The sequence below is a fragment of the Salmo trutta genome, chromosome 10 (genome assembly GCF_901001165.1).
Source record: "Salmo trutta chromosome 10, fSalTru1.1, whole genome shotgun sequence".
NCBI lineage: Eukaryota > Metazoa > Chordata > Actinopteri > Salmoniformes > Salmonidae > Salmo > Salmo trutta.
Window position 1 is genome coordinate 8,168,981 of NC_042966.1, and position 72,089 is coordinate 8,241,069.

The following is a 72,089-nucleotide window of genomic DNA, read 5'->3' on the forward strand; positions in this document are numbered from 1 at the left end:
TTTTCTAATCGACCTGGCCCGGGTATCCTGGAAGGATATTGACCTCATCCCATCAGTTGAGGATGCCTGGTCGTTCTTTAAAAAAAAAAAACATGTAAAAATGTTAAAAGTAATTTCTTCACCATCTTAAATAAGCATGCCCCTTTAAAAAAGTACAACTAAGAACAGATATAGCCCTTGGTTCACTCCAGACCTGACTGCCCTTGACCAGCACAAAAACATCCTGTGGCGGACTGCACTAGCATCGAATATTCCCCGCGATATGCAACTTTTCAGGGAAATCAGGAACCAATACACGCAGTCAGTCAGGAAAGCAAAGGCTAGCTTTTTCCTGTAGCTCTAACTCCAAAAACTTTTGGGACACTGTAAAGTCCATGGAGAATAAAAGCACCTCCTCCCAGCTGCCAACCCCGGCCACCAGCCCCGCAACCCCCGCAGCTACTTGCCCAAGCCTCCCCAGCTTCTCCTTCACAGAAATCCAGATATCAGATGTTCTGAAAGAGCTGCAAAACCTGGACCCGTACAAATCAGCTGGGCTTGACAATCTGGACCCTCTCTTTCTAAAAGTATCCACCGCCATTGTTGCAAACCATATTACCAGTCTGTTCAACCTCTTTCGTATCGTCCGAGATCCCTAAAGATTGGAAAGCAGCTGCTGCGGTCATCCCTCTCTTCAAAGGGGGTGACACTCTAGACCCAAACTGTTAAAGACCTATACCCATCCTGCCCTGCCTTTCTAAAGTCTTCAAAAGCCAAGTTAATAAACAGATCATTGACCATTTCGAATCCCACTGTACCCTCCACTGTGCAATCCGGTTTCCGAGCTGGTCACGGGTGCACCTCAGCCACGCTCAAGGTACTAAACAATATCATAACCGCCATCGATAAAAGACAGTACTGTGCAGCCGTCTTCATCGACCTGGCCAAGGCTTTCGACTCTGTCAATCACCGCATCCTTATCGTCAGACTCAACAGCCTTGGTTTCTCAAATGACTGCCTCGCCTGGTTCACCAACTACTTCTCAGACAGAGTTCAGTGTGTCAAATCGGAGGGCCTGTTGTCTGGACCTCTGGCAGTCTCTATGGGGTACCACAGGGTTCAATTCTCGGGCCAACTCTTTTCTCTGTATATATCAACGATGTCGCTCTTGCTGCGGGTGATTCCCTGATCCACCTCTACGCAAACGACACCATTCTGTATACATCTGGCCCTTCTTTGGACACTGTGTTAACTAACCTCCAAACGAGCTTCAATGCCATACAACACTCTTCCATGGCCTCCAACTGCTCTTAAACGCTAGTAAAACCGAATGCATGCTTTTCAACCGCTCGCTGCCCGCACCCGCCCGCCAAACTAGCATCACTACTCTGGATGGTTCTGACTTAGAATATGTGGACAACTACAAATACCTAGGTGTCTGGCTAGACTGTAAACTCTCCTTCCACATTCATATTAAACATCTCCAATCCAAAATTAAATCTAGAGTCGGCTTCCTATTTCGCAATAAAGCCTCCTTCACTCACGCCGCCAAACATACTCTCGTAAAACTGCCTATCCTACCGATCCTAGACTTCGGCGATGTCATTTACAAAATAGCTTCCAATAGTCTACTCAGCAAACTGGATGCAGTCTATCACAGTGCCATCCGTTTTGTCACCAAAGCCCCTTATACCACCCACCACTGCGACCTGTCGGCTGGCCCTCTCTACATATTCGTTGCCAGACCCACTGGCTCCAGGTCATCTATAAGTCTATGCTAGGTAAAGCTCCACCTTATCTCAGCTCACTGGTCACGATAACAACACCCACCCGTAGCACGTGCTCCAGCAGGTATATCTCACTGGTCGTCCCCATAACCAACACCTCCTTTGGCCGCCTTTCCTTCCAGTTCTCTGCTGCCAATGACTGGAACAAATTGAAAACAAATCGCTGAAACTGGAGACTTATATTTCCCTCACTAACTTTATACATCAGCTATCTGAGCAGCTAACCGATCGCTGCAGCTGTACATAGCCCATCTGTAAATAGCCCACCCAATCTACCTACCTCATCCCCATATTGTTTTTAATTACTTTTCTGCTCTTTTGCACACCAGTATTTCTACTTGCACATCATCATCTGCTCATCTATCACTCCAGTATTAATTTTCTAAACTGTAATTACTTCGCTACTATGACCTATTTATTGCCTTACCTCCTCACAACATTTGCACACACTGTATATAGACTTTCATTTTTTTATATTGTGTTATTTACTGTACTCTTGTTTATTCCATGTGTAACTCTGTGAGGTTGTTTGTGTCGCATTGCTTTGCTTTATCTTGGTCAGGTCGCAGTTGTAAATGAGAACTTGTTCTCAACTAGCTTACCTGGTGAAATAATATATATTTTTTAAATAATGTACTAATATGGTCCAATAATACACATATAAAATTGTATTGCCAAACCCTCTATTGCTTCAGTCAACACAAGAAATACATGTTAAAGCCTAACTTACAATAGGTGTAACTTCAAAGCTCACTGACTTTGAAAATTGAAAATAAGTGGGTCAAGATGAAGGATCAAAGGCCTACAGTTGCGTAGTTGCCTGGCGACTCATCCTAAATTTAATTCCGCTGCTATATCGATCGCTCCATACATCGTGGAGAATTGTTATTATTATTAATAGTAGATGGTCATTTTCCATGATGAAAGACTGTATGACTTGCTTCATCTCTTTAAAATTAGCCTGAATATGTGAAAGTTGGTTTGGTGTCTCTAGCTTGAACGGTTCAGCAGTTAATGTTGGTGGGTTATGTTATGCTAATTTCTGCTAATTTGTTTAGGCCAAGGGGCAGGACCATTTTGAATAGCTACCTCTGGGGCCGTAGGTTGCCTAGCAGTATTGGGCCAGTAACCGATAGGCTACTGTCTCGAATCCTCGAGCTGACTAGGTGAAAAATATGTTGATGTTCTGTTGTAAGTCCCTCTGGATAAGAGCATCTGCTGAGTGACAAAAATTTGTAAAAATGTATTCTTATGGATTTCTTTCAAACTCATGTTAATTTGTGCAAATGTTAAGTGGTTATAGTTAAAAAAGTATATACAGTCCATTCGGAAACTACTCAGACCCCTTGACTTTTTTCACATTTTGTTACGTTACAGCCTTATTCTAAAATGGATTAAATAGTTTTTTCCCCTCATCAATCTACACACAATACCCCATAATGACAAAGCAAAAACTGCTTTTTGGCTGAAACCATGGTATATCAGATTGTATACCATGGGTATGACAAAAAATGTATTTTTACTGGTTTGGTTATGTTGGTAAGCATTTTATAATAACAATAATACACCTTTGGGGTTTGTGGTCTATGGCCAATATACCACGGCTAAGGGCTGTATCCAGGCTCTCCGCGTTGCGTCGTGCTTAAGAACAGCCCTTAGCCGTAGTATATTGGCCATATACCACACCTTATCAGGCCTTATTGCTTAATTATACCTCAGTTGCTTCAACACAGCGCACCCTATCAGTCCTCTAGTGTATATCTAAATCATTGGATGTAGATGGGTAGCCAGGCAACTAGCCCAAAGTAGGCTTTTATCATAATCTCTCCATAGCATTGCTATGTATGTATGTACTGGCTGGTTGGTGTTTTCTCAAATATAGGATCATTAACATTTGGTCGGAAGACACGTGAAACTATTCAGCAATTTAGTTACTGATTTAAAAAGCTGCAATTACTTTGCCTCCATTGCGTAGTATAGCGAACATCTCTTATTTTACGTGGAGATCCAGCAGCTCGCCCGCCAAATTATCATCTGACCTGTGCTGCACCAGGTGTAGATAACCTCCACTGCAGGTAGGCCAAACAGATTGTATCATGTCATATCCAGACATAGCGATTTCTGGGTAACAATGTGTTGTATTGAGCACTAGTAACCTACACATTAGCCTACAGTACAGTGTTTGGTGGAGGGATGTCCACTCAGCAGGCCTATAGTAGGCCTAAACAATGTTGGATAAGACATTCCATCGGAAACATAGAGACATATTTCTACATTTGATGTAGGGTAGCCTATTTACTCTATGAAAATAATCTCTGCAATCTCTGTAGAATTTATTATCCACGTATTTTACTCATGTTATGAGCATGCATTAATCTCAGTTAGCTGAAGAGTAGACCTGAACAATGAAATAGAGTCAACTGTTACCAAAACATCACCAGTTATCTATAGCCTGAGTGTCAGTCTTTCTCTTTTAGCCAAGTCCTTTAGTGTGGTCCAGAAAACAAGGTGTATGTATGACAATAACAAAGGAGTTGGCTAAACCAGATTCTTCCACCCATGCTACCCGGTATCACCATATTAACTGGACTCTAATAGACATTCTTGAGGTTGGTTGGATGCATACAGCCAGAGACTTTGAATAAGCTGATGTGACATATGATTTAACAACCGAAGAACACCATTCAAAGGAAGCTTTAGTCACCTCATGCTCCGCCCCATTTTTGTAAATATGGCTTTGCATTAGATGCACACACGGAAATAGTTTTGGTTTGAGAATAGTAGGGTACAGGTGCTGTGTGAGTGTATGAATGTAGTGTGTGAGTATTCACAGGCTTTCATTTCAAGCAGTGAGCTGTTATAGTATGACAGGGGTCAGGTCTACACAGTTACTATAACCTTTCACTAAAGTATAGCTCTGATTTACCGTATCAAAATTAAAATTGTCTGAAAATTCTTCTGGAACTTTGAGAGAAGGATGGGGACAGTCTCTGATGACATTAGGAGGCTTTTGGAGGGTAATGTTATATATATATACAGTATATATTGTCTGTTTATTTTAAGCAGTGTGATGTAATGTGCTATTATTGTCATAAAGATGTAGTACTCAATCATATACTTAGTGAGCTTTTCGATATCTGACATTCTTACGTATAACTAGAAACATTGCTCATAAGAGCAGTGGTGGAAAAAGTACCAATTTTCATACTTGAGTAAAAGTAAAGATACCTTAAAAGAAAATTACTCAAGTAAAAGTAAATGCCACCCAGCAAAATACTACTTGAGTAAAAGTCTGAAAGTATTTGGTTTTAAATGTACATAAATATCAAAAGTACAAGTATAAATAATTTAAAATGTCTTATATTAAGCAAACCGGAAGACATGATTTTCTTGTTCTTAAAATGTACGGATAGCCAGGGTCACACTGACATAATTTACAAACGAAGTATTTGTGTTTAGTGAGTCTGCCAGATCAGAAGCAGTAGGGATGACCAGGGATGTTCTCTTGATAAGTGTGTGAATTAGACAATTTTCCTGTCCTGCTAAGCATTCAAAATGTAACAAGTACTTTTGGGTGTCAGGGAAAATGTAAGGAGTTAAAAGTACATTACTTTCTTTAGGAATGTAGTGGGGTAAAACGAAAAGTTGTCAAAAATATAAATAGTTAAGTAGATACCCCCAAAAATTACTTAAGTAAAATACTTTTAAGTACTACTTAAGTACTTTACACCACTGCATAAGAGGAGATATTGTATAACATTGCTGCTATATGTAGGCCTACAGAGTGTTTTGAATTGTTAAAACAATGCCTGTTAACATTATGATGTGCTGCAGAATTCAGTGATCTGTGTTAAAACTCATCAAACTGTCTGGATTTATATTACACTATTATCTACAGTGGCACTGTGAACTACTATTCGTGTGCCTTACTGTATTTCACATTCTATGGTCTTTATGACAAAAGAATGTTGCAAGTTCCTTATGGTTAGCCGTCATAGATTTCAATCTGATTCACCCTGTAGTGACAACTGTCAATGTTCCCAAACAGGAATACTGGCATTTGTCAAATTTGCATGTACTAGCAACCAGAGCAACCTGACTTGGCCCTCTGATCAACATTTGCATATGTAAACGCCTTTATGTAATATTACAATTAAAGGAATAAAGAAATCTGAAGTCCAACTTGTTTTTCCTGTGTGAACATGAAAGAGAACATTATTTCTGATATGCTCGTGACTTGGAATACAGTTTGTGATTAAATGTGCCGGTGGAAATTGTAACAGAAAATGGTGTACATTTTCGGAAGAGTTGATGCTCTAGTCTAGGTAATGAGACACAAAATATCTGAATTGGCTACTTAGATTATGATGATCTTTTATATAATGTATTTTTAGGATCGTGATGTACAGATAAAACATCTTTCCTCCTCTTATTAAATGTGTGACTTGCCTGACTTCTCTTTCAGACTGTGAGCTCTTTGTATCAGATATCCTACAGGACGAGAACCTCAGTAAACATGCCAGAGAAACACGGGACGTCCTACTTAATAACTTCAGGGTGGTCCACTCCAGGTATGTGGAAGTGCTGTTCCTCCCAATTGGCCCCCTTTATCTCCCAATAAGAAACTTGTGTCACTTAAATCTTACATTAGATGTTCACATTTCCTGAGGCTTTTTGGATGATAGAAAATATAGATTTTAGAGTCTTGTTTGTAGCTAGGTTTCCATCCAATTGGCGACATATTTTCATATGAATATTCTAAAATCTGTAGAAAGAAAATATCCACATTTTACAACCAGTGGTGTGTTTCCACTAAACGGACTTGTTGAGGATAAAAATCTGTTTGTGATTATGTAGTGCACACCAAATGTACTTTTTAGCTTAAGTTTTCTTGTACCGAAGAAAGTTCAATGTGTTTTCATCGCATTTTCAAATCTACCGATAGTTTTGTCACAAAACCTGTTGCGTTAAATAGCGAATCTACTCTGTATACTCTGGTTTTGGCACGTGTGCTCTAGCCAACAGCTTGCTGATACCGTCAATAGTGTGCATCTGCAGCCCGCAATTCGGGGCATTCTGCATGTGGGCATTCCTGCATCTGCAGGAACGTCCCCCTTCGAGTTATCTCATTGGTTCCTGCATGAACCCCCCCCCCCCCCTTGAAGACCCCATTGGTTCCTGTAACATTTTTTTATGTGGGTCAAAAGGGAAATAATACTTTTATCTGAGTTTTTTTGCCCCCGCCTACCAGAGTCTTCCTTGCTATCTAGTAGGTGCCGGTAGACAGTGTCCTTCGCTCCACCTGCCCTCACCTCAGAACTGAGGGAAAACAGTGCCCGACAGGCAGGGGCGAAGGACACTGTCTACCGGTTGTCCCCACTAGCACAGCAGACGGAAGGCTAGGGTGACACTGTGTACTAGCTAACTTGCTAGTTAGCTAGCACATGGTGTCGCCCCCACCTTCCGCATGCTGTGTACCAGAGTCCTCCTTAGGCCTAGCTGGCTAAGCTAGCAAACAGTGTCCTTCGCTCCCGCCTCCCGAACACCTGCCCTTTGCCGCCATTAACAGAAATACGGGAAAACAGTGGCCGACAGGCGGGGGCGAAGGACACTGTCTACCGGTGTAAGGCTAGCTAGCTACCGTTGTCGCCCCTTCTTCTGTCAGTTTTATCGGCGGCTGGCATCCAACGTTATCGTGCGTTAACACCACCTTCTGTGCTGGAGTCCTAAATTAAATTGACCAACAGAAGTATAAAGTCTTCCACCGCCATTTCTCGCATAATTCATTTTTACCGACACAAAAAGATCCCACCATGACAAACGAGCAAATGACCTGTCCGCGTTTGTAAAACTGAACCTAAATTTCCATCACAACTTTTGTGATTTTTTTTTTATACAGTATGACTTTACTCGCATAAAAACTGTGGATGGAAATGTGGTTTGTGAAACAAAAATATGTGTGAAAGCAAGCACGAGAGGAAATTAATAGATAACTGCAATCTGAGATATCTGCACCAGAAACTAAGCCTTTGACGCTCTACTCTGTGCACGTTGCACTTGTTTGCAAGAGGTTGTCTTGTGGTCTGTGAAGCAGGAAGCCAAAGTAGGGTGTTTGAAGCAATTTAAAGAACTATAAACACCCAGAAAACCTTACAACCTAATTGTGTTATAATTAATTTTCAGTCTAAATTTAACTCATGTCCAACTTTTATTTTGCAGAAATCCTCAGGAGTTTCCTTTCAGATGTAAGTGACTGCATATTTTACATCATAAAACGGTTGAATCCTTACTTGAGGTGTAACTTAGGCCATTTTGTGTGCACTGACATGAATTCAAGCATCTAATACTTTGGCCATAGTATTTTTTTATTTTTATTTAACCTTTATTTAACTAGGCAAGTCAGTTAAGAACAAATTCTTATTTACAATGACGGTCTACCAAAAGGCAAAAGGCCTCCTGCAGGGACGGGGGCCTGGGATTAAAAATAAAAAATAAATACAATATAAATATAGGACAAAACACACATTACAACAAGAGAGACAACACAACAATACATAATATTAGGGCATTTCCTGTTTGCTTTTGAAAGTTCTCCCACTGGCTTCCTGACCCTGATTTTGTGTTGGTGCCTTTCTAGCTGAGTCCAGACAGGAAGACAGTTCAGATGACAACCAGAGCTCAAGTCTAGGCCGCTCGGCCCCCTCAGACGACCTTTCTGTGGCCTCTGACTACCAGGACGAGGGCTCTCCTGAGTGTGAGTAAAGGCTTGGTTTGTGTGTGTGTGTGTGTGTGTGTGTGTGTGTGTGTGTGTGTGTGTTTTTTTCAATGCAACGTGCATATGTGTTTAAGGCCCAGTGCAGTCAAAATTTTTCCTGTGTTTCGAATCATTTTGTACAACAGCTGATGAAACTAACACTGTACAAGTGTGAAACAACGTGATTAGACTTATTTCCTGATAGTTGCTGGTTGAAAATGCAATTTACACAGGACCTTCCAATCAGCAGGTTTTGCATGGGTGGACTTTTGGCTTGCCTGGAGACATCACCAGGCGGTAGAAGTTAATAGACCAATAACAAAGAGAATTTCAAGCCTCTCTGCCAACATCAGCTAGTTTTCAGTTTACTTATCCATCCTATTAGGTCCCTCACTCAGACCACTCCCAGACAGTCCTAGCAAAAATCTTGCTTGAGAAATAGATTTTTGCAGAAAATCTATTTTTGTTTCTTTTTGACAATTTTAATGGGAAAATATTACAGCAAGGTACTTAATTGTTACCCACAAATGATTTGATATCGAGATAAAAACAGCTGCATTGGGCATGTCAAGAGGGTGTTTGCTACATTACATTTGCCATTTGTAAGGGGAACATAAAGTTAAATAAAATAAAACATAGGGACTCTTGCTGTGCACTTTACCTAAATTATGTCAGGACATAAAATGGGTGTCAAGTAACAACATGCCCCCTAGTGGTTGGCTCTGCTGTACGAATGGGGTGTTGGTGGGAACACTAAGGGTGTGGGGATTGTTCACACAGAACTGATAGGTGACCAAGAGCTCTCAGTGGGGAGAGTAGTCTGGAGCCCTCAGTGTATCCAGCCGTGTGTACCGGGGGAGGCAGAGGTGTTAAGTCAGTCTCTCTAAGATCAGCCCACACGAAGTGCGCTCTGTAGCTCAAGGCGAATGAGGTGATTGATTAACCCTTACCCTGCTCTCCATTCCCAACTCAGTTTGAAATACAACACTGTAGCTGAGAAGCCATGTGTGTTCCATCTCTCTTCCCTTTGTCAGTCTTGCTCTCCATCTTCCTTTCTCTCTCTAGCTCTCTATCTGTCTCTCTCTCTGTCTCTCTGTCTTTAGTTGTATGAGACATGGTAGTACTTGACTGGTTATTCAGAAGTGGCACAGTGACTCACCTAGAGCCTTGGGTGCCCCATGCACTCAGTAGGGGGTTATGCCATGACATAGATGATGGGCATCTGTTTCTGTAACTTCCTACGTATAACTTCTCCACTTTGTGAATTTAGGTTATACAGGCCTGTGCCTTTTCCTCCAGGGCAGCTGGAGTTCATAGTTCACTGTCTGTTCACTACCCAGAGTAAATTACAGATATGGCTTTACTCGCTTTGCAGAGCGGTGCATTTCAAAGGAAGAGGGTGTGTGTGAAAATAGTGAAATAATGAGCGAATGGAATCAATGACGTTTTAGAAAGAACATTTATTCATGGTTTAATTACAGAAGCTGGATATGCGGTGTTGGAGTGTAGTGAACTACATGTAGTTCAACTAGTAATTTAACTACGTTTCGCAGTAGCTTGGTGGTAGTTCAACTAAATTCCCATCTGGGTAGTGTTTTCAGTAGTTAATTACTTTTATTTTGCCATGTAGGGGTGTTTACCTAACTATTGGAACAACACAACTTTTTTTTGCAAAAATACAATATGGGTGAAGTAGGCAATCATGTCCTTTCTTTTTCGGCGTCAGACCTTTTTCGGCGTCAGACCTAGTGTAGCTTAACTTCTTTCGGTGTGAAATAATTGGTAGTTTCGTAAAATATACTTTCAGAGTAGATTCCCCGACACTGGATATGCGTCACTGATTTTAGTAGCACGGCCCTTCCAGTGACCCAAACCAGAAAGGCCTATATGAGGTCAACTTTTAACTCAGTAAAAATCCTAAAGGCAATCGCACGTCTGAGCTATCTTTGTTGCAGGTGGTAACAGTTGAATAAGATGAGAAAAAAGAAGAAACCCACACACTGCTCTTGCTAATATCACTGCTCTTTATTAAGCTTTACATATCGGCCTCAATCCCTTCGTCAGAGCTCTTGTGAGTGTTTTTAATTTGCACCCTCAATGCATTGAACGGATGTGGGTGGAGCAATGTCTATGGCCTTGAGGCCGATAGGTAAAGCTTAATAAAGAGCAGTGATACTAGCAACTCAGTAAAAATCCCAAATTGTTCGAATGTATTTAGCCTTATGAGAATAATAAACAATATAATTTCTAAAGATAACCTAGCAAAAAAAGAAACGTCCCTTTCTCAGGACCCTGTCTTTCAAAGATAATTCGTAAAAATCCAAATAACTTCACAGATCTTCATTGTAAAGGGTTTAAACACTGTTTCCCAACCATAAACAATTAATGAACATGCACCTGTGGAACGGTCGTTAAGACACTAACAGCTTACAGACGGTAGGCAATTAAGGTCACAGTTATGAAAACTTAGGACACTAAAGAGGCCTTTCTACTGACTCTGAAAAACACAAAAGAAAGATGCCCAGGGTCCCTGCTCATCTGCGTGAACGTGCCTTAGGCATGCTGCAAGGAGGCATGAAGACTGCAGATGTGGCCAGGGCAATAAATTGCAATGTCCGTACTGTGAGACGCTTAAGACAGCGCTACAGGGAGACAGGACAGACAGCTGATCATCGTTACACGAGCGTTACACCGAGGCCTGTACTCTGGAGCGGGATCGATTTGGAGGTGGAGGTTCCGTCATGGTCTGGGGCGGTGTGTCACAGCATCATCGGACTGAGCTTGTTTTCATTGCAGGCAATCTCAACGCTGTTCGTTACAGGGAAGACCACACCAGATACTGATTGTTACTTTTGATTTTAACCCCCCCTTTGTTCAGGGACACATTATTCAATTTCTTTTAGTCACATGTCTGTGGAACTTGTTCAGTTTATGTCTCAGTTGTTGAATCTTGTTAAGTTTCCTGAAAATAATTGCAGTTGACAGTGAGAGGATGTTTCTTTTTTTGCTGAGTTTACAAGGGATTGAAAGAACTGCAGGAAGGATATATAGGAAAATGGATGTTATGGGTTCAGTTGGTTCCCCTATGTAGAGGAGACCCATGACACTCAGTAGGTATTTGACATGGGAATTTGACTGCCTCTATTTCTCTGCTCCCTAACCTGAGTGTTGAATAAGTGCATTCGATGTAGTCGCCGACACAGCGCCCAGTGTTGTTTCACTAAATGGCCTGGCCTGTTGTCTCCAGTGGACTGGCTGACACCAGATTTGTAATGGCTGACAGGAACAGATGGACCCTCTATTGTTTGCCTCCATGTGTCTGCATGGTAATTTGAACTGCGTTTCACCCGCCGACCACACAGTTGACCTGACCGTGCCTGCAGTCTCACCCCAGCCCGGTTGACAACAGCCCCTATCACCACCCAGCACTCCTCCAGTGTGAGGAGGACTTGGGAAGTAGGAGATGGGGGTCAAAGTACTATGAGTCTTGGCATGCCGTTTTGCAGGGTCAAGTTTACAATCTGTCTTAAAAGAAGTATAGGGATATTGGTTGGCAGCCGAGGCGATGAAAGTATTTGCATCAGACCATTGTATCCGGAGCGGCCAGAGGAGATTGGGTTTTGATACTGTATCTCTGCTTCCGCAACATTTTTGTAGTCATAATGATTATGCTCATATATTGTTATCTCCTATATTTCTTCAGGTGTGTAGAAAAGGTGTGATTATTAATTTAGTAAAACATCTAACAATATGTTTCATAGTGGACATATTTGTTATTGAACGCTTACACGACCTGTTAAAGCTGAAACAGACACCAACTCTCAAACTGACATCTCACCAGATGATTAGTGTCTGTTTATTGATCCCATTGATTGCTATGATCTATTGACCAACATGTCTGAGTGGTGAGAAAGGTCTGTTCGTTAGAAGCAGGGGTAGGCAGGGCTACTGTGTGGTATCAGAGAATGCAGGTAGCCTGGGCCCTTGTGTCTGATGACTGATAGATATCGGAGACAATGGGCAGCAGGCTCCAGCTCTGACAGTGCCAACACTATTTCCTGCATCAATTACGGCCAATAAGAAAAAGGCCAAGATAAACATTTTTGAATTTGAAATAGTCATTTCAGATAAATTGTATCAAATTTTTCTTACATTGGGTCAATATAATGTAAATCTAGAATTTGAATTGCCAAAGAGTGTGCTAACGTAACATTTTTGTGTTTTGATTGGTATAATTTAGTTCGGAAAGAGTTTGCTTTCAATTATATTATGCTATCAGTTATAATTATGCTATTGAGAACAAAATTGCATGGAGGAAAAGGTTAGTGGGTAGTATACAGTATCTAAAGATGCACCTGTCCCAGTCAAAGATAACGCAGGACTAAATAAATAAAGAGATTTGTGGGGTTGGGCTAGACCTTGAATGCCCTCTGTATAATAAGTGGTTTTAGTGGAGGAAGCTGTTAAACCTCAACTTGGATGGAAAATTACTGAGGATAATAGCGGATGATATTGCCACTCCAATTTGCCATATCTTCAATTTAAGCCTACTAGAAAGTGTGTGCCCTCTGGCCTGGAGGGAAACAAAAGTAATTCCGCTACCTAAGAATAGTAAAGCCCCCTTTACTGGCTCAAATAGCTGACCAATCAGCCTGTTACCAACCCTTAGTAAACTTTGGGAAAAAATGGTGCTTGACCAGATGCAATGCTATTTTACAGTAAACAAATTGACAACAGACTTTCAGCACGCTTATAGGGAAGGACATTCAACAAGCACAGCACTTACACAAATTACTGATGATTGGCTGAGAGAAATTGATGATTAAAAGATTGTGGGGGCTATTTTGTTAGACTTCAGTGCGGCTTTTGACATTATTGATCATAGTCTGCTGCTGGAAAAACGTATGTGTTATGGCTTTACACCCCCTGCTATATTGTGGATAAAGAGTTACCTGTCTAACAGAACACAGAGGGTGTTCTTTAATGGAAGCCTCTCCAACATACTCCAAGTAGAGTCAGGAATTCCCCATGGCAGATGTCTAGGCCACCTAACTTTTTTCAATCTTTACTAACGACATGCCACTAGCTTTGAGTAATGACTCAACTCAACACTAGTCAACGACTACAGTGACTGAAATGACTGCAACACTTAACAAAGAGCTGCAGTTAGTTTCAGAATGGGTGGCAAGGAATAAGTTAGTCTTAAATATTTCTAAAACTAAAAGCATTGTATAAGGGACAAATCATTCACTAAACCCTAAACCTCAACTAAATCTTGTAATGAATAATGTGGAAATTGAGCAAATTGAGGTGACTAAACTGCTTGGAGTAACCCTGGATTGTAAACTCTCATGGTCAAAACATATTGATACAACAGTAGCTAAGATGGGGAGAAATCTGTCCATAAAGTGCTGCTCTGCCTAGTTACTGTAACAACACTATCAACAAGGCAGGTCCTACAGGCCCTAGTTTTGTTGCACCTGGATTACTGTTCAGTCGTGTGGTAAGGTGCCACAAAGAGGGATTTAGGAGAATGACAATTGGCTTAGAACAAATGTACACTGGGAGCTAACATTAATAATATGCATGTCAATCTCTCATGGCTCAAAGTGGATGAGTGATTGACTTCATCACTACTTGTTTTTGTAATCTGACAAGCTGAATGCACGAGCTGTCTGTTTTAAACTACTAGCACACAGCTCGGATACCCATGCATACCCCACAAGACATGCCACCAGAGGTCTCTTTACTATCCCCAAGTCCAGAACAGACTATGGGAGGCGCAGAGTATTACATAGAGCCATGACTACATGGAACTCTATTCCACATCAGGTTACTGATGCAAGCAGTAGAATCAGATTTAAAAAACAGATAAAAATACACCTTATGGAACAGCGGGGACTGTGAAGAGACACACACACACACAGGTACAGACACACGCATACGCACACACACGCTAGCACATGCACTCTACACACGTGCACATTGTAATATTGTTGTATGGTGGAATTATACATTTTGTATTGTAGCTATGTAGTGGTGTAATAATGTTATATGATGTACTGTTTTATCTTTTTGTTCATGTGTAATGTAAGTGCCTTAATGTGTTTGGACCCCAGAAAGAGGCAGTAGCTAATGGGGATCCCTAATAAATACAAATACAAAAATACCTCAGATACAGATTACCTTTATTTTAGCTGGTACTTTGCTGACTCTGCTACAGTACTTAGAACTTCTGTGAGAAACAGACCTGGCTCTCCCTGTGAGTGGTCATGTTGTCTATCCACTCAGTGAACTTCTGACCCCTGGCCTCTTGGCTGGTCAATCTGTGACCTGTCAGAACCCAGTAACCTTGTCTAGAATATTGACCTGGCTGCCCATAGTAACTCCACAGATCTACATTTCTTTTGACTTGGAAATACCCACCCTTCAGAAAACATGAGCTGCTGGGAGATTCCTTTTCCAGTGTTCATTGGTGCATGGATTTCAAGCCACTCATGCTACTCATTTGCAGGATGCACAGAACATATTAATGACCATGTTCTTTTTTCCTTTCTCCTTCACTCTCTCCTTTTCCCTCACTCTTCTCCTCTGCTTTAGTCAAGAGACACATTACAAGACTGGAACAGGCTCGGCATGATGCTGGCCCTGCCATCAGGGTTCAAAAGTTCACGCTATTCCCCTGGGGCTACTGTGCTGCTGCAGATGCTGATAGTTTTTTCCTTTCTCCCCCTGCTCCTTTTCTCCCCCTCGCTCTCCTTCTGCGCCCTCTCTCCCTGTTTAGACTATTCATCTCCAACACTCTCACTCTCTCATGCTGCCTGGCAAGAGGAGAGGACTGCTTGAAGGGGGGATTTGGATGTCTTTAACCGAAGGGCATCCATCACTCTTGTCTCCTCGCCCCCATTACAAGCTCTGCCATGTCGTTTTCTGGCACCTTCTGTAAAAAGCTATTTTGTTTCAGCTTTCTCCTTAATTTCCTTTGTTTAATTGTTTTTTTCTGGTGTAAGTCTTTGGTAAAACACACGGAGAAAACAAGGCTGTGAGAATGTCAACGTGTAACAATCTACATTAGGAGTGTCAAACACATTTTGCCCCGGGGGGCCGCATTCGATATTCGACGAGGTCCAGAGGACAGCACTGAAAATGTCTTATATTTCCTCGCCGTCAAAATGTGAAATAAATTGTTCTCTATACATTGTTTTGGAAATGTTTTTTTGCTCCCTGACTGTTTGGTGATTTTTTTTTTTTGCGAGCTGGACACAGTAGAAAAACTGTATGAATGTAGGTCCATAATAATTTCTGCACAGTTTCAATTCGGTTTTAGTCATTTAAAAGTAAATTGAGTGTATTTATTTTTTTTAATGATTTTTTTACTCAAACCCCTGTGGGCTGGACTGGACCCCATCATGGGCCAGATCCGGCCCGCGGGCTGTATGTTTGACACCCCTGGTCTACATAGACAGCATGTAGAGTGGGAAGCCCGGGCTGGGTGGTTCTAATCTCCCCTTTTAGCTTTCAATGACAAATAGCAAAACTATCACATGCGCTAGGTTCACCCAGAGGTTAGGCTTCCCAGGTATCTCCTGCATTCACTCCCTTGCCTCTCCCCCCTCCTGTCTTGCAAATGAGAATTAGATTTTTTTTTCTCCACTTGAATCCATTTCTGGAGATCAATCAAGTTTTGATGCCAAGCCAAGGTGGCCCGCTGATATCTTAGGGTAATAAATGGAGAGTAGAGAGATGTGTTGGCCTGTGCAAAGACAGTGGCACAACAGCTTCCAAGGCCTCTGGGATTCCTTTGTTTAATTGGGGCTTTAATGTAGCACTTTGAGGTCATTAACATGCCCTTGTGGAGTTATTTGAGGACACTGAATTCGATGCATCCCTCTTGTTCATCAGGGATACCTCTGGAGAGCCAATCGCCCTGTGTGTGTCAGCGCGACAGGGTTACCTCTGTGTGGAACCATGTGAGCAGATTGCTTATCTACAATGGAAATGATCTCCAACGATATATTGTAGCCTGTATTGTAGCTTCGCCTTATCTCAGGGAAATAGTGTGGGAACACTGTGTGGAAAATAACACGCTCAATCTTGTAAAAACACAGTAGTTAATATTGTCAAATCGATTCAAATTTTATTTGTCACATCTGCCGAATACAACAGGTGTAGCCTTTACCGTGAAATGCTTACTTACAAGCCCTTAACCAACAATGCAGTTGAAGAAATAGAGTTAAGAAAATATTTACTAAATAAAATAAAAAGTAACACAATGAAATAACAATATCGAGGCTATATACCGAGTCATTGTGCGGGGGTACAGGTTAGTTGAGGTAATTTGTACAGCGAGTAGCAGCAATGTAAAAACAAGGGGGGGGGGGGTCATTGTAAATAGTCCAGGTGGCCATTTGATTAATTGTTCAGCAGTCTTATGGCTTGGGGGTAGAAGCTGTTGAGGAGCCTTTTGGACTTAGACTTGGCGCTCCGGTAACGCTTGCCGTGTGGTAGCAGAGAGAACAGTCTATGACTTGGGTGACTGGAGTCTTTTACAATTTTTTGGGCCTTCCTCTGACACCACCTAGTATATAGGTCCTGGATGTCAGGAAGCTTGGCCCCGGTGATGTACTGGGCTGTACGGACTACCCTCTGTAGCGTCTTACGGTCGGATTAGATTGTTCTACTGATAATAGTCATGCGAGGATTAATCCTGAGTTTGGGAGTTTGTCCTAATGCAGATCTGTCTGTCTTCTTCTGAAAACAAAAACATTGTTAGCAATAGACCTCTCCCCTCTGAATAAACAGCTCATGGAAAATGTGTATATCAATGATTGAAACCACTATGTGATTTCACTACATAATAGGCCTATGTAGATAGATTTGAGTTTGAGTTTATTTTTCATTTTTACAGGGACAGTATTTGCCTCTGTGAAGGCTGCCGGCTCCGGCCCTCCGCCACAGCATTCTTTAACATGGGGCAGTATGGCTTGTATGTAAATTATGTCACAATGTCTGTTTTTTTGTACTTGCAGCCTTAAAGTCTTGGTCCTGTTTAATGAATCAACGTTTCAGTAAAAGTGCCGGTTTTAGCCAGCCGGCTAATTTTCAACCGCAATCCCTGGGCAGGTTATTAAAACAATTACAATAACAATACAGACAATCATAGAGCAGTGAGCACACACAGAGCAACATAGGACAAGCAAGACATAGCACAAAAAGCAACAAGACAAAATCCATAAAAGCAACAAAGTGTTTCCATACCTCACAAGCTACAGACAACATGGAAAGCGGCAATACACAACTCGGGATTATGTTCACAAATCTGATTGGCCTTTAGCCATGTGTTCATGTTTTTTGTGTGAAAGTGTGATAGGTGGTGCAGTTATGTGTGTCTGATGGCAGTGTATTCCAGACATGGGAAGCTCTCAACATTATATTAATATAGTGTTGATCCATAAGTTAAATTGATTATCAAGCAAGTCAAATTATTAAATAACACTCATCAGCAAGCACACCACAATGCAAATAATAATGGGCTAAATCTAATCATAAAGCGAGGCGTATTCTATCCAAATAGCAGATTAATTTATTGGACTTTTGGCACTAAATTACCTCAGTGCCACTGATATTTTAAATTCTTGTTATTTTTGTTGTATGTTTATTATTCTCATAAATGATCAATTATGTTACTACATTAATACATTGATTAAAAATCAAATGCTTTTATTGTTAATTTCGGTAAAGCCCATATAAGTGTCTAATAAATATTGATATTCTATAACCAATAAAAAAATGACAATGTACAAATAATCAGACACATAGGGAGGGTGATCAGTTCCAAAATGCAAAACTTAAATGCTCAATTGAAATGCACAACATTATAAATGCATTTATATTTTCATATAACTGCACATGATTCATGCCACAATGAAAATCGAAAACGGTTAATGGTAAACAGAAAATGGCAGATGATTAACAGAAAATTGGAAATGCAAGGTGAAAAGAAAGTGGCTGTTTTCATTTTCCAACGGCTCTCTTTTCACTTTCACTTTCAAAGTGTATGCAAATGATTTCCTGGAGGCGTGAACCAGAAGAGAAACGCGGCACCACCATGTAGTTAGTTGTACATCCTAGACATGTCACGCTGGCTGTGCATTGATCTTAGACTAGTGTAACCACCGGGGTTTGAATCTGGTGTTTTGTAAACCAGAAGAACATATTAGCCTGCTAAACCAAAGTTGCTCTTCAAAAGGCAAAGTTATTCATCACATGTGGGTTGTGGGTAGTCACCGACCCACTTCTTCCTGGTTAGTAGTTCGCATGATGAGTAACCTTGAATAGTCGCCTGAATAGTTGCATTTGGCTATAGGCTTTGGTTTAGTGGACTAATGTGCTCTTCTGATGTGCAGAAGACTTGTTCAAACCCTGTTTGTTATATTTGTCCTGTGGCTCAGATGGGTCTCTGTGAGGAGGACGAGGTCAAAGGATGGTGAATTGTAACTGCGGTGATTCAGTTACCACACATGTAGGCCTAACCTTGCCTGAGATCTGAAGAGTTGCATTCGCTCCCCGAATCAATGCTAGGCTTCAGCTTCACGTCTATGCTTTTCTGGTTCGCAGGGGACCTGGGTTGGGTTGGTTCGCAGCCTGTGAGTTGGTTACACTAGTTTAAAATCCATGTACAGAAGCCCGGCATGGCTAGGATGTACAAGACGGTGTGGTATTGCTCTCTTGGTTCACGCCTCCAAGAAGCAGTTTGCATACACTTTGAAAGTTAAAATGGAAAATGAAAGAGAAAATGCTTAATTGGGTAGTTGGGAAAGGAAAACAGTCACTTTCAAATTCCCTATGCACATTGCATTTACGATTTTCTGTTTACCATTTCTCATTTTCCTTTTACCATTTTTATTAAACATTTCTGTTTACCATTTTATATTTTAATTGAACCATTTTCTATTTTCATTTTAACTTTGCAATTTTAATTGTGGCACGAATCATTTGCACTAACATGAAAATAGAAATGAATGGATTATTTTCACATTCCTAGTTAGCAATTAAACGTCCACACCAGTAGAAATCGATTTTTTTCGAGCTGAAAGACGATGGCCAGAGCTCAACCATGATGTTGCACAATGATTTAAGTCAATAAGTCATCGTTTTAGTCAAAGTATGATATATTTGGGCTTGAAGTGACAAATCCCGAACTGCCCACTTCATGCAAATGTGTGTAAATGCAGTGTCTTTTCCTATGATGTAAAAAATATTTTCAGCCTACGTTTCGTTTCAGGGCTGGGTTTTATTTGAATGTTACCACCCACAAGCATTGTTTATTAATTAGAAACAGCTGCAAAGTTGTTCCTCTTCACGACTGAGATGAGCCAAACAGCCTTGTGTCCACTTGAGCCATAGAGCATTTAAAAAAATATATATATATAATTTGTAATTTTTCACTTATTTTTTCTGTATATATATATACACTGCTCAAAAAAATAAAGGGAACACTAAAATAACACATCCTAGATCTGAATGAATGAAATAATCTTATTAAATACTTTTATCTTTACATAGTTGAATGTGCTGACAACAAAATCACACAAAAATAATCAATGGAAATCCAATTTATCAACCCATGGAGGTCTGGATTTGGAGTCACACTCAAAATTAAAGTGGAAAACCACACTACAGGCTGATCCAACTTTGATGTAATGTCCTTAAAACAAGTCAAAATGAGGCTCAGTAGTGTGTGTGGCCACCACGTGCCTGTATGACCTCCCTACAACGCCTGGGCATGCTCCTGATGAGGTGGCGGATGGTCTCCTGAGGGATCTCCTCCCAGACCTGGACTAAAGCATCCACCAACTCCTGGACAGTCTGTGGTGCAACGTGGCGTTGGTGGATGGAGCGAGACATGATGTCCCAGATGTGCTCAAATGGGTTCAGGTCTGGGGAACAGGCGGGCCAGTCCATAGCATCAATGCCTTCCTCTTGCAGGAACTGCTGACACACTCCAGCCACATGAGGTCTAGCATTGTCTTGCATTAGGAGGAACCCAGGGCCAACCGCACCAGCATATGGTCTCACAAGGGGTCTGAGGATCTCATCTCGGTACCTAATGGCAGTCAGGCTACCTCTGGCGAGCACATGGAGGGCTGTGCGGCCCCCCAAAGAAATGCCACCCCACACCATGACTGACCCACCGCCAAACCGGTCATGCTGGAGGATGTTGCAGGCAGCAGAAGTTCTCCACGGCGTCTCCAGACTGTCACGTCTGTCACATGTGCTCAGTGTGAACCTGCTTTCATCTGTGAAGAGCACAGGGCGCCAGTGGCGAATTTGCCAATATTGGTGTTCTCTGGCAAATGCCAAACGTCCTGCACGGTGTTGGGCTGTAAGCACAACCCCCACCTGTGGACGTCGGGCCTTCATACCACCCTCATGGAGTCTGTTTCTGACCATTTGAGCAGACACATGCACATTTGTGGCCTGCTGGAGGTCATTTTGCAGGGCTCTGGCAGTGCTCCTCCTGCTCCTCCTTGCACAAAGGCGGAGGTAGCGGTCCTGCTGCTGGGTTGTTGCCCTCCTACGGCCTCCTCCACGTCTCCTGATGTAGTGGCCTGTCTCCTGGTAGCGCCTCCATGCTCTGGACACTATGCTGACAGACACAGCAAACCTTCTTGCCACAGCTCGCATTGATGTGCCATCCTGGATGAGCTGCACTACCTGAGCCACTTGTGTGGGTTGTAGACTCCGTCTCATGCTACCACTAGAGTGAAAGCACCGCCAGCATTCAAAAGTGACCAAAACATCAGCCAGGAAGCATAGGACTGAGATGTGGTCTGTGGTCCCCACCTGCAGAACCACTCCTTTATTGGGGGTGTCTTGCTAATTGCCTATAATTTCCACCTGTTGTCTATTCCATTTGCACAACAGCATGTGAAATGTATTGTCAATCAGTGTTGCTTCCTAAGTGGACAGTTTGATTTCACAGAAGTGTGATTGACTTGGAGTTACATTGTGTTGTTTAAGTGTTCCCTTTATTTTTTTGAGCAGTATATATATATATATATATATATATATATATATATATATATATATATATATATATATATATATATATATATATATATATATATATATGGTGTAATTGCATGACATGATAGCATTTTGCAAAACCTGCTCCCCCGTCGCCCCAAGATGAATGGTTTTGACCACTAACGTTTTGCTTCACTACTTGCTCTACTACTTTGATTGGTGTAGCGTTAGCTAAAAACCACAAGTGTCTATCCAGCTAATGAAAAGGCAGCCGCAAAAGAAAAATCAAGGAACTTATTGTTACATGTCATTTGCGGCATGCATGATCAGGCTAAAATGACTTTGCTCATATTTTTTCACTTCCCCTGTGAGAACCATGAGCGCGGATGACTTGGCTTTACTGCACCTCAGCCAAAACCTGCCAGTAGCTTACCTACCAAAGGTTGCATCATGTCCATTACAATATAGAAAAAAGCATAGCAGCTATCTTTCAATAGTTATCCATATTACCGGAGCCTCATCTTATACTTTCTAACTATTTCTATGGCGGATTCGCAATTTATGGAAGATGGAAAAACTTTGGAGATAACAATAGATGCTGAAGTCAAAGATAGGCAAGTGGTTTCCATCTGTGGGGAAGTTTTCCCTAAATCAATGCTTATGACAATTCCAGCTCCAGAACCAGCCTTAGAGCCAGGTTGCTAATCTTTTGAATATGGTGTAGTTAAAAAAAACAGCAACAACAGATTAGCTAGCTAGATATAGGTTAGTGTGCTAGCTAGCTACACTGACAGCTGTCAGTACCCTATTTGTTGATGTTTATCAACTTCACGTGGAAATTCCCACACCCTATACGTGAAAATGTATAAGTAGTCTCCGTCATTCTTTGGAGGTGGAACCTAACTGTGCATTTCCTCTCTAAGAAAGGTAACTTCCTCTGGGGTGGGTGGTGGGAGTACTTTAAGCATTGCATTTTTGAACTTCACTGATCACCCACCATAACTGCAAGGCAGCAGTATTATAATATGTTTTATTCTGTACAGACTTCCTTCTTTTCACTCTGTCATTTAGGTTAGTATTGTGGAGTAACTACAATGTTGTTGATCCATCCTCATTTTTCTCCTCTCACAGCCATTAAACTCTGTAACTGTTTTAAAGTCACCATTGGCTTCATGGTGAAATCCCTGAGAGGTTTCCTTCTTCTCCGACAACTGATTTAGGAAGGACGCCTGTATCTTTGTAGTGACTGGGTGTATTGATACACCATCCGAAGTGTAATTAATAACTTTACCATGCTCCAAGGGATATTCAATGTCTGCTTTAAAAAAAACAATCCCATCTACCAATGGGTGATCTTTGCGAGGCATTGGAAAACCTCCCTGGTCTTTCTGGTTGAATCGGTGTTTGAAATTCCCTGCGCGACTGAGGGACCTTACAGATTAATTGTATGTGTGGGGTACAGAGATGAGGTAGTCATTCAAAAATCATGTTAAACACTATTATTACACAAAGAGTCCATGCAACTTATTATGTGACTTGTTCAGCACATTTTTACTCCTGAACTTATCTAGGCTTGACATAACAAAGGGGTTGAATACTTATTGACTCAAGACATTTCAGTTTTTCATTTGTAAACATTTCAAAAACATAATTCCACTTTGACATTATGAGGTATTGTGCGTAGTCCAGTGACAAAAACAATCTATATTTAATCCGTTTTAAATTCAGGCTGTAACACAACAAAATGTGGGGAAAAAAATCAAGGGGCTGTATATATGGCTCTGATTTCAACTATGCGGTAAGAATGATTGTGTAGGCAAACATTTACATATTTCTGACAGCGGACAGGTTTTGATTTTCTTATATTTTTCTTACATTTTCCTGCTGCAAATGCTAGAAATATTCCCTCATTCTGACAGTATACAGTATTGGCCTACTACAACAATCTACTTACAAACTGACATGCTACATTCGATATAATATAATAGCCCATTCATTTTGTTTTGAAATATGCTATTGATTTTACTAAATTGGTCTAAATAGAAGGTCATCCTTTCCATGTTGGTGAAAAAAAACCTCTTGTTTATTTGCTATTTATTTTATGTGGAACAATGTACAATATTTTCCACCAGTTTTAGCCCTTGTTTCTCTTCAAATAAAATGTATCGGTACATTAGAATGGCTAATAATGATCAATATTTTCCCACAAATTGACGAATCACTGAGGTTTTCATTAGACAGATGACATAATCAAGGAAACACTAAAGTTCTAGACATTTCCCCCCATGTTGGCTGGCTGATAAATCTTCATTTAGATTTGTATGTAAACAAAAAAAAGAGATTATTTTATATTGCATGTCTTATACTCAATCAATTTTGCTACAATAGCCTCTATCAAAACAGACAATTATTATCTTATCCAAAATGGCTTTAATTGTACTTTTTAGATGATCAATTATACATTCATCCCAGGTTTAGCTTACTTCGAATTTTTTGCTGCTATTTCTCAGTTCCCACAATGTTAGCACAAAACAATTGTACTTTGCTTCCTGATGTAAATGAGGCAACTGCCAATATGTATGCCATCTGAATCCCTATTTTAGTTTTTATTCCCACTCTATACCGACCTAGATTTATACATTTTCATCCAAAACTCCCTCATTGGTTTGCTGTTGTATTCAGTGTTTTATCACAGATAGACAAACTTTCCTGTGGGCTGTGCTCCGCCATTGTTGGTATTTGTATCCCGACTGTAGTTTTTCCAAGTGTCAGTGAGGTGGCTGAAAGCCATACCCTGTGATTAGAGGATAATTGTATCTGCAGTTAAGCATTTGAATAGTGGTTGTAAATCTATGAGAGGGAATTTAGGGCGATGTAGAGTCACTCCTTATGGATGCCCAGGGGGAACCCGATGTCACTTAAGATTGCTCCCTCTGTCCCTGAACACTGGCACAGGGAATGGGAAAGCAGCAGAGCCTGGCAGGACTGACACAATATTTTTCTCCTGCGCAGAGGCACAGAAAGGCAAGCGATCTGCTCCCTCTCATAGCCATTGGCCTACACAGAGGCTAATATTTGACCTCTCGTTGCTATCACAATACCGATACATACCATACTGTACATTCTATTTCCATAAATAAAACATGAACCTCTACTCATGTAATGTATGCTTTTGCTCAGAAGCGTACATTACAAGATTGATTCTATATGCTCTGCGTATCGATGAGTAAAATCCTAATCAGATCAGTGGCTGGACTTGGGTGGCAGGGAGGACATTTGGCCTTTAACCTCAGAGCCTCTGTCTCTCTCCTACTCCCCCGTGACGGTGGCTTTGTGGAGGGATACACACCCAGGGAAGAAGGAGGCTCTCCTACTGTAATGAGGAGAAATGTCTCCATTTAGCCTGGGCTGTGTGCAGATGGAGTGCTGGGCAGGGTGAGGGTGCACTGAGTGGATCCTTTTTCCTAATTAAGGACAGTGTCGGAGGGGGTCACACTGTCGCTCTGTCTTCCAAAGCAGCATTCCTCCCTCTCACTCCGTCCCCCAGGCCTGGGGGGGGGGCACCCTCTGCCTTCTGGTTCACCTCATCACCAGGGTTCACACGGAGGTCAGGTCTTGGCCCTGTTTTATCTCTACTCCGACTCAATGCAGTATCTTTCTCAGCAAAAGACACAGGAAAGAGGCTAGTGCTAGGGATCCAAGGACTACTGAGGAGAAACAATATGGTTCCTATCCTAATCCTCTCCCGGTAAGAGGTATGTCATCAATTCACCTGCTCTACTGACCCAGCTGACCCAGCTTGAACAGTTCCAGGACACAACCATTTTGGCTCACCTAAAACTGATTAGGAGAATGTCCACTCCTGGATCGGATGGTTAGCAGCCCTCCAGGTAACGATGAGTAATTTAACCCAGGTAATGTTGACACCTACCCAGGGTAGTTCCACATTGAGCAGCACCCTGCACACCACGCAGGCCACCTTGAGATTTTTATGTTACTCAATGTAAATCACTGACAGCCTCTTTACACCATTTATTGTTTTTATAACATATTTGTTGCGTTATGGCAATATAGATATAATATCATGTGTTCGTCCTCCCAACTACCATTTGCCTTCATTATGATTCACTCTCTAGCCAGCCTCGGTTGACTTGCAGCATAACTAAAGTGGATTTTAATGGGAGAATACATTAACTCCTTCTGGTCATTATCGCATAAATCAAGAGATTTTTGTTGGATCAACTGCTGAGCTCGTAACACCATGCTGAGACTAAGGGTGAATAACCAAATGAGAGAGAGTGGCCATGACACTGCTATGGCAGCTCACATGCATCATATATCACTTTGGTTTAAGGGTTAACATGGGGTTTTTGTAGGTGTATATCTGTTTAATTAATAACAATATAAATGATATGAATGACACTAATTTAAACAGGAAAGAATGAAAATAAAGGAGATGCATAGCGCTGAATAATTAACAATGCAATTTACGATTGATAGAAGAACAGCTTCCATCTTGAATTTGGAAGAAGCCTTCAATAGATGGTGCTCTTCAGTTTAGGGAAAATATCATCTCATTGCTTCTTTATGTGTCTGTGTTTTAAGAAACATCCCAATTGAAACAAATTGGATTCTGTATGGTTTGTGTGAATATACATGTTTTTAATAAATATTTTCACATTTTGGCTCAAACCAAGAGTAGACACATTGCTATAGCTGTCGATAAGTATTTTCATAAGACTAGGTATTGCTTACTCTCAACCAATCAGAATTTGTTATACAGAGGGGTGGGCTAAAAATATGTCAGGGGAGTAGGATTTCTGAATGTACAGTATGTGAACTTTAAGGTTACACTGCTACCCTGTGATACAACCCTGGACCAATCAAGAATCATTCTAAATCCCCAGCCCCTTAATTGTTGGTGAATTTTGTCCTCAAGCTGTAAAAGCAATTCCTTGACCGTTGCGATATATTTGAAATCCAGTATGAAACACATCCCTGGTTTAAACCACGAGGCCTGGTCAAGGAGCTCCCTTTGAGGGTGAGAAGCCATTGTTCTGTTGTTTACTGATTCAAGCAAATCTAACCGTCCCTTTTTGTTGACTTTATATCTCCTCAACTATTAACTGGGAAAGACCTTTGAAAAGGGAAGGAAGTAGATGGATGAGGGGATTAAAAGGTGCCATGACAGGGAAGCAGGCCTGGAACAGAGCACTGGATGGATGAGGCGACTGGGCTTTTGTTATGATAAATAAGGTTCTCTTTTTAACCAAATAGTCAAATGGTCTGTAGCAGCGTAGCGCTAGCTGCCGTATTTTTAGTGACACGAGTCGGTCGCCCACAAAGCAGGTTGATATGTGAGCGGGGTAGTGTCATGAGGTGTCTCGGACCGCACTCTGAGCTGACCACCTTTTCTGTCAGTAGAACCTGCGAGGTACAGCGGCCAGTGCAGCGTTTATATGTCACACACGCACAGGATGGGATTATAACGTGTTCCTTATACGGCATGAAGTTCAGATATGACTTTGATTCCGTTGCACTCTGGACCAGGATCATTTGCATACAGTAAAACAACGGGGGCAGATAGCCGCTGACATTTTGGCTAGGGGAGCTCTACCAGTGCAGTCTAGAGGCTATCAGCTCTGTCTCTTCCTCTCTCGTGTTTTGGATTTTGTAATAAATTGAGAGAGACGCTCCTCTCCGCTGAACGTTGGGGGGTTTCATCTACTTTGTTTGGACAAGAAGACTCAGTTGTGGCGCAGTGTGTTTGGTTTTGTTCGTTGAAAGTCAAGGTCTGGTTCAAAGGGGATGGATTCCAGGCCTCTTTCTCTGTCATCAGTGGTCCGAATTGAATTAAAGGTCACCCAGACTAGTATAAATGGGCTTTAAATAACTCCTGCAACCCAAACCAAAGGGGGCCACCTGTTCCCCCATCCTCCCTCCTTGGTAACTAGGCTCAAGCCTGATGACAGGTTAATTGAAAAGTGGTTAGGATTGAGCTTTGTTTTGTCATGTATGTTCAGGAGGACAGGCACTTTGGTTGAATTCCATTCAACTGTGGAATCCTAGATGGAGTCGTAAAGAGAGACAAATAATGGCCATTTAAAGTCAAAATGAAGATGTAGTGGATGTTTAAATCAAATTCAATTGTATTTGTCACATGCTTCATAAACAACGTGTAGACTAACAGTGAAATGCTTACAGGTCCGTTTACAACATTGCAGAGTTAAAGATTTAAAAAAATATATATAAATAGTGACATGAGGAATGAATACATATTGAATAACGAATAACAATTACGAGTAAAAAATAACATGGCTCTATACAGGGAGTACCAGTACCGAGTCGATGTACAGGGGTACAAGATCATTTTAGGTAGTTCTGTACATATAAGGAAGGGGTAAAGTGATTACTTCTGTAGTATTACTTTAGTGCTGTGTTGCAAACAGGATTCACATTTGTGAATATCTTGATTCTGTACAGGCTTCCTTCTTTCCACTGTCATTTAGGTTAGTATTGTGGAGTAACTACAATGTTGTTAATCCATCCTCAGTTTTATCCTATCACAGCCTTTTAAAATCTGTAACTGTTTTAAAGTCACCATTGGCCTCATGGTGAAATCCCTCCGGGGTTTCATTCCTCTCCGGCAACTGAGTTAGGAAGGACGCCTGTATCTTTGTGGTGACTGGGTGTATTGATACACCATCCAAAGTGTAATTAAGAACTTCACCACGTTCAAAGGGATATTCAATGTCTGCTTTTTACATTTTTACCCATCTACCAATAGGTGCCCTTCTTTGCGAGGCATTCGAAAACCTCCCTGGTCTTTGTGGTTGAATCGGTGTTTAAAATTCCCTGCTCAACTGAGGGACCTTACAGATAATTGTATCATGTTAAACATTATTGTTGCAACACTGTCCATGCAACTTATGTGACTTGTTAAGCACATTTTTACTTCTGAACTTATTTAGGTTTGCCATAAAAAAGGGTTTGAATACTTATTGACTCAATCAGTTTCAGCTTTACATTTTTAATTCATTTGTAGAAATGTCAAACATAATTCCACTTTGACATGGGTTATTGTGTGTAGGCCAGTGACAAAAATCTCAATTTAATCCGTTTTAAATTTAGGCTGTAACACAACAAAATGTGGAAAAAGTCAAGGGTTGTGAATACTTTCTGAAGGCACTGTATGTGTGAGTGTGTGGGTAGAGTCTAGTGTGTGCGGAGAGTCAGTGCAAGACAGTTAGTGCAAAGAAGGGTCAATGCAGGGAGTCCGGTTAGCCATTTGATTAGCTATTTAGCAGTCTTGTTTAGCAGTCTTATGGCTTGGGATTAGAAGCTGTTCAAGGTCCTGTTGGTTCCAGACTTGGTGCACTGGTACCGGCTTGCCGTGCGGTAGCAGAGAGAACAGTCTATGGCTTGGTTGGATGGAGTCTTTGGCCCCAGTGATATACTCACCTCCCTCTGTAGTGCCTTGCAATCAGGTGCCTTGCAGTGGTCGTACCAAGTGGTGATGCAGCCAGTCAATATGCTCTCAATGGTGCAGCTGTAGAACCTTTTGAAGATCTGAGGGCCCATGCCAAATCTTTTCAGCCTCCTGAGGGGGGCGCTGTCGTGCCCTCTTCACAAATGTGTGGGTGTGTGTGGACCCTGTTAATTCCGAGGAACTTGAAGCTCTCGACCCGCTCCACTACAGCCCCATCGATGTGGATGGGGGCGTGCTCGCCCTTCTGTTTCCTGTAGTCCACTATCAGCTTGCTGACGTTGAGGGAGAGGTTGTTGTGCTGGCACCACACTGCCAGGTCTCTGACCTCCTCCCTGTAGGCTGCCTCATCGTCGTTGGTAATCTGTCCTACCACTGTCATGTCATCAGCAAACTTGATGGCTTTGGAATAGTGCGCTGCAACGCAGTCATGCGTGAACAGGGAGTACAGGAGGGGACGAAGCACACACTCCTGAGGGGCCCTGGTGTTGATGGTCAGCGTGGCGGATGTGTTGTTGCCTACCCTCACCGCCTGGGGGCGGCCCATCAGGATGTCCAGGATCCAGTTGCAGAGGGAGGTGTCAGGTTTCAGGGTCATGAGCTTGCCCTGATTTTATACTGCGACATGTGTAACATAGTGCGGCTCTCTGTACCACATCTGTTAGATGTCAGTTAATAGCACACACCTAAAGGCCTCTGAGGTGCAGAGTCACTGTATGACTGAAGCCCCAGACCAGGAGGGAGTTATACAGAGACCCTTTCTGTTCATTCCCCACTGCATTGTTGGTTAAAGGGCTTGTACGTAAGCATTTCACTGTTGTATTCGGAGCATGTGACAAATAGTTTCATTTGATTTTGCAGTGGGAGCAGATGTACTGTATCTGCTGCATCGCTAATCTGCAGCACCAAAATTGTTCTGTCATCTCAGTACATTTACCGAAGTGCTGTAAATGTATTGATCCCAGTTTCCCCTAAGCTAGCAGTGGGGTATTTGATCCAGGGACAGCTGGCAGTGTGGCCTGTTGCTGCTTCCTGGGTATGAGAGAACCATCTTCAACATGGAGTCCATGACAAATACAATAATGGAACAACATTTTTCTGTCATCTTATATGTATCCTACTTTGTGATCTTCTACAGACTTTGAGGAGATCCAAATGGTGGCAGCCCAGGATCTCAGTAACATCTTGAAACAAGGCTACCTGGAGAAGAAACGACGGGGTACTAAGATTATGGAGTTGATTATTATGGAAATATGGAATGTTGAGTGCTCATTTAAAGATGTGTGGGAAGAATGACATTATTTGTTATTTTCATTACGTTTTCCATTTAGATCACAGCTTCTTCAGCTTAGAATGGCAAAAGCGATGGTGTGTCCTCAATAACACAATATTCTACTACTTTGGGAGCGACAAGGGTTGGTTTGATCCCTTACATAACACTAAGACATACAATTTACCCATGTAGTTATTTATGCATGGAACTCATACATGTGAACATTTTGGTGAGGAGATTGAGTTGACACTTCTTCCTTCAGACAAGCAGCAGAAGGGTTCCTTCTATATCAATGGCTACAGTGCAGAGCTGGTGGCCAACCTACGTAAAGACTCCAAGAAGAATGCCTGCTTTGAGCTGAGTGCCCCTGACCGACGCTCCTTCCAGGTGGGTGTACAGTACAATAACAATACAACTGACTCCTAAACAATGGGATTGAATGACGGTGATGTTTCATAGCATACCAGTCTGACCTAATGATCATACTTTATGATGGTGTCTATCGTCCCCAGTTCACTGCTAGCAGTCCGCGAGAGGCCAGGGAATGGGTGGACCATATCAACTTTGTCCTGAAAGGTATGTCAACATAGTTCGAAAGCGATTTTCAAAGACGCAGTAGTAGAAAATGATATAGTGAGGATTGCGTACGTTTTCTTGTCCTCTGTTAGATTGGTGTTGCCTCGCTGCCTTTTTGCCTGAAAGGGCAGAAAACAAAACCATTTTATATCCATTCCCAAATATATCCAGCCCCAAAACGACCAATCAGACGCCTTCCAAACCTCCTCATCCGCTACGTCACAAGGCATTCATGTCATATGTCGCCCCCCCCCCCCCTGCCCCAATAATTTCCTCCTTACGGGAAATTGATTGGTAGTTGTTCTGGTTATCTTCTAGCGGCATTGATTTCTGCCTGGCCTATGGTGTATCACAGAGGACCTGATACCCTGTGTTGCAGTGCCCAGTCGTCAGCAATCACAGCGCTGCTCCATCTGCGAGAGGCGAGCTGCACCGGCTGCTCTTAAATGGTCTGATTTGCGGGATGTAACAGACACCCCATCATTTGTCTTGTCCTCTTTTACTACTAAACAAGATCCAGATAGACATGGAGTTCGAGGCGAAGATTTTGATCTCTGTTGCTTGCTCTGGATTTTTGCTGGGTGGATTTTTTTCTCCCTTTTTCCCGCCAGCTGTTCATCAAAGGAGCCCACTAATGTCCAATAGAATGACTAGATGTTTCACAGATATCTTTTAAAATATAATCAAATGGGGAAGTCAGTGGATGCCATCTTCAACTCTAGGCCATTTTGGATACTCAATTGGTTATAGCTCATGCTGTGAGTGAGTGAGTGCTCATTATTTTATGCCATGTCTGCGTCCCATGCAGATTTGAGTTCCAGCTTCATCCCCTTTGATGACGATGAGGAAGAGGAAGAGGAGGAGGAGACCTATGATGACATTGAGGGGGTGACCGGGGCGGCCAGCCCTCCCCCTCGTCCCACCCCCGTCCTGCCCCAGCAGGCCAAAGCCTCTCTCAGTAGCCAGGAGGAATGGAGGCCCAAGCAGGGGGGGCAAGAGGGGGAGGAGGAAGAAGAGGAGGATGATATCTACGAGGTGCTCCCAGGTATGAGAACACACACATTCTCATTACCCCTCAGAGATACATCACTATCACTGTAAGTCAAAGACTAATTACGCATTATAAATCATTTTATCTTAATAAGAGTGTCAGAGGTCTGGTTGCTGTTACAGAGGAAATACAGGACTGTTCCACAAGCAGGCGGGTGGCTAAAGGGATCCTGAGAACGACCAAAGGGGGCGAATTCTCAGTGTCATTATCCATCACTCCATTTAAGATACATCAAGATTCTGTTTCCCCTTTGCCGAAATCATTGGTTGGAGAGATATGTGTCTTGCCTTTTCACCATAGAAAGCCATCTGGGACGGGTACAGACCCTGACCACAGATGGTGTATCGAATGTCTTTTTCTTTCACTTTCTCACTCTATCACCTATCAATCTCTCTCTCCCTCTTTGATCGCTCTCAGATGTTCTTAAAAGGCACTGGACGTAGTACATTGATTCCAAACCTTGTTCTTTTCACATATTTATTTTACAGAAAGATATTTTCCTATTATTATAATTATTGTAACAAGTTAACTTTTTAATGGGTAACCATGGCTATTAAGTTGGTGCAGTAGGTGTATTGGTCAGTGGTGTGCGTGTGCGTACACATGTGCATCTTTGTGTGTGTGTCTTTTCCCTGCTGTTACTGGAAGCAGAGGGCAGGTTGCTCTGGAGGGTGTATAGGGTTGCTGGCTGGTGGCTTTACTGTCAGACTGACAGCGTGACGATGGATGTGGGAGACAGAGAGCAGGGATATCACTGTCACCTCTCAGACCACGAGGTGCCACGCCCGTAATCCATGTCACATCTACCTCTATAAGGCTAAGGAGGTTGAGAAATGTCCCCTTTAGATATTTGGTTCATGTGATTCAAAATGAACAGTAGCATATGTTAAAAGTTTAAAACTCTGTTGTTCATTGAAATGTGGTAAAGTGCACATCCCTGCTTGTCTGGGCGATTGATTAGCACTGTTAAAACGTAAGGTGCCCTATTGGCTGCGTGTAGGCAAGGCCGGCCGGCTCAATAGGCAGGATTAGGCGGCCTCCTACGGCGCCAGCATTTTCTGAGCTAAACTGACCAAGACGCACCTCCAACAACAACACATAAAACATCACATATTTCTGCCCAAAAACAATGACAATTTCTTCCAACCAGTGGTATATGGGCTTTTTAGGTGAGCGCTGATGACACCCTGTGATAAGCAGTGCCCATGTTGTCAAAGGCAGGGCCGCAAAATATTTGTATTGTCCATTCCCAGCGCACCTCTCCAGAGTGTTATTGGAGAGACGCATCGCTGTGGCACTCCACCAACGTTCTGTAAAATAAATGATCTAGCATAAATCATGTAGCCGATATAGGATATAGCAGATATAGGATATGGTAGAAAGAGTATGTGGCCTTTTCCGAAGCCTACAGGCTGGAGATAAAATGTATGACAATGTAATGAGACGGACACTTTTTACATCATGCAGGTTTCTCCGATCAAATTGCCAAACCTAAATGGCGCTCAAGCTAATAATAAATGCACTGTCATGTTAACAAACAACATATCCTAACAAGAGGACAGGTCAAAGTAAAATGGACAATATCGAATGGACAATCACTACTGTTGTCCAGGAGTTTCACCCTGTTGTTATGATCAGTGATTTCAAGTTTGTATCCTTACATTTTTGACATGTTGATCATAGCGAAAAATAAAATACTTCTGCATTTCCCGCTGTGTAAACAAATTGCAAATAGGTTCACGATAACTCCTGATAAAGTCGGGTAGCTGATATTCAGTGCTTAAATAGCCAAATTGATTAGTCACAGGAATCAGGACTAATAAAGCCAATGCAATGGCCTGTTTTACAAATGGTGGGCATTCATAAAATTCCATTGCGGGCCGACATTGTAGGCTACACCCTATTAAGCACGAGATGACGTCTTTTGGTCGTCTTTTTTTGGTCCTGTCCGGACGTCTTTTTTTGTGTTTTACAAGTGGTAGGTTTACTACATAGATGGGCATTCATAAAATTCAATTTCAGGCAGCACTGTAGGCTACACCTCCATAAGCACGGACCGTCGCCGACGATGTCTTTTTTTGGTGCAGTCCGGACTGGCCTTGATTTCCACATCAAAGAACATTGGTTTGTGGTCCGGTCCGGACCAAATCTGAACCAATGATAGACGTCTATGTTTGGTTCAGATTTTGTCCGGTCTGGACCAGTCTTGATTTGGCCTAAACATAGACGTCTATAAATTACTTACTTTCAACTTTCATTCAGAACCAAAAATTTGCCTGATTTTTTTAATATCCGGAAAATACATATTTTTTACGTCAGGAAAATACTTGTTTTCAACATCCGGAAAATAAGTATTTTCCACTTTCATTCAGAACCAAAAATGAACCTGATTTCAACGTCTGGAAACACGTATTTTTCAACGTCCGGAAAAGATGCCTTTTCAAAGTCCTGGAAAATATTTATTTTAAACATACGGAAAATACCTTTTCACCTTTCATTCAGAACTTAACTTCTACGTCTGGAAAATACGTATTTTTGATATCTTTTCAACGTAATTTTGCTTACTGTGACTATTCTAGTTTTGCGTGAGGGCGGCATTTTTTGGTCTCGCCTGGGGTGGCAGAACGGCAAGGATATGCCCTGGTGTAAAGTATGTAGTCGTGTCCAGGGCCAAGGGAGGTGGTGGGAAGACAGGTGGGACCCACATCTCCACAATACAGAAAGTGCATTATCTTTTTCAGGAAAGGTCTTGGAATTTCTCACCTCTTTTTGTTTTCATTCCATTTTCCAGACGATGACTTTCCAGAACCCATTGAGGAGATCAGTGAGAAGAGCACAAAACCAGGTCTGAACCCCAAAGAGCATGCATTGACCAGCAAAATATGAAAGTTAAAAAAATGAATGTATAAATGTTGGATACCCTTTCAACAGTCTGTATCAACTTTTCATCTTCCACAAAGTCCTCTTTGTCAGCCTTTGTCAGCTGTTTATGTTAATACAAGATAGATGAGGGTATGAAGGAAATGACATATCAGCAAGCTGCTGTTCTAGAGAGGAGGTGTGTAGGAGTGACTTCTATAGAGTTAAAGATAGGGGTATTACTGACATATTTTAGGTAACAGCATTGTGTGTTTTTCCTTAGTCTGGTCCATGGACTATGCCAACTACTACCAGGGCTTGTGGGACTGTGAGGCAGACGAGCCTGATGAGCTGGCCTTCCAGAGAGGTGACCTCATCTATATCGTCAGTAAGGTCAGCATCAACAACGCCAGTCAAAGTTCCTTCATACATTTTCATCAACATGCTACATATAGTATGTTCTATTCTAATTCTATTCTATTCTGATCTTTTCAAAATAACGCCTCTTTGTAACACTTATTTAACTCCAACCCATCCATTGTCTATTCCCAAGGCCGGGGGGGGGGGGGGCGAATGCCCATCAGATGTTCAGTAATGGGAGTGTGGTTCATTACTGAGTCTGTATCATGTGGGTTAATTGAGAGAGCAGCCATGCGAAACCCCGCTGTGTTCAACACAAATTGCAGGTAAAGCATCCCGCATCTCAGTTTTTTCCCCTCGATCTATTTCCCTGTGTTTTATGGCAATTGTGTAGTAACATGCAGTCTATCTACTTGTTACAGCCACTCTAGTGGAAATCAATGTGTTGTAATTTGGCCACCGCCGCCCACTAAGCTTTTCAGGACCTTGTTCGCAGATTGACGCTATTTTGGAAGGCTTGGATTTGTGTGTCATATATCCTGTTTTTACAGTATGTACAAGTGGTATTTTATAGGAAGAGTTAAGAATCATTTTTAAGTTGAACACAGTGGTCTCCTCGGTATCAGATAAAGGAGCATGTGTCTGTGTGTACTAGTTTATAAGGGAATGTCAAAACAACCCCACTCCATTTTTCATAGAAGCATAATAATGCCACCTGCTCTGAATCTGTTGGAGGCGGATCAAGAAGACGTTACCAGCCTTCAAGTGTTTTAGGATTTCTACAGTATTACCTTTCAGTGTAGGTGTTGGCTTACCTACCTTTCACTGTAACAGACCAACTGTTAGTGGCTGTAGCTGTACCATCTGGTACACGGCTATAATGATACAGATGACTGGTTTTGTCAAGCCCATAGACTACAACAGAGCATTCTAACGGTCCCGTAACGGATTGAAAGTGAGGGCCTCATTGTAATTCATTTAGAGGTGACTCCTTCCTGTCTGTTTCTGAATGGAAGCCTTTGGTTTAGTGTGACACTAGTCCACCCGTGTCCCCACTCACACTCATAACCTTGTACCACATTTTCCTCATGAATTACATGAATTACATGATTAGGACCCTACGTGGCTATGTTTGTTTTAACGAGCCTTAGGGCAATCCCTGTTCCCTCTCTGGTGCGTCAGTAGAGCAGTCGATTTAGTTTAACAGGGGTTTCCTGGGAATCCTGACCTCTACGAATGAAATACAGGCCCTTGGCTGCAACTTAAGCCTAGCTCTAACTGGGGAACACAGACATAAAATGGCCATAATAAAAACTAAGGCCCATAAATTCTCATGAACAGAGGCTTGGGGTGTTGGGGGGGAGGCTGGGTGTATGGGCTCTATGTCAACACTGCCCATAATTACAAAGTAATAAGGACACGCTCTAAGTGCTAAATCAATGGTGCTAACAAACTGTTATTTTTAAGGCCGAGGCTACAGATACTGAGTTTTCCCTCACGTCCCGCCCGCCCCTCCGGAAACCTCTTTCTTAAAGCTTAAGATCCGGATCACATTCTGCGCATGTGTTATTTTATGCACACATTCGTTTTTCTAACTTAGCTGCTGCTCACCCTCCCCCGCCCTTCCCGTTTCGCTCTTTACTCACCCTCTTCTGAACCATGAAGATGTAGCCTATGTCTCTACCTCCTATTTCTGAACAGGTGAATCAAAAACCCTGCGGTGATTAGAACGAACATTCCAAAACATATATATATTATGAAGGCTCCAGCTGAATGTTCTAGGCAGCTGAGAGTGTATTCAGACCGGTAAAAAAGTGTTTTGCATCACCCTGTGCCATAGTTATACCATACAGTGCATTCGGAAAGTATAAAGACCCCTTGAATATTTCCACATGTTGTTACATTACAGCCTTATTTTAAAATAGATTCAATTGTTTTAAAAAAGAAACTGAAATATAACATTTACATAAGTATTCAGACCCTTTAATTCAGTACTTTATTGAAGCATCTTTGGCAGCAATTACAGCCTTGAGTCTTCTTGGGTATGACACTACAAGCTTGGCACATCTGTATTTGGGGAGTTTCTCCCATTTTTCTCTGTAGATCCTGTCAAGCTCTGTCAGGTTGGATGGGGAGCGTCGCTGCACAACTATTCTTAGGTCTCTCTAGAGATGTTCGATCGGGTTCAAGTCCGGGCTCTGGCTGGGCCACTCAAGGACATTCAGAGAGTTGTCTCGAAGCCACTCCTATGTTGTCTTGGCTGTGTGCTTAGGGTCATTGCCTAGTTAAATAAAGGTTAAATAAAAAAAATAAGTATAAAAAATTGTCTTCGCCCCAGTCTGAGGTCTTGAGCGCTCTGGAGCAGGTTTTCATCAAAGATCTCTCTGTATTTTTACTGTTCATCTTTCCCTCGATCCTGACTAGTCTCCCAGTCCCTGCTGCTGAAAAACATCCCCACAGCATGATGCTGCCACCACGCTTCACCGTAGGGATGGTGCCGGGTTTCCTCCAGGTGTGATGCTTGACATTCAGCATTCCAACATTTTCATTTTGTTCTACCTTTTTTTCAATTTACATTTCTTTGTATACAGTTGAAGTCGGAAGTTTACATATTCTTAGGTATGAGTCATTAAAACTCGTTTTTCAACCACTCCACAAATTTCTTGTTAACAAACTATAGTTTTGGCAAGTTGGTTAGGACATCTACTTTGTGCATGACACAAGTAATTTTTCCAACAATTGTTTACAGACAGATTATTTCACTTATAATTCACTGTATCACAATTCCAGTGGGTCAGAAGTTTACATACACTAAATTGAACGTGCCTTTAAACAGCTTGGAAAATTCCAGAAATTATTTCATGTCTTTAGAAGCTTCTGATAGGCTAATTGACATCATTTGAGTCAATTGGAGGTGTACCTGTGGATGTATTTCAAGGCCTACCTTCAAACTCAGTGCCTCTTTGTAGACCTCCACAAGTCTGGTTCATCATTGGGAGCAATTTCCAAACGCCTGTACCACGTTCATCTGTACAAACAATAGTACACAAGTATAAACACCATGGGACCACGCAGCTGTCATACCGCTCAGGAAGGAGACTTGTTCTGAATCCTAGAGATGAACGTACTTTGGTGCGAAAATTGCAAATCAATCCCAGAACAACAGCAAAGGATCTTGCGAAGATTCTGGAGGAAACAGGTACAAAAGTATCTATATCCACAGTAAAACGAGTCCCATATCGACATAACCTGAAAGGCCACTCAGCAAGGAAGAAGCCACTGGTCCAAAACCGCCATGACAAAGCCAGACTACGGTTTGCAACTGCACATGGGGACAAAGATTGTACTTTTTGGAGAAATGTCCTCTGGTCTGATGAAACAAAAATAGAACTGTTTTGCCATAATGACCATCATTATGTTTGGAGGAAAAAGGGGGAGGCATGCAAGCCGAAGAACACCATCCCAACCGTGAAGCACGGGGGTGGCAGCATCATGTTGCGGGGGTGCTTTGCTGCAGGAGGGACTGGTGCACTTCACAAAATAGATGGCATCATGAGAAGGGAAATTATGTGGATATATTGAAGCAACATCTCAAGACATCAGTCAGGAAGTTAAAGCTTGGTCACAAATGGGTCTTCCAAATGGACAATGACCCCAAGCATACTTCAAAGTTGTGGCAAAATGGCTTAAGGACAACAAAATCAAGGTATTGGAGTGGCCTTCAAAAAGCCCTGACCTCAATCCAATAGAACATTTGTGGGAAGAACTGAAAAAGCGTGTGCAAGCAAGGAGGCCTACAAACATGACTCAGTTACACCAGCTCTGTCAGGAGGAATGGGCCAAAATTCACCCAACTTATTGTGGGATGCTTGTGGAAGACTACCAGAAACGTTTGACCCAAGATAAACAATTTAAAGGCAATGTTACCAAATACTAATTGAGTGTATGTAAACTTCTGACCCACTGGGAATGTGATGAAAGAAATGAAAGCTGAAATAAATCATTCTTTCTACTATTATTCTGACATTTCTCATTCTTAAAATAAAGTGGTGATCCTAACTGACCTAAGACAGGGAATTTTTACTAGGATTAAATGTCAGGAATTGTGAAAAACTGTGATTAAATGTAGATGGCTAAGGTGTATGTAAACTTCCAACTTCAACTGTACATCCATAAAAAATATTTTTACTGGCTGAGGAATGCTGCCTGCCTCTCTCTCATCCAGACTCCTGACCCCTGCACGTTCATTACTATGGGATAGTTGGAAATCGATTTGAATACGACGGTTTATACAAATGTAATGGTCTGGGTGAAGCTGGTGCAGAGGAGTCAGGCGCAGGACAGCAGAGATGAGTAATAAAAGTAACTTTACTCAAAAATCACCAAATACATGTAGATATACCAAGCCCACACAAATGGACCGAAATACATAAAACAAACACGCACATTAACCATGGGGAAAACAGAGGGTTAAATAAAGAACATGTAATTGTGGGAATTGAAACCAGGTGTGTAAAACAAAGACAAAACAAATGGAAAATGAAAAGTGGATCGGTGATGGCTAGAAGGCCGGTGACGCCGAACGCCGCCTGAACAAGGAGAGGGACCAACTTCGGCGGAAGTCGTGACAATCAATCTCTGCAGTTGAAAACTAAATGTTAATCTAGAAGAAATGTGAGCTGTCTAGATGCTTTTTAAAGTGGAGATCAAGTTTATAACTTCCTTGCCTGGGCTGATGAGACAGTGGACTGCACAGTCAGATGGAACAGAGTAAATAGGCATTTTAACGTCATAGATTTAGCCAGTGGTAACTTGTGGAATAGACACCGGCTGGAATGTGGTTTATCCAATCAGCATTCAGGATTAGACCTACCCATTGTATAAATGCTGATATCGTGGCAAGTAAATATTTTACAGAAAATACATGATCAAAATGTTGGAACGAACTTTGTTGTCAGTATTGCAAACATAAGCATGACACAAACAGGCAGTCTTAATGATTTCATGAAAAACATGAACTCGCTAGACTGCGTGTTTGTGTTGTGCTTATGTTTGCAATACCGACAACAATGTTTGTACGAACATTTTGATAATGTATTTTACATGTCAAATATGTAAATAGCTGCATGTAGCCTCCTCCCATCCTGTAAAAAGAACATGAAATCGCGCTTATGCTTACTGAGGCATGGAATCCAATAGTTTGAACAATTTTGTGTACAACATGAAGTTTGTAGGCTACACCAGTGACCAGACAAAGGCGATCAAGGAGGGGGGTTTGGCGGCAGTGGAGCACTCAGCACAGCAGCTACGTAGGCAGCAGTGGGCAATCAGCTACAACAACAAAAAAATCATGCACACTGGCAGAAATATCAACCAAAAAATTCTAGGCACGTTGGAATACTGTGATTTGATTGACTGCCTGAGTGTAGACCAGGCTAAGGGCTGGCCACAGGCACGGTGTCGTATGGCTGTGAACTGAGTAGTACATGACGATTATACAAAGAGCCCCCATCAATCATTATTGATCTAGCGAGATATTACTGTAAAGAGGAGCATTTTTACAGTATTTGTGTTTTTTTTTTTTATTGGATAGGTTTTTTACTGTGTTTGTATATAAATGGGGAATTGTGTGTGTGCGTGCGTGCGTGTGCGTGCGTGTGTGTGTATGACATTTTAGAGCATGGCATGTTTTTAGCTGTTATAGATTCTTCTGATAAACATTATCATACTAATATCATACCATTTTACTCTCTACCATTTCTATATTTTTTGGATATACTACTATCCTACGTATGCATACGGAAATGATAACTTTTTCGAGTTCTTATTTTCAGAACTGACAGGTTAGGACTATGTATTGCACATATACAATCTCTAGTGAAAGTCGATACACCCTTTCTTCACATTTTCCCATTATAGCTGTGAATCATTTTGCATAGGATTCTACCAACAACTCTTAGGGCAACATTTATCCACTGTTTTTGCCAAAATTGCTTGAGCTCAGTAAATTTGGTTGGGAGTCATTGATGGACAGCAATATTGAAACCTTGTCTCTGATTTTTAAGCAAATTTAAGTCAAGATTGAGACATTTAACACCTTTTGGTGTGTCTTTGGCATATACAATTGTGTAATTGTTTGCCTCTAACTTTTTATTAGTGTTTACTCTATTTATGTTTGTTTTGATCCTGACAAACTCCCGTGTCCCTGCCAGTGACAAACATACCCGTAAAATAATTCTGCCATCACAATACTTGAAAATACAGAGGGATTCACACTGTTGTATTGGATTTGACCCAAGCCTGTAGTTTTTAATTTAGGCCAAAAATATAATTTCTTTGCAAACAAAATTGATTATGGAGTGGATTTTTTAACACAGGCTTCATTCTTATCGTGGTAGCAGCAACATGTCATGCTTTTCACCGGCAGAGACTGGGGAGTTTGTCGGGATCAAAATAAATATGAACGGAGCAGTCCAGATAAAAAGTTAGAGAAAACCCTGCCTCAGTATTCTGAATACCTAACCCTGGGATAGAGTTTTATTTTTCAGTGGGACAATTACACTGATTTCAATGCCAAAAGACACACCAGAATGGCTTCCCAATGGGCGTTGAGTGTTCCTGAATGGTCCAGTCTCAGTCCTGACTTAAATCTGCTAGAAAATCAGGTATAAGGTTTGAATATTGCTGTCCATCAATGACTCCTTACCAGTTTTTTTGGAAGTCAGACCAGTGGTGCTGACATGGCTCGTTACAGCTCCTTTGAAGCCTTTGGAGATGCAGAGAAGATGAAGGATACCCGGCCCTTACATGATAAGGCCTTTGTTCATCAGACAGTTGTATAAGTTTCTGTCACAAGGAGTTTCCTGGTTCAGTGTTGGTCAAGTCTCTCCAGGGTCCCTCCTCCAAGGAGTTCCTGAAGATGTTTGAGTTCCTCACCTTCCAGATGCCCACCTCCAAAGTGGAGGATGAGGTCCCGGGGATTCTCAAAGACTAGGGATATCCATTTGCACTCTCTAAAAGTGCCATGTTCTCTGTGGGAGCTCCACATACCTGGCCACAGGTGTTAGGGGCTCTGACCTGGCTCACTGATACTTGTAAGATATTTTGCTGAATGAGCAAACAACAGGATAAACTAATCTACGTTTTTTATGATGGCAGCATGGAGATTGAGGATGGTGTTGACTTCAATAAGCTCTTTCTAGACTACACTGCTGAAACTGACCACAGGTTTATGCAAGGAGCAGACACATTTGAAGAGGAGGACAAATAATGCCTTGCTTATTTAAAGAAACTGTACAATGTGGACGAAGCTCTTCTGTTGACCATGGAGAGGTACAGAATCCTGTGTGATAAGGTTGAGCGGCTGGAGAAAGAAAGTCAAACGGACAGATTTAAAGTCTTAACGATTGGAGAAAGTGAAATGTACGTGGACCTGCAGAAGCTTCAGAGCTTTCGCAGTGAACTGACATCATTCAAAGCCAACCGCCTCAGGACTGTCTGAGGAGGTGGAAGTATCGGGTCTGCAGGTGATGACCCTGAAATAGGAGCAATTGAGGGTCCAATGCGTCCTGTCCATCCAGAAGTTCACCCCAGCAAATATCGAGAGGATCAACTGGGAGAAGTGTGGACTGTAGCAGACCATCAACAGCCTGACCAAAAACCTGGAGCAGGCTGAGCAGCGCATGTGGAAAGACGAGATCTCTCTGGCCAAGGAGACAGCTGAAGTGAAGGTAGCTGTGTACCACAAGCTGGCCTGTAAATGTTATCAGGACCACAACAGAATACAAACCATCGACTATGGTCCAATACAGAACACAGATTCAAAATCCACTTAGGAAAATGCTAAATGATGTGGAAGAAGAGTGTATTCGCAGGGTGGACGAGCAGCTTGAACACCCCATGCAGGAGATGGCCGGTGAAAATCAGAAGTTGGCTGCTGAGATTGAGGATGCGGAGAATCACCAAAAGCCGCTGGAGAAGAAGGTGACCTTGGGATATGACGAGGCCGTGGAGAAGATGAAAGCTGCAAAGCAACAGTACGAGATTGTTCTGTAAGAAACCAAAAAGGACAACCTAGTCAGTGTGCTCACCACGACTGTCAACCACCTGTCTGTCCATTGTGGAGAAATTCATGGACGACCAATAGTGGCTCGAGTCTATAGGCAAGCCCTTCAGGAGGACGAGACGGACCTCCTGAAGCTAAAAGGAAATTATGGAGAGCTTCATTGCTAAAGCCAACAAGTGCTGTGCTGAAGAGTGATTTTAACCTTACCCTGTGTTAATATTCATGCGGTGTAAATAAATAATATATCATTTTTTTGTGGGGAAAATCGATTTTTAAATGTCATTGTAAAGGTCAGCAAAATGTGAAGACTTTAAAGGGTGTGTAGACTTTCACTAGGCACTGCATATTATGAATTTCCTGATTAAAATGTCTGAAATTAGTAAATGCTATCTTTTTTTTTGCTCCCAAAATGTCTAAAATGAGTAAATGCTATCTTTGCTCTCCTAACATCTGTATTACTTATATTCACTCCTAAGCATGGTTCTCACTAATCCGTCGGGTTGTCCTGCATTCCAGGACTGTAATTTATGTAGCCGGAATCAAAAGACATGGCTCCACAGGTTAGCAGCCACATTCTGATATTCCCAGAGGCACTCATCTGGAATGGTGGAATGGAGTGGGAGAGATTTACGATGTCAACCCATCTAGTCTTCTTTAAACTCTTGCTAACATGTCCATCTCTTAGATTGAGAGAGAGAGAGAGAGAACCAGAAAGAGAGAGAGCGAGAACCAGAGACAGAGAACCAGTCCAGAAGTTGGTTGTGACACAACTCCAGACAGTGCTGTTCCATGCATGTCTCCAGAACATTGACACTAGTGACACCTAGTGGCTGACCTCTGTGCGTTTCTGTCTCAGCCAATAACTGAGTAATTAATACTGAGAGTGTTTAATGGTTGACAGCACACACACTCTGAGACTGATTTACACTAGTAGGCTATATCTCCCTCTTAAATTAACATGAAGTTTACCCTAAGTAAATAACTATGAGTAATGTTTAAGTTTGCAGTGAGGAGAAAAAACAAACAATTTAGAATTGATTAATTTAATTAAAAGCCTTTATTCATAAATGCAATCAAAACAGAAATAACTTTGATTATAAACATAGGCACACTCTTTCTCTCTCTCTCTCACACACACACACACAACACCGCTTAATGCTTCAGGCATTCTAAATGAGTGTCACTAAAGGAAAAAAGAACTGGCTCTATGGATACAAGGAACATATTCAACTTGTTGAAGAATGTTATGAAAACATTGTAACCATCTGTACTGTTCAGAGAACTTTCAACATGCACCTTTTTTCCCCTAAGAGTGTATCTAGAACCTAAAAGGGTTCTTCGGCTGTCCCCGTAGGAGAACCCTTTGAAGAACCCTTTTTGGTTCCATGTAGAACCCTTTTGAGTTCCATGTAGAACGCTTTCCAGAGAGAGTTCGACATAGAACCCAAAAGAGTTCTACCTAGAACCAAAAAGGGTTCTCCTTTGGGGACAGCTGAAGAACCCTTTTGGAATGCTTTTTTTCTATGAGTGTAGGCCTACCCTTCCTCCCTCCCACACCCTCTCTCTCTTACTTACTCCCGATCTCACACACACACACAATCATACACACCCCACGCTTGCATATGCAGCCTACCTTGGAAACATCTCTTTGAGTAGCCTATTCCTTTTCAGTTTTTCCTGTGCCATCCAAATATGTACGTAGCCTAGTCAGTGGTCAAGTTATCCGGTTGCTACCAACCGTTTGTTATCAAACCAAAAAACAGCGACCTGCGAGTAGTTTAAAATGGCTCACGAATCCGGAGCAGAAATAAAATAACATATTGGGCCCACTGTAACTCCGGTAATATTGGGCATAACTTTTACATCGGCAATGTAGCTAAAGGTGCAAGCATTTACTGTGTTATGTTCTGCACATAAGAGGTGCGCTTAAAAGGTTCCACGCGTTGAAGAAATGGAGACGTGATTAACGGCGTCAAGAGAAATGATGCTGATAAATGTCACATTCTATATTTTTACATCAAACTGATGTCAATTGATACATTTCTATGTCGGAAGGTAGAACCAAATTATATAAAGATGTGGCTGTAATAACTACATCATTATCCTCCATCAGTCAGCGTGCTTAAATAGGACAAAGTGGAAACTATATATGCTACCATTTGGAATTATAGTGTAATGTGCAATGCGCTGCTGAAATAATTTGGTTGTAATATAACAATATATTCCACTCATTATCTGGATTTCATTGATACACTGTACGCTGATAATTTTAGCTGGGGAAACTGTAGCAGTTGCAGTAATGATGTAAGTCACATAGAAAAGTTGATCTTGTGCAATACATCCCATAATATCTGATCATTTCTTCTACACACAGTGCATTCGAAAAGTATTTTCCACATTTTGTTGCGTTAGTCCTACTCTAAAATTCATTAAATCATTTTTTTCCCCCCTCATCAATCTACACACAATACCCCATAATGACAAAAGCAAAAACAGGTTTAAATTTTTTGGGCTAATTTATAATCAAATGAAATACTGAAATATGACATTGACATAAGTATGCAGACCCTTTACTCAGTACTTTGTTGAAGCACCTTTGCCAGCGATTACAGCCCAAGTTGTTTCGGGTATGACGCTACATGCTTGGCACACCTGTACTTGGGGAGTTTCTCCCATTCTTCTCTGCAGATCCACACAAGCTCTGTCAGGTTGGAAGTGTCGCTGCACAGCTATTTTCAGGTCTCTCCAGAGATGTTCCATCGGGTTCTAGTCCGGGCTCTGGCTGGGCCACTCAAGGACATTCAGAGGCTTGTCCCGAAGCCACTCCTGCATTGCCTTGGCTGTGTGCTTTGGTTCGTTGTCCTGTTGGAAGATGAACCGTCACCCCATTCTGATGTCCTGAGCCCTCTGGATCAGGTTTTCATCAAGGATCTCTCTGTACTTTGCTCTGTTCATCTTTCCGTCAATCCTGACTAGTCTGCGAGTCCCTGCCGCTGACAAACATCCCCACAGCATGATGCAGCCACCACCATGCTTCATGGTAGGGATGGTGCCAGGTCTCATCAGACGTGACGCTTGACATTCAGGCCAAAGAGTTCAATCTTGGTTTCATCAAACCAGAGAATCTTGTTTCTCATGGTCTGAGAGTCCTTTAGGTGCCTTTTGGCAAACTCCAAGTGGGCTGTCATGTGCCTTTTACTGAGGAGTGGCTTCCATCTGGCCACTCTAGCATAAAGGCCTGATTGGTGCAGTGCTGCAGAGATGGTTGTCCTTTTGGAAGGTTCTCCCATCTCTACAGAGGAACTCTGGAGCTCTGTCAGAGTGACCATCGGGTTCTTGGTCACCTCCCTGACCAAGGCCCTTCTTCCCTGATTGCAGTTTGGCCGGGTGGCCAGCCAGCTCTAGAAAGAGTCTTGGTGGTTCCAAACTTCTTCCATTTAAGAATGATGGAGGCCACTGTGTTCTTTGGGGACCTTCAATGCTGCAGAAATGTTTTGGGACCCTTCCCCAGATCTGTGCCTCGACACAATCCTGTCTCGGAGCTCTACAGACAATTCCTTCCACCTCATAGCTTGGTTTTTGCTCTGACATGAACTGTCAACTGTGGGACCTTATATAGACAGGTGTGTGCCTTGACAAATCATGTCCAATCAATTGAATTTACCACAGGTGGACTCCAATCAAGTTGTAGAAACATTTCAAGGATGATCAATGGAAACAGGATCCATAGGATCCTAAGCTCAATTTCAAGTCTCATAGCAAAGTGTCTGAATACTTATGTAAATAAGGTGTTTCTGTTTTTTAGGGGTCTGAATACTTTCCGAATGCACTGTATGTACGTTATAAGGATACTGAAACTGTAAGACTGACATCTTGCTCTAAACCTTACATTGGAACAATTTTTGTATCTTTTTTTATATGATTTGCAGTAAACTTGGAAACATTTTACATACTGGTACATAGGTAAATACTGTATGGAACATTTTATTTAATCTTTATTATTCCTTCTATTCAGCACTTCAAAAAGATCCGTTTTTAAAATTGCATCATGTCTTTTTTGCTATTGGATTACATTTTAGTTAAAACTAAACTGTGAGTTTATTATTATCGGATGTATTGGTGACTAAACTAAATGTTCTCATGGGTGAAAGATGCGTGGAACTCCAATGAATGCTCAATCAAAGGTTCTGAACATAAAAGACAAGGGGCATTACAAGTGTTTGCAGTTGTAATGCCAATGTGATTGAAAAAAAGATGTTGTTTGTATTTAATTGTATTTTCTTAGTATAAATAATATGTTAGTATCTTATTTCCACATAGGGTCATATTCTCATGTCCTCAACTGCCTTAAGTCCATAACAACCCCAGTTGGCCCATTGCCATAGGTCACACCATGTGAATGTGCCCAAAGAAAAGGGAAAGGGAGGAAAAACAATCAGATGGAGATCCCTTTATCTCTTTGTGTGAACCCTTTATCCCCCCCCCCCCTTTATCGCTCCCTTTCTTTGTCACACACCCCTTTTAAAGCTGCTTTTGTGGCTATAGACACCAATACCCTATAGACAGGGCAAGACATCCTATTTACCACCCAAAGTGGTAGGGGGTGAGTCTGGGATTTGGGGTCATCTAGGAGGCGGTGGTCATCTCCCGGTCAACTTACAGTAAGGTTATTTTTCAGGCCCATCCAATAGCCTAGAACTGTGCCTGGGCAACCCCTAAAAATCTGCCTAATTATTATAAATGAGGGGCAGCGTAAACCGCTATCATTACAGACACTCAGCGGCATACACAAATCCACTTTAAATTGCTATTAAGTTAAAGAACCATCCATAATCCCAAGGCGGCTTTCGAAGAGAAGCAGATTGTTTGTTCCTTCATAATTTAGACCGCTCTCATGCTCAGTCATCTCTCGACTTTGAATCTATCTCGTTGATTCAATTAAAAGATTGCCTGTTTATTAAACAGATCTAAACAATTTAAAGAAATCACCAAGCCTACAACCAATGTGTCCAAATCTCTAAATAGGCATTGCTAGGACTCCCTTTAAATATTAATATCAGGCAAAATAAGTAGACATTTATTTTGCAATGGTCGGATACGTGTCCATGTGCAAAAATATTTATAGAACAGCTAAGGCAGTCCAGTCCACCTGTGCGAGCAAAATTCTTTGACTAGAATTGTGGTCAAATAGACCAGGAGCTGCGGCTTGTAAGAGGTGTCCATGTTTCATTGTTAGGATGACTAGTGGAGAGAGACGCAGCGCTGCAGTGTGCGTCTGATGACTCTCCTTGTGGATGAGAGCGAAACAGAGAGGGGGAGAGGTAGCTAGAGAGAAACAGGGGGAGATGAAGGGAGGGCAGGGAGAGATTGTAACACCCAGACGGCGGGTTCAGCGGCAGGGCAATGAGAGACTTCCTGCGCTCCATCACGCCCAAGGTCTGCCTTATGGGTCAGTCTTATTAACACTCCTCCTGCGTACGTGTGTGTGTATGTAGGTGTGTGTTTTGTGTTCGTATGTGTGTGTATGTAGGTGTGTGTGTTTGTGTTCGTACGTGTGTGTGTGTGTGTGCATCTGTGTATGTGAATGTATGTGTTTTACGTGTGTATGTATTGCTTATACATCAAGAGAAATAGTGAGAGAAAAAATACAAAGAATGACAATGGAACGTGAGCAGAACCTGATGTTCTACAAAAAGGAGTGAATGTATAGCTCAAGGAGGAGAGTGGGAATCGGGTAGAGCAGCTGTCACGGTGACCTGGCATGGCATACAAAGTGCTCCTTCTCCTGCATCCTGCTTCTGTCATTCACCCTATGAGAGACAGTCAAGCCAACCTCCTCCCTCTTCAGGCATCGTTAGCTGTCAATCTGTCCTCCTGCCCAAAGTGAGCGATGGGCCCATCCAAATGTCACCATTAGCCAGCCCCCTGAGTGGTAAATAAACGATGCTACTGGTGTACTGCAGGTGTTGTCATGGCAACTCGCTCAATCCCCCTCTCTCCCCGTGCCAGCCCCGCCCACGTTCATTTGCACCCACTCAATGGAGGAGTCATGGGGAGGTCAACGAGTCAACGCACCGCCACAACATGGCGCTGTTCCCTCCTCATTCCACCTCCTCCCACCATACACGGTTATGAACCCAGGCCACACAAAACATTCCAGAGCGCCACTAAGGGCCACTTGATCCTTTTTTTTATTGAAGGAGAATGTCTTGGTATGGAAATGGCATGGCATCCTTGGCACCCACAGAAAGATGTTATCCATTGTATTTTCTCCTGAAACTTAAAGTCCTACTCCAGTCTCCTTTTCACCTCATTTAACACCTGATTTAGTTAACAAAAGTCACATCTCAATAGGTGGTCCACTGGTATCCCCATCACATGAAACAAGTGTTTGGGGGGGGGGGGGCTCCCTCTTTTGTTCCTCAAGCACGGGGGGGAGGACGATGATGTCACAAAGTGACCATCAGACCAACCATCAGTGTGTCGAAAAAACACTATTTTGCTCAAAATATAGATTTTTTTTTTTACCCTTTAGTGAGTGTACTTTATTGTATTTATATCACTTTTCAACAGGAAAAGTCCCCCAAAAAATCACTGGAAGATCATCATATACAAAAGTCTGATATGCATTTAACACCAAATGAAAGGAGAACAATCAGGAGGTAGGAGAGATTGTAGTTAGGGCATTGTCATTGGAATACATTTACTCCCTATGCTTCTCTACGAGACCTCCCCTTCCAGCAGGTGTACTCTGTATGAACCCGTAGTAAGCAGCGAGGAAGATGGAGTTGGCATGCTCAACAGACCTTTGCTGCCATTGGCACACTGTGGCGAAGTAGCAAGCGTATTCAAATGGTGGCGTTAATAATCAAAAAGAGCTTTCTCAGGGAGGACGTGAGACTGGCTGCACAGATGGGCTTGGGGAGATAAATACAACTTTCTGTCACTGTGGTTGGAGGAATGGAGCTGCAACAGCCCCGGGGGAGAGAAACTGTTTCCGTTCCTACTCTCTGATTTCCCCAGTCCGTCTGTTTCTCTCCTTTTTTGGATTACTATTCAAGCTAGCTTTCCACAACAAAACATTTTCGCTGTATGTTTTTGGTTTTTAAGATGGAAACATGGGTTTTTATTACTTCAGATATTAGGGCCATGTGTTGGAAATCACAGGGACTAGAAAATGTACCTTTCCTGAGGAAAATGTGTGTGCTTGCTTCACTTGTCTTAAAGTCAGCAAGCACATCAATTTGCCATTCTGAGTGGAGTATTCCACCTTCAATCACTCTGTAATTGCATTGAAACAGTCAGTTCTCAGTGCTCTGTGTAGGCGAGCAGACAGAATGATAATGTTTTCTCTGTTCTGCACATCCAGATGGATGAGCTGCTTATCATGACCTGCTCTAAGAACACTTCAGGCCTGGGCCATCACTCTGATCTGTGAGCTCTAACCCGGCCGATACGTCATCTCTGTCCAGACACAACTTATACGTTATCTCTGTCCAGTCACCAGTCATTAGGAGTAGGTCTGTTTTTCATTCCTCTGGCTCTATAGTGAGGTGTCACAACTCTCTGTATGATAGGATGGGCTGCTGACTGAGGATGTGGGATCTATCACACCAGTGGCCAGAGAGACAGCCAGGAGAGGGAGAAATGGTTCTACAAACATGCATTCTACACGCAAACCTCATACGAATGGTTTGATCGATAGATAGAAGATAGCCTTTGGCTTTCAGATGTTGTACCCAGAGTGCGAATTACACCGTGACATTCGGGGGTTCTCGCGCCATTTAATGAATGGAAAGAGACATCTGTTGCAAAACACCAAAAGTGTAATGACATTTAGCGATTGTCATTGGGTCTACGCTCTTGTAGTCTGAATTAATTGATGACAAAATGACATTTTTTGTGGTAAGAAAAGTTGGGACACCTGAAAAGAGGCTGAAATATGGGACTGTAACGGGATGACAAGTGCAGCCACATGGGATGATTTATTTTTTTACCATGTGGCAGTGTTCGTTTAATTTGGAATAAGCTTTTATTTGAATATTTACCACTGTAGCAGTACAAATTGCATTTTAAACAAATAGGAGAATTGTTACATTAGCATTATTTAGAGCCCTCCCCCCAAAGTTAGACTTTTTTTGCATCATGACTCATTCAGGGGGTCTCAGACCCTCCTGGGCCCCTGGTAATTCTCAATCTGCATGTACCCCATAAATGACAAAACAAGGCATCAAGAGCCATTTTGAGGCAATGCTAAATTCTGTTATAAACCTATGATGACACAGTCTACTGAGCATAGTTGTGCTTGTTCCTCCTCACCATACTTGTGTCTCTCTGTGTTCCAGGAGTATAACATCCATGGCTGGTGGGTCGGAGAGCTAAATGGTACCATCGGTATCGTCCCTAAAGACTTCCTCCACCCTGCCTACATCCTCTGAGCTCCAAGAACATTTTGTACATTTTAGTCATTTAGCAGACGCTCTTATCCAGAGCGACTTACAGTAGTGAATGCATACATATTTTTTTTCTTTTTTCGTACTGGTCCCCCGTGGGAATCGAACCCACAACCCTGGCATTGCAAACACCATGCTCTACCAACTGAGCCACACGGGACCAAGAAGTACTGGATCACTCTCTTATCGTTAAAGATGATAAAATAATTGAATGGAGTAATGTAGCATAACAGGTCTCCTGACACCCATTGAGCAAGCCATTGAGAGAGCAGGAGAGGTGTATATTCACAGCGCTTGACCGGCCATTTAAGACATCTGGTGGCTGAAAGTAGAACTGCGTGGGAAATTGAATCGGCGTTATAGACGGGTTGGTTGTAAAACCGACGCGTGCGCAACTATGGGGCAAAACAGACGAGGCTGGCTTAGATTGTTGACGGCATGTAAACTATATTTAGTCTCTAAATGTTTACTGAACATGTAAATATATTTGCACAATGAGCACTTGTTGTTTCTCAAATACATAGTTACAGTTGTTGGTTAGCTAGCTAATTCGTTTTTAGCCATATTAGCGTAGACGTGTCATGAGTCAAAACAAGACATGGAATCAATAACAAGATGCAATGAGCTGAAACGAGCCACCTACAATTCCCCACATGGCAGCTTCTTCTCAATGTTGCTAACTATCTGACCATCCAGAATCATTACACCACATGGCCTTCTGCCTCATCGTCTTTTAGTGACGTTGTCAGCTAACCCGTCTTATAGATACTGATATGCTCAGTAATGCATAATTATAGCGTCATTGACATCATCATTGAATTGGGAAAAATGATTCCAACTATACGCCATAGAAAACATATATCATGCACTATTCTACAGGAACTGTATGTTACACGTTCCGCTCTGATGATAGTTTATCTTTGTATTACGCCTTACTTATACAGTTGAGTGATGTGACTGACTGCGTTCCCAAACACTGAACACTTCGAGATTGATGACAAACTGAGATATTTTATTATTTCGTAATATAATGTAATGCAATGCTGTTAGTGTAAGGTTTTTGTGTTATGTTTTTGTAAAGATTGACTTAATTCCCATGCATAAATGACATTACCTTGGTCCTTCTGAGGCCTTTGATCTACACATTGAATTACGGATCATGTCAAAAGGTTTCCTCTATCCAATTGTTTCCAGTGCGCAGTATTTGTACCCATGTGTGTGAATGGAAATGGACAGATATTAATGAAACATTATGCCCCTGTGACTAAAATAGGAAATCCTCACCTCTGAGTGAACTGGGGGCTATTCGACATTAGAAAGCATACTAACTTGTGCCTTCAACAGCCTTGTTTCTGAAGGAAGGCTTCAGTGTGTGCTATCTTGATGCAGACATTAAGATATATATAGGCAACAAGGGTTCAGGCTTTGAAATTGGAATACCTGATAATTAACAATATCAAGAAAAATATTATATTTTCATTTTGAGCTTGTACAAATATATTTTCTTAGCCTAACGGTTGTGTTTTTCTTATGCTTTGGACCTACTGGCCTTTTATGTCCGAGTGAATTGGGTGCTTTTGTATTCATTTGTGGATGTCCATCATCCATTTCATATATGTTACAAATTGCAATTCGTACAATATGTTGCGAATTGCAATTTGAAACAATATGTTACACATTTGCAAAACTTATATGTTACGAATTCCAATTTGTTGTGGCTACCTACCCATACGGAAAACTAATATATGGCAATATATGTATATTAAGGATATGTTTTATATGGGCATATATACACTGAGTATACCAAAAATTAGGAACACCTACTACCATACCCCGTTCAAAGGCACTTACATTGTTTTGTCTGGCCCATTCACCCTCTGAATGGCACACACACAATCCAAGTCTCAATTGTCTCGAGGCTTAAAAATCCTTCTTTAACCTGTCCTCTTCCCCTTCATCTACACAAATTAAAGTGGATTTAACAAGTGACATCAATAATGGATCATAGCTTTCACCTGGATTCACCTGGTCAGTCTATGTCATGGAAAGAGCAGGTGTCCTTAATGTTTTGTACACTCAGTGTATATGCCCATATACAGTATGCTTGTATATGTATCCACACATAAGTACGTATGTCACATACTGTATATGTTGAAATATACAAGAATTGGCCGTTTTCATTTATGTGACATACATTTCTTACTTTTATACACATACAGTATATATGCATATATTTATAATACTTAAATGCTCATACTGTATATGTATGAAACATAGTATTTAAATGTTTATTACATATATGCCCTTTGTATGTCACAATGCTTGAGTGATAATGCCCGAGAAGCCGGTGTTTGGAGGATACATTGGCATGGGTGTTGTTAGGCCCGAGACGAGGGCCGGCAAACCGTGCCAATATATCCTCCAAACACCGGCTTCAAGGGCATTTTCACTTTTATACAACAGGTTAACAACATGTTCAAATAATGATTGACATATTTTCATTGAAAAATTTATTTTGATGAATGTATTCATACTATTTCATCTTTCCACAAGATATTGTCCCGAAACAAATCTAGGGTTGCTACCCAAGCCTGGTCGTTCGTGCTATCGGTTTGGTTGCTAGAGATGTTTAGTCTTTTTGTTCTGTATCTATGGACAGCACAAGTCGTGCGTTCTAAATGCTCCATTGTCATGCTCGCTGGCAACGTTCTTATCCCTTGCTCGCTAGCTAGCCAACTATGGCTAACTTAGTCACGTTAAAAGGTGTAGCCAGAATAACAGCAAAGTAGTCACATTTGCATGTGCTTAGTCAGTCAGATGGTTCCTTACCCTGAAAGCAGTCCATGGGCCAGGAGAAACTGTAATCCATGATTCAGAGTTGTCTCAATGGCGCTGCCCATGCACTCACAGACGCCATAATAAGAGAGAAACAGTACATCTCTACGATCTCTAACCGGACAGAGAATGAGGACGTGGCTAGAATCTTGTTTCTTATGATTATCAGTCAAATTAGCTCATTTATAAAATATCGATTACTATGTATAGCTATGTAAGACTATAAATGACCAACCACACAGCTTTGGAGTAGTTAGAAGGTGTATTACCCTGAGAGGAGCTGGCTACTGTGGGAGACTTCCAGTAATTGCGCTAAACTAACGATATGCTAACTTCAATAATATCCAAACTGCAAGCAAAGACCTAAAAATGGGTTTCCGTGAGTTCGTCGGACTCTGGGTAAGTAAAAAACGACCTAAATCTCGAAATCTCGCAGTGTCCTTTTAAGCCATGTCAGTGTCTGGAATAATATTCACCATTATTTCTGCTATGAGTCATTTATGAGTTATATTATTTTTTATAACAATATCATGACAATACCCGCACACTGTCAAATGCTCATTTGCAATCAATGAACAAAAACCTTCTCACCAATTACTGTCACTTTTTCAGGATCCTTTTTTCTCCCCTTCTTCTCCCCTTTTAGCTTAACCATTGTTCAAATGAAATAACTTCAATGTGTCAAATGATTATCCAAAGTCATAATGACACAGCCAGATATTTAAATTTGAGTTAGGTCTGAAGATGACTCTGACTTAGCTGTACAATGCTACAAACAATACATACATATAGCCAGGGGTGCAACTTCCACTGCGGACAGTGACATGTCCCCCCATTCTAAAAATTGCATTTTTGTCACCCCCAGTTTTATCATTGGAATGTGATACAAAACGAGGCATCGGTGTGCTTTAGGACCATGGGGATGCCTCCGAGTGGTCGAGTAGGCTGTTTGGAGTGTTTATCCGACTGGAAAAAATTATCTATAAAATAAATGTCCCCACTTCTAAAACCAAAGTTGCGCTCCTGCATATGGCGATTGTCCTATAGAATCTGAAACGGCGTTGGTTTGAGTGAACAGCAAGTAGCCTCTTTTCATAGGCGATGTATCTCCGATACAACACCTGTTATCCTTATATGTGCATTCTGTGTTGGAGACCACCCAAAAATGATCCAATGTGATTAGATCTTCTTTGAACTAAATTCTCTTGCGCCTGAGAAAGCTACTCCCTAGCCCCCATGGCCGAGCCCCACCTAGCCTTGATCTTGACAAAACGGAGCTGCTCTTCCTCCCGGGGAAGGCCTGCCTGCTCCAAGACCTCTCCTTCATGGTTGACAACTCCGCACTACAGATGTTCTTTGGGGCAGTAAAGTTTGAGCCGGGGTGAATTTTGATCTGAAACATAAATAATCCACTCAGATGCTGTAAAAGACTAGAAAGTACAATAACTAAGTACAGTAACATACATCCTCTGTATTTAAAATAGTCATACTAGCTGATACAGTGACTTGTATTTAAAAATATACCTTCTCAGTATTTATCTTAACCTAAGATGAAAAAAAGTTCAATAAAAAGGAATACACTTTAGGAAGCAATACTGAGTCAGCTAACTGTAGCCGTTAACCTAATAGCAACCCAAACTCTAAAATGACGTTGGAGGTGGCTTATGGTAGAGAAATTAATATTCAGTTCTCTGACAGGCTAGCGTTAGCACAGTAAGCTTAGCGTATACAGTGTTTCTCTAAAAATACAACTCTGTAACATAACACATGGGTGGGGAGATGTCAGTGCCTAGACCATATAAACAAAGAAGAATATTACCTCAGAGGAGCTATACATCAATACATTCAAACCAACATATTATCTGGCACCATGTTTTATCTTATTCTATGAGCTAATCTTACCTAGCCACAACCCTAATCTCTATGTCAAGATCGCTAACAGTTTCACTCAATCAATTTACACATTTACATTCTACAATTTCAACATAAAAGGTAAGTATCACTCAGATAACCATTTAGACTATCATTTTCTATAGATAATGTGCTTGTTTACACCACATACCTGTTTAAGAGAACAAAGAAAAAAGAGACAGGAGGAGAAACGGTTAGAGTTGTCACAGCCTCTGAGTGCTGTTGAGGGGAGAGGGCAAACCTCTGTGCTCCAGCGCCCCCTGCAGGTGGCAACAGACAAACAATTCTCAATGGAAATCCTTGGACTCAGCCCAAAATAATAGTGGGTCACAACCTATAGTCATTGATAACAACAATATCTAAACCACGTTTTATAAATATACTGAACAAAAATATAAACGCAACATGCAACAATTTCAACGATTTTACTGAGTTTACAGTTCATATAAGGAAATCAGTCATTAAATTCATTAGGCCCTAATTTATGGATTTCATGACTGGGCCTATGCCCAACCACTGGGGAGCCAGGCCCAGCCAATCAGAATTAGTTTTTCCCCACAAAAGGGCTTTATTACAGACAGAAATACTCCTCAGTTTCATCAGTGGCTGGTCTCAGACTATCCCGCAGGGGAAGAAGCCGGGTGTGGATGTCCTAGGATGGCATGGTTATACGTGGTCTGCGGTCGTTGGACGTACTGCCAAATTCTCTAAAATTACGTTGGAGGTGGCTTATGGTAGAGAAATTAATATTCAGTTCTCTGACAACAGCTCTAGTGGACATTCTTGCAGTCAGCATGCCAATTGCCCACTCCCTCAAAACTTGAGACATATGTGGCATTGTGCTATATGACAAAACTGCACATTCTAGAGTGGTCTTAATTGTCCCGAGCACAAGGTGCACCTGTGTAATGATCATGCTGTTTAATCATCTTCTTGATATGCCACACCTGTAAGGTGGAAGGATGATCTTGGCAAATGAGAAATGTTCACTGACAGGGATGTAAACAAATTTGTCCACACAATTTAAGAGAAATAAGCTTTTTGTGCATATGGAACATTTCTGGGATCTTTTTTTTCAGCTCATGAAACCAACACTACATGTGTTTATATTTTTGTTCAGTATACAATGTGATTCTGTACCCTTATGAGCAGCCACAACTATAGTGTTCGAAAATAAACATTCACACTTAGGTTTCTGTGCCTTTTCAAAACTAGTACATCATCAATTATAAACCTACAATAGCCTACACCATCTCAATTTTAATCTCAAAGTGGGGTTGGCAAGTATCATTTACAATAGATACAAACAAAGTAGTCATAAGGTTGCCTAACAGTAAATGCAAATAGAAAATAATGAATCCTTGCGTGTGAGATTTATGTATTGTGTTTAAATTCCATGTAAAAAAAAGATTCTGGAATACATTTCAAAGCAATAAATGCGTTGAACAAAAAATACGAATGCTCTAAGTACATCTAGCATGATGAAAATACATATTCTTATTATTTTTTAATTAGGGTTAGGACCGAGTGTCTGCAGATTTTTGCTCCACCCTTGTACTTGATTGATGAATTAAGGTCACTAATTAGTAAGGAACTCCCCTCACGTGGTTGTCTAGGTCTTAGATAAAAACAAAAACCTGCACACTCGGCCCTCTGTGGAATAAATTTGACATCCCTGGGTAAGGGGAAAGGGTTAGCGAACATGCTAAGTAGTTGCAAAGTAGCAAGTAGTTGAAAAGTTGCTAATTAGCTAAAATGCTGAAGTTGTCCGTGATCAGATTCCAAAACAGTTTGCATTATACGACCAACCACCCTCCTCATCATTTTTTCCCTTAAGTAACCTGTCTTATCAAACTATACCAAACATAACATACATACGAGTATCTTGGATTTTACGTTTACTATGTTACGTCTAGTCTATGAGACCAGGCTGCCTACATGGAGCTCACTGGTATTGAGGTCGCTGTCCTTTCAGCATCATGAGCCTGTCATACACATCTTTTGACGTGTCACTGTTGTCTTTTTTGGTGATTGTGTGATATTCCACATTCAAGTGCTATTTGAAACTAGTAACCTCTGAAATTTCCGACTTGCAAACTGGTTGTAGTTATACACGTGCCGCGTTCAACGAATCAGGAAGTCTGAAATGCACAAGTTTCTTATTTCTGTGTGAGTGGCAGTCCGAAGTTTGGCTCAGTCTCAGGCCTGTTTGATTCTGTTCAGCACATTAAGTGATGCTATGTTTCTGTTCTTTTTCTTGATTTGAGTTTGGTACAACATCTTGGAATATTTTTCCCCCCACTGAAGGCCTAGGTTCAATATCAACGGTTCGCCACTGCGCAAACATGTCTCTAACAGATATAAAGACTGCTCTTACTATCCTCCCCCGGCTACCCTTACTAATAGTGGGCGTGCAACTTTCAAAAGAATCTCCCCACTCTTCCCTACCAGCAAATCAAGATTTTGACGAGCACGACAAAGTTTGAGCATATTTTTAAACGAACGTAAAGAACAGTAATGTTACGAGTAAAGTAGGATGCCCAGGTTTCAATAGTTGACATGTTTCATGAAATAAGTGTATATACACAGTGCATTCCGAAAGTATTGAGACCCCTTCCCTTTTCCCACATTTTTACGTTACAGCCTTATTCTAAAATGTGTTAAATACATTTTATCCTCATCAATCTACACTCACAATACCCCATAATGACAAAGCGAAAACAGGTTTTTAGAAACGTTTGTTAATTTAAAAATAAAAAACATACCTTATTTACATAAGTATTCAGACCCTTTGCTATGAGACTCGAAAATGAGCCCAGGTGCATACTGTTTCCATTGATTATCCTTGAGATGTTTCTACAACTTGGGAGTCCACCTGTAGTAAATTGGTTGGATATGATTTGGAAAGGCACACAAGTGTCTCTATAAGGTCCCACAGTTGACAGTGAATGTCAGCACAAAAACTAAGCCTTGATGTCGAAGGAATTGTTCGTAGAGCTCCGAGACAGGATTGTGTCGAGGCACAGATTGAGAAGGGTACAAAGACATTTCTGCAGTATTGAAGATCCCCAAGAACACAGTGGCCTCCATCATTCTTAAATGGAACAAGTTTGGAGCCACCAAGACTCTTCCTAGAGATGGCCGCCCGGCCAAACTGAGCAATCGGGGGAGAAGGGCCTTGGTCAGGGAGGTGACCAAGAACCCTATGGTCACTATGACAGAGCTCCAGAGTTCCCCTGTGGAGACCCTTCCAGAAGGACAACCATCTCTGCAGCACGCCACCATTTAGGCCTGTATGGTAGAGTGGCCAGACAGAAGCCACTTCTCAGTAAAAAAAAGATACATGACAGCCCACTTGGAGTTTGCCAAAAGGCAACCAGAGGTGTCTCAGACCATGAGAAACAAGATTCTCTGGTCTGATGAAACCAAGATTGAACTCTTTGGCCTGAATGCCAAGCGTCACGTCTGGAGGAAACCTGGCACCATCCCTACGGTGAAGCATGGTGGTGGCAGCATCATGCTGTGGGGATGTTTTTCAGCGGCAGGCACTGGGAGACTAGTCAGGATCGAGGGAAAGATGAACAGAGCAAAGTACAGAGAGATCCTTGATGAAAACCTGCTCAGGACCTCAGACTAGGATGAAGGTTCACCTTCCAACAGGAAGCACAAAGCCAAGACAATGCAGGAGTGGCTTTGGGACAAGTCTCTGAATGTCCTTGAGTGGCCCAACCAGAGCCCGAACTTGAACCTGATCGATCATCTCTGGAAAGACCTGAAAAATAGCTGTGCAGCGACGCTCCCCATCCAACCTGACAGAGCTTGAGAAGATCTGCAGAGAAGAGAAACTCCCCAAATACAGGTGTGCAAAGCTTGTAGCAGCATACAAGAAGACTCAAGGCTGTAATCACTGCCAAAAGGTGCTTCAACAATGTACTGAATAAAGGGTCTGAATACTTATGTAAATGTGATATTTCCGTTTTTTATTTTCAATACATTTACAATCATTTCTAAAAACCTGTTTTTGCTTTGTCATTATGGGGTATTATGTGTAAAAAAAAAAAAAAAAAGATTTAAATCGATTTTAGAATAAGGCTGTAACATAACAAAATGTGGAAAAAGTCAAGGGGCATGAATATTTTACGAATGCACTGTATTCGGCCTGGCGAAGCGATATTATAAGCTGACTGATAATTACTGTATGATTTTTGTTTACTTCGCTGGTCTCGGGAAGAAAATAGCGAGTACTCATTGTCCAAGACCAATTCAAAATGTATCAGACCCCGAGACAAGACTGAGACACTCAATATGTGGTCTCTAGACCGGTCTCGAGTACTACTACACTGCAATGCATACCAACTTGTGCTTCCAACAGTCTTGTGTCTGAAGGAAGGCAAAAGTGCTTGTTTTTTTTATGCTGACATGAAATATGTAAGCCACAAGGGGTCAGGATTGCTCCACTATCTTGTTTCATTTAAATTGGAATACATGATCATGAATAATATTAAATCATTGTTTTGATTGTTGTGCTTGTAAAAATATATTTTCTGTTAGATAATAAAAATGTCACACTTATGTACATATGAACTTGCTTGACTGTGCAAGTCTGACAAATGTCTAAATGTCATGCATTAAAATAGACTCATGGATGCAAAGTTCAGGTGGGGGGGGAAAACTATCATTTTATTTCCAATTAAAATGATATAAAAAATAAACATTGTCAATAGGTGCATTCCTAGGTTGTTGTTGACCATTTTAGATTGGTATAATATTGCCCTTGTAAATCCATGTGTCTAAAATACATCAAATTGAAAATCTAAAACCATGTGTCCGGGAACCATCTACCACTTAAAATAACTAATGCACCTGTTAAAATGCAGAATATGAGAACAAAACATAGCCAGATGAAAGAATCTGGGGAAGCACGATACCAGAAATGTCACCAGACTATGTGGTCTAACAGAAGGTTGGCTAAAGTTAAATCTGCACTCTATGCTTCCTCATGTAGTCCACCCCACATCATATTTCACATACCCAGTAGAACAGTGATCCTGTCATCATTTCAAATGCACTACAAGTATCATGACCAATTATATCTAATGTAGTTGTCGACCCACACAAAACATAAAATACATGGTCCCTTTTCTCAGTGTTGAAAAATACAAACAGCTTGTCTTGAAATAAAATAATTAAGTATCCCATATGTTAGCTCTGACAGCATTGGTGTAACATGTTGACAATTTACAAAGGTACCAGTGTTGACTACCGTTTACTATACCTATACTGTAACTAACTCCACCCCGAGGACAGACAGCTTAGTAAAGCTAGTGTCCATGCAGCCTTCGGCTCGTTTGGCTAACATGGCAAGCCATCTCAGATTGTTCTGAAACAGTTTCTGTAATTAGAAATAGATACGATTAGCATTCCTGCAACATTATTTTGTTGACATTTAATCTGACAAAGTAAGCTAATTGATTGCACCCAAATTGGCCCTTAACATTTTTAGGATTCACATCATATTCAACAAATATAAGGCCAGGTCCGTAGGAGGCTTTTGATCATTTTATGGGATTCCTCATATTTTACTCATTGTTAGGAGGAATTATGGTCCAAATTGGATGTTAGGTACTATATTTATTGACGATTATATAAATCCAATAAATTAAAATGGCCAATTTGGGTGCAATCAATTAGAGTCCCAGTGGAGTCAAATATATGAGGTCAGAATAATACACTATGAGGTTGGAAGAACACTGGAAAATGATAATGGCCTTTTAGTGTAAGAGCTGTTTGAAAAGACTACCTGAAATTTCTGCCTGGGATGGAGTTTTGGCCTGCTTGGTGACGTCACCAGGCGGTGATTAAGATAATAGACCAATAAGAAAGAGTTCCAAACATCTCTGCCAATAACAGCTTGTTTTCAGTTTTCCCCTCCCCACTGGGACCACTCTCCAAATTCTTGCTTGAGAAATGGCTCTGCTAAGGAGCTATTTTTGACCATTTTAATTTAAAACAATCACAGTAAGGTACTTAATTGTTACCCAGAAAATATTTGATACCGAGATAAACGACTGCATTGGGCCTTTAATTTCTCAGATATCAAATTATATTTCAACCAAATAATGTTTCAGGAACACTAATCTTATCAGTTTCTATCTACAGAAACGATTACGACACAATCTGAGATGGTGGGTGTCGAAATCCTCTTAATTGTGCTTTTTGAGGTGGAACGACCCTCATCCCTGTTTATTCAAGCTGAACCAAGAAACCACCCACAAAAGCAAAGGGAATGCATGCAGGATGACACTTTTTGCTGGAAGTTATTAATAAAACGCAGTCAAAGTTGATTGCAAGATAGGTTTGCAACTTTTCACGGACTCCAAATCCGTATTCACGACTTTACTGCGACAGTTATGATCACACAATAATAATAAATTACATTTGTAAAGCACTTTTCATTATACAGAATAATCTCAAAGTGCATAAAATCAATTTAAAAACAACAAGGGACAAAGGGACAAAGACAAGCCCAGCTTTCTTTATCTAACTTTGCATTGTTGGAAAAGGACCTGTAAGTAAGCATTTCACTGTTAGTCTACACTTGTTGTTAACGAAGCATGTGACAAATAAAATTTGATTTAAAAGTCTTCCTAAAGAGAAAGGTCCTTAAGCCCATTTTAAAGGAGCCCAGAGGCTGTAGTGCCTTCAGGTGGTCCGGGAGGGCATTCCAGAGGCTGGGGGCGGTCAAGCTGAAAGTCTGATCCCCCAAGGAGCTGAGCTTGGTCCTGGGGGAGTGGAGTCGCTTGTCCTAAGAGTGCAGGTGGGGTTATGGAGGGAGAGTAGTTATTTTAGATGAGGAGGGGCATTGCCATGAACACACTGGAATGTCCGCAGGAGGGTTTTGAATTCAATCCGTAGTGAGATGGGGAGCCAGTGCAGTGAGATGCCGCGATGGGGTTGATGTGATGGCGTTTCCGCACTCTCATCAGGATCCTGGCAGCGCCGTTCTGGATGTACTGGAGCTTCTGGAGACTCCTGCCTGGGTTCCCGATGAAGAGTGTGTTGAGGTAGTCCAGCCTTAAGGAGATAGAATGACGCTTTACGCGGTTGTTTGACGTGGCTGTCAAAGGTCAGGGAGGAATCAAGCTTTACACCCAGACTGGAAACTCAGGGGGAGAGAGGCGTGTTCTGTCCTGCTATGGTGAGGTGTGTTATTGGTGAGTGCTGGACCTGATAGTGGGTGCCAACAATGCAGGGCCTCGGTTTTGCTGCTGTTCAGTTGAAGGAAGTTTTGCTTCATCAAGGGAGGTGTTCAGATGGGCACATGCATCAGAGGGACTTGGGGCAGGTTGGGACACGTTCGCCCCTCATAGTCAAGCATACAGCATTAAGGCATGTGGACTAACGGACAAAATAATTGTCACATTAATGCCATTGGGGCACCACAGCCGGTTGAGTAAAATGGACTAATTCCCTTATAGGCCCAGGTTCACAGGGTATACAGAGTTCATCAACGCAAGCGAAGCAGAGCTCAGCTGGAGTGTGAGAATAGGCCTGCAGGGTGAGTGAGAGACTGGTTATGTCTTTGGCAGAAGATATTCCACTATCCATTGTTCAGGTTCAGAGTGCATGCAGCAGTCTAATATCTAGGGCTCCATCTCTGGGCTCATAGTCTGGTTTGTAGCAGCAGTGAACCCATGGGCCTCCCATTCCTGGCTCACTTCTGAGGCCTCAGTATTACCCTCCTGGGCTAATGAGATGTCCTGCTCAGTACAGCGGCCCTCAAACTCCAGATGACTGCTCTCTTGGATCCTCATGTCCTTTAGCTCAACTCCATCACCCACTAGCTCTGAAGATTCATTCTCTAGGGTTTTCGCTGAGTAACTGTTGACCATGTACAAAATATCCCTGTCCTCTCTAACTTTGACACCATTGGTCCCCTGAGCGTTGGGTACCTCAGGTGCGATTTCATCATGTGAGGGACCTCGGTTAGTTTTGGGAATTACAGTGTCTGGGTTGTTGCAGGCCTTTTCTGCCTCTGTGCAATCTGTTTGGTGATTTTCCTTCTCGGGAGCTGTCTCCATGTAGCCATTCGTCTCTTGTATTGCATTGTCGTTATTGGCAGAATCCTTGTTGTCGCTCTCCTTATGGCTACTCCCATCAGATGTTGTTGCCCCATCCCCAAGACTCTCCCCATCCATTTCCTCATCAATCTCAACCTCTTGGGTTGTGTCCAGCTGATCATCTACTTGTTGAATGTCCAAGGGAGCCTTCTTCTTCTGGGGTGTCTCATCGCCACTTTCTACCTCTTGGGTTGCAACATCTCCACTTTCTACCTCTTGGGTTGCAACATCTCCACTTTCTACCTTTTGGGTTGCAACATCTCCACTTTCTACCTCTTGGGTTGCAACATCTCCACTTTCTACCTCTTGGGTTGCAACATCTCCACTTTCTACCTCTTGGGTTGAGTCATCAACACGTTCCACCTCTTCTGATGCGATCTCATGACACTCTTCCTCTAGGCTGATCTCTATGTGGTATTTCATCTCATCCATGTGCCCTTGGCTGTCCAGCTCAATGGCTGTTAGTGTGTCTTTGTTGCTGTCCCCTTCCGAGGTCGTCTTCTCATGACTGATGCTTTCTTGAGCTTCCTCCGCAAGGCTAAGGTCCTCTAGAACTGTCTCCCTTAGGCTATCTCCATCTCGAGGGGTTTCCTCATGGATGTCTAGCTCTGGGCTACGCTGTTTGGGAGGGATTGTCTCTGTAGTCGTGTCAGTATTGGCCTCTTCTGATAGACACTCCTTCTCCAGGCCTGTGGCCTCTTCCTCAGGTGTCTGCTGTTTACATTCCCCTTGGTGGATCAGTTCCTCGTGGCTATCTGGGTCTAGGCTACTCTGTTTGGGAGGGATTGTCTCTGTAGTTATGTCAGCATGGCTCTCCTCCTTAATAACCCTCTCAGTCGTCACCTCCACTACACACTCCTCCTCCAAGCCTGTGTCCTTTTCACAGTGCACTTCCACAGGTGTCTGCAGTTGACAATCACCTTGGTGGTGGATCATCGCCTCATGGTCGAGCCTCTCTGGAGTAGATTCTTCATGGCTGTCCCACTTAAAGATAGTCTCCACTGGGCTTTGTATCTCCAGGATGGCCTCTGCCTGGACTACATTGCGGTCCTCCTGGGTGACCTCTGGGGAAAGGGTCTCCACAGTGTCTATGTCATGGATGTCAGCTAGGAACTTCTCAGTCCATAGGCCCTCTGGCTCACTGGAGGCGAGGTTCCCATGGCTGAGGGGCTCTTGACATTGCAGGGTAGGTAGATGAGGAGCAGGGCTGTGGGGAAAGAGAAGGCCATAGAGTACCACTACTCAACATTACCTTTATATTGACATGTAAAACCTGAAAAACAGGTATGGGTAACAGATTGATGCTGAGAGTCAGATTTTTCATTTAAAAAAATGCATATCAAACTAAAACCAATAATTGCAAAGTTAAGCAAACGACGCAACGATGCACAAGGACTACTTTTAACAATTTTCACAGACATTTTTATAGACACATATTTACTTCATGAACAGTGCAGATGCAAAGCTTAGAAACAGAATAACACCTTGTGCTGTTTGTGCCGTCATTCTGTTACCAAACTTCTCATCTGCACTGTTCTTAGAGTAAATGTGTGTTTGTCCAATCTTCCGTGATAATTGTTAAAAGTCGTCCTCATTCTGTTACCGTAGAATCGCATGCATCTGCAAAGACTTAGGCTGAAATTGAAATCCGACCGGCCCTTTTTGGCTCTGCACAATTTATAGGCAAAGTTAACCTAACGTTCAAAGTAAACGCTGAAGATGTCGGATCAGTCGGAAATGACCTTTACATGTCCATCGCGCTACAACGCGGGTCTTCCGCGGTCCAGATTGAATCCTGGCCTAAAACAATGTGTTAATTGAACACACTCAAGTCTATTCAGGAGCACACCAGGCGTTTAAACTGAAACCTACGCCTTAATTGGGCCCATGTGTACAGTTTGACCTGCTCCAGTCTTACCTCTCCATGGACTCATAAGGAACTGGAGTGAGACTAGGCTCCTGGGTCGAGTCCTCTTCCTGAACCCAGCCCTGATTGGACGAGGCATAGGTGAGGATGGCCTCTGTCACAGTGTAGGGGGTGTGGCCCTGCACACAGTCTAGGATGTGACCAACCGGCAGTTGGGTTTGCAGGAAGAGGTGGAGCTGGCTGTCTGACAGACACACTGTCATGCTGCACACTCTGAAGAAAGATAAACAAGATATGTCAATGCCACGCTCAATGCTGTGGTCTCTTTATCGTTGACTAGTCATGGTACCATTTTGCCTTTGTGCTCATTCTAGGTGTGACACTGACAAATAGAGGGAACAAGCAAGCACTATAATTGAAATGGTGAAGTCATTGCTAATTATTAACTTAGGAGAGGAACTGACTTGTCCAGGAAGGACTGCAGGCCTTTCCTCCTCTTCTCCAGGAAGTCCTCACCACTGAAGGAGAAGAAGGACTTGCTGGGCAGGTCTGGGACAGGTCTATAGGACAGACGGGGACAGAGAATAACCCATAGCTCCCAGAACAGGACAACTTCACATTGGTGTTTGTAATTATTTTTCAAACAAGCAGTTAAGCCAAGCACATTGGGGGAGAATGCGATGACTTACACCAAGCCAGTGTTTTTCTGCATCCTCTTCTTGAGCCAGACAAACTCACTGTAGCGCCGGCGCACACAGGACGTCTTGGCCGTGAAGGACTTGCTGTTGGTCTGTGAGTAAAAAGAGATGGTGCACCATTACATCCTGCGGATACAGACAACACCAATTGGAGTGAAAACATCAAGCCCAAACTAGAGAGCTGGGCAATATGGACAAAAAGTAATATTGCAATAAATTGACTTTCCATTAGTGGCAGGGCTCTAGACTAACCTTTTCCAGGCCAAGTAACACATGAAAGAAGTTATTTATCTTACATGTTCAGGGAATGCATGATGGATATTTTGACGTGCAACATGTCAAAATAAGACTCAGAATTATCTGAGATAATTTGCCTGCATATTTTTTGTGCATATTGACCTAGGCTATATAATTCACCACTTGAGGGAGTGGGAACTCAAAACACACCAAATGTTATATTGCTGCTGGATAGCCATGTAATTAATCTAACAGTCAATTTAATGTCCTACAAAAAAGGTTTCATCATCTCAATTACATATTCTGTTTAGCGGTGTTTTTTCCTCAATACTCAGAGTAAATACTGTTATAGTTTTTTATACTCAGAAAGCTGTGACTCTCCTCAGTAAAAGTCATTGTTTAAAAACAGTGTTTTACATTTTGAAATGTTGCTCAACTGTCATATGCTTGTGCTTATCAGAAAGCATCTCTCCCTTCACTCCATGCGCAAAGGGGGGAGAGGGAGTGAGAGTCGGCAGCGAAACGGGGACACGAAAGGGCAATTTTTCTTCCGTTTTCTACAATGTTGCAAACTAGCATACCCAATAACTCTGCAAAATGTGTCCTAAACGGTCGGAAAACAAAAATTACGAACATAACACGCAGCACCCCTTCTTCTATGGGCATGTGGGGGAGGGTTCTTGAAATGTATCATCCAATAAAAAAGCCAGAGGATCATTCTAGCAGTTTCGGCTAATACAAAATTCTCTAGACCTCCAAAGGAAGCGTAACAAACAACGTGATTTTGAGGTATGTATGGATGTGTGAGACTGTTGATCAAATGTGACCCGTTTCAGGAAACTAGGTGTATGTCGTGGGTCACTACTTCACAGGAGTCATTTGAAAGTACTTTTTTATTTTTTTTTAAATCAAAATAATTTTTTGGCAGAAGTGCCTTGAACATGTGCACTTTCATGTGCCTTAATAACAAACTTGTATGCCATCTGTAAATATGAATAAAATTGTTAAATTACGAGCCTAGTTTTTTAAGTCACAGAAAAAAAAAGCAACCTACCCATGATTGGCTGAGATAATGAGTGGGCTGGACATGCCGAGAGTGGAGTTTGGATTGGTCTGCCATATAGCAGGCGTTTGTCTATTTGAGCTGGTCAGTTTGTGTAAGCAATCCGGTCTAACGCAGCTTTAAATAAATAAAAAATGTATTGCGTAGTAAAACTTAAAAAGACAACTATGCAAGTATTTATTTCAGTAGAAAGTCACTGCAAAAACTGTTTCAGAGCACTCTCGTCTGAGTGTGCCAGAGCGCAGAATAACTGATGAATTTACCAACGCTCAACACCGGTTGAATTGCTGATGGGAGTAGTAGGGCGGTGCGATGTGGTCAAAATGTCAAATCACTATTTTTTTGTACATTTTTGACTGTATTTTATGCAACACGCAGTGGCGTGTACTCATGATGCCAAGGGAAGCCAGGTTTCCCCCCCAAAAATGAAAAAACATAAAATAATGTATCCTGTCTCTTTGTGTTTCATTTTTTCCTTCAATTCGTTTGAGGCTGAATGCATCTCACTGGAGAAAGCATCCGAAAGAGCAAAACAGCGCCCCTCTGTCTCTGTATGTGTAGGCCATCAATCTGATGCTGTTGGGTCCAAAAGAGTATGACATTGATGCCGCCCGCGAGTCAGCGAGCATTTGGCCTCCCTTGATAAAAAAAAGTATAAAATAGTCAATCAGTGTTGAGCTCAACTGTGAATGGTCCTGGCACACAAGGGAAGCCAGTTTGGATATGGCATCACTCCTATCAAATCGCATTGAGAGCATACGTCATTGACAGAAACAACTTGAATTGTTGCATGTTGTTGTCATCCGGTGGATAAAAATTGGCCCTTTGTTAAGTTAGCCATGGATGGAGATAGGGATTTGTGTTTGCTTAATTCTCCGTACTGGCCAATGATTATAACGGCGATTCCGATCCAACCATTAATTCATACATTGTTGTGCCCCTAGCCTGAGAGGATGGAAGTTCAATACGTAGCTAGATATAGAAGACTGATGTTAACTATCTAACGCTGCCCATGAAAGGAAGTTAAGCTACCGAACAAGCATTTTAGGCAGGTAGCCCAGGACAACAAGAAATAAAAGCGTGTACTGTATGACAGAGTGATAGACCGTTTCGCAAACATGAAAGAGGGGAGGATGGCATTGGCGTTTCTCTACAAGTAGGTAGAGTCAACATGTTTTTCTACTTGCACGAACTCACCCGCACACAGGAATCAGAACAATGGGCAGCCACGTAATATTTAGCTTATGTTGACTGGACTAAATAGTCTTTTGTATCTTTAGTTCTCACTGTATTAGACTAAGCATACGGTGTAAACGGAAAGTATTGAGACCCCTTCACTTTTTCCACATTGTTACGTTACAACCTTATTATAAAATGTATTAAATCGTTTTCCCCCCATCAATCTACACACAATACACCATAATGACAAAGCAAAAACAAGTTTAGACTTTTTTGCAAATGCATGAAAAATAAAAAAACTGAAATATCACATTTACATAAGTATTTAGACCCTTTACTCAGTACTTTCTTGAAGCACCTTTGGCAGCGATTACAGCCATGAGTCTTCTTGGGTATGACGCTACAAGCTTGGCACACCTGTATTTGGGGAGTTTCTCCCCTTCTTCTCTGCAGATCCTCTCAAGCTATGTCAGGTTGGATGGGGACTGTCGCTGCACAGCTATTTTCAGGTCTCTCAAGAGATGTTGATCGGGTTCAAGTCTGGGCTCTGGCTGGGTCACTCAAAGCCATTCAGAGACTTGTCCCGAAGCCACTCCTGCGTTGTCTTGGCAGTGTCCTGCACCAGTTCGAGGTCCTGAGCGTTCTGGAGCAGGTTTTCATCAAGGATCTCTCTGAACTTTGCTCTGTCCATCTTCCTCTCATTCCTGACTAGTCTCCCAGTCCCTGCCTCTGAAAAATATCCCAAAAGCATGCCACCACCAAGCTTCATCATAGGGATGGTGCCAGGTTTCCTACAAACGTGACACTTGACATTCAGGCCAAAGAGTTCAATCTTGGTTTCATCAGACCATAGAATCTTGTTTCTCATGGTTTGAGTCTCCTTTAGGTGCCTTTTGGCAAACTCCAAGCGGGCTGTCATGTGCCTTTTGCTGAAGAGTGGCTTCCGTCTGGCCACTCTACCATAAAGGCCTGATTGGTGGAGTGCTGCAGAGATGGTTGTCCTTCCGGAAGGTTCTCCCATCGCCACAGGCGAACGCTGGAGCTCTGTCAGAGTGACCATAGGGTTCTTGGTCACCTCCCTGACCAAGGCCCTTCTCCCCCAATTGCTCAGTTTGGCCGGGCGGCCAGCTCTAGGAATAGCCTTGGTGGTTCCAAACTTGTTCCATTTAAGAATGATGGAGACCACTGTGTTCTTGGGGATCTTGGGTACCCTTCCACAGATCTGTGCCTCGACACAATCCAGTCACAGAGCTCAACAGACAATTCATTCGACCTCATGGCTTGGTTTTTGCTCTGATATGCACTGTCAACTGCGGGACCTTCTATAGACAGGTGTGTGCCTTTCCAAATCATGTCCAATCAATAGAATTGATCACAGGTGGACTCCAATTAAGTTGTAGAAACATCTCAAGGATGATCAATGGAAACAGGATGCACCTGAGCTCAATTTCGAGTCTCATAGCAAAAGGTCTGAATATTTATGTAAATAAGGTATCCAGTTTTTTTTTATTTGATCAATTTGCAAACATTTCTAAAAACCTGTTTTCACTTTGTCATTATGGGGTATTGTGTATAGATTGAGGAACATTTTTTATTTAATCAATTTTAGAATAAGGCTGTAATGTAACAAAATGTGGAAAAAGGGTCGGGGTCTGAATACTTTCCGAATGCATGTTAGGTGATTTGATGATGTTGAAACGTTGAAGTTGAAATGGACCTGGAATAGTGGACCGTTTTCTTTGCGACTTGCGGTAACTCTGTGGTTCTAACTCCTCGATCACACCTACAGCGTCATTGCGCAAAATGGTACGCAGCATTATCCGGATATGTGTACAACAAAAGTGACTGCCAGTGATTTTACCCATGCACCGCTACTGGCAACACATACATTCTAAGTGAGGTCAATGGGTCTTTCTCCATTCTGATTGTTTTATACTGTTCAATTCAACTGGAACCTAAAATAATTTCCTGCATTTCCATACATTTCCACGTAAGGTTGCACGATATGGGCAAAAAAGCAAGGCCTTATTTTAAACCAAATGTTGCAATTGCGATGTCACTTGTGATTTAGATCAAAACACTTAGGGGGAACCGTTAGCATCATGGAAATAGAATGTTTATTCTAATTCTATAGCTGAATAAATAATAGTGTTTGACATGACAATGAATGAAAATGCCTGGGAGGAGTTATTGTGACAGGGTAAGAACCAAAGTGATGTTCAGTGTTTCCTAGGGGACCCTATAATCGTTGGCTACATTACGATGCGTTCGTAAATTCACTCTGGCTATCTACTCCGATTTCAGAGCATTCTCGTCTGAGTGTGCTAGAGCGCATAATAACTGATGAATTTACAAACGCTCAACACTTGTTGAATATAGCCGGCAGCAGCAGTTACAGTCACCAACGCGCTGCATAACATGAACACCCTAACCTGCTCTGCTAGGCCAATAAAAAAATGGTCAGAGTGAGATTCTCTCATTTGTGTCTGGAAGTAGCTAGCAAGCTA

General features: G+C 41.9%; 2 protein-coding genes across 5 annotated transcripts in view; one reads left to right on the plus strand and one right to left on the minus strand.

Annotated features, from left to right (window-relative positions):
- The first annotated feature begins 3,875 nt into the window (after window positions 1-3,875).
- On the plus strand, window positions 3,876-53,186 carry LOC115201039 (src kinase-associated phosphoprotein 1). Its single transcript, XM_029764255.1, has 12 exons — window positions 3,876-4,783; window positions 6,232-6,337; window positions 7,986-8,011; window positions 8,404-8,520; window positions 30,174-30,254; window positions 30,367-30,450; window positions 30,571-30,695; window positions 30,821-30,884; window positions 31,693-31,929; window positions 34,727-34,780; window positions 35,078-35,187; window positions 51,565-53,186. Exons 1-12 carry the CDS (start codon window positions 4,744-4,746, stop codon window positions 51,655-51,657), a joined length of 1,137 nt encoding a protein of 378 aa, XP_029620115.1. The 5' UTR covers window positions 3,876-4,743; the 3' UTR covers window positions 51,658-53,186.
- Window positions 53,187-61,071: 7,885 nt separating this feature from the next.
- The window catches only part of LOC115201040 (nestin), a 12,844-nt gene continuing 1,826 nt past the window's right edge, over window positions 61,072-72,089 (minus strand). For 3 of the 4 annotated variants that reach the window (XM_029764258.1, XM_029764256.1, XM_029764257.1), the window contains exons 4-7: window positions 67,095-67,195; window positions 66,870-66,965; window positions 66,457-66,678; window positions 61,072-65,745 (exon numbers count right to left, since the gene is read on the minus strand). In XM_029764258.1, coding sequence (XP_029620118.1) covers window positions 64,062-65,745; window positions 66,457-66,678; window positions 66,870-66,965; window positions 67,095-67,195 — 2,103 coding nt within the window. In that variant the 3' untranslated portion in view covers window positions 61,072-64,061. The remainder of the gene's footprint in view (window positions 65,746-66,456; window positions 66,679-66,869; window positions 66,966-67,094; window positions 67,196-72,089) is intronic. The other variant, XM_029764259.1, reaches the window with a different exon arrangement.

Excerpts from the sequence above, each read along its gene's own strand:
- LOC115201039 (XM_029764255.1), top strand. The coding sequence starts at position 4,744 with ATGGGGACAGTCTCTGATGACATTAGGAGGCTTTTGGAGG. Across the intron at positions 6,338-7,985 it reads TTCAGGGTGGTCCACTCCAG|AAATCCTCAGGAGTTTCCTT; the intron begins GTATGTGGAAGT and ends TTTATTTTGCAG. Across the intron at positions 34,781-35,077 it reads TGAGAAGAGCACAAAACCAG|TCTGGTCCATGGACTATGCC; the intron begins GTCTGAACCCCA and ends GTTTTTCCTTAG.